Source organism: Cebus imitator, unplaced genomic scaffold, assembly GCF_001604975.1.
Source record: "Cebus imitator isolate Cc_AM_T3 unplaced genomic scaffold, Cebus_imitator-1.0 Scaffold328, whole genome shotgun sequence".
NCBI classification, from domain to species: domain Eukaryota; kingdom Metazoa; phylum Chordata; class Mammalia; order Primates; family Cebidae; genus Cebus; species Cebus imitator.
The window spans coordinates 2,232,696-2,304,784 of record NW_016107643.1 but is presented as its reverse complement, the minus strand read 5'-3'; the positions used below and the strand labels follow the sequence as shown (position 1 = coordinate 2,304,784).

At 43.1% G+C, this 72,089-nt stretch overlaps 1 protein-coding gene and 1 pseudogene across 1 annotated transcript; both read right to left on the bottom strand.

Annotated features, from left to right (window-relative positions):
- Nucleotides 1-23,531: 23,531 nt before the first annotated feature.
- Nucleotides 23,532-25,280, bottom strand: LOC108286790 (annotated as a pseudogene).
- An 11,741-nt stretch (nucleotides 25,281-37,021) lies between these two features.
- Nucleotides 37,022-37,576, bottom strand: LOC108286789 (40S ribosomal protein S18-like). The gene has a single exon (XM_037730025.1). The coding sequence runs from the start codon at nucleotides 37,526-37,528 to the stop codon at nucleotides 37,070-37,072; it is 459 nt and encodes a 152-aa protein (XP_037585953.1). The 5' UTR covers nucleotides 37,529-37,576; the 3' UTR covers nucleotides 37,022-37,069.
- Between the last annotated feature and the right edge of the window lie 34,513 nt (nucleotides 37,577-72,089).

Here is a 72,089-nt window from a genome sequence, read left to right as displayed (position 1 = left end):
TTTGTATTTTTAGTAGAGACGGGGTTTCATCATGTTAGCCAGAATGGTCTTGATCTCCTGACCTCGTAATCCACCCACCTTGGCCTCCCAGAGTGCTGGGATTACAGGTGTGAGCCACACAATCAGCCAGGATTTCCTTCTTTTTAAAGGTGGAATAGTATTCCATTGTGAATATATACCATATTTTTATCCACTGTTGGACACTCAGGTTGATTCCATATTCTGGCTACTAGAAAATATGTTCCATATTTAGGAACTGGGGCGGGGAAGGCTTGGGGAGAGCCAACACTCTAAAACATAAAAGGATTTCCTTATGGACTAAAGAGAACACATATTCTAATTCTTACACAGGTGGAAATGAGCTTTCATGCTGCATTGAACATAGCAGTGCAGATATCTCTTTGACATACTTACTACATTTCTTTTGGATCTATATCTAGATGTGGGATTGCTGGATTCTACAGTGATTCTATTTTTAGTTTTTTTGAGGAATCACCATGCTGTTCTTCATAATGGCTGTATTGATTTATATTCCCACCAATAATGTGCAAGAGTTCCCTTTTCTCCACATCATTACCAATACTTTTATCTTTCATCTTATTGATAATACACCTCACATCCTACCAAGTATGAGGTGATATCTCATTGTGATTTTAATTTGCATTACTCTGGTGATTAATGATGTAAATTAATAATCACAAGCCTGTTGACTGTTTATATGTCTTCTTTTAAGAAATATCTATTCGAGTCCTATGACCTGCTTTGGAAAAGAGAAGGTCTAGTTTCTGTGGCTTGCCTTGAGGGGTGAGGAGGTCAGAGAATGAGGGGTAAGAGACAGGCGAGCGGAAGATCAGAAAAAAAACTTTGCTGTTGAAGCTGTTTCTGAAGACTTCACTTTGGGATATCATTTGCTGAACCCAATACAACCCAAAGTTTTGCTCTAATGGAGGGATTTTAGGCACAGGTAGCAAATGCCAGGGAATTGGATGACTTCTCTTGGGATGCGAGGGCATAGTTACCTGCTCCTCTAAATTCTCTGTAGAATCACCAGCCACCTATTCTGCTTAAGATACTTACTTCGGGCCTGGCGCGGTGGCTCACGCCTGTAATCCCAGCACTTTGGGAGGCCGAGGCAGGTGGATCACGAGGTCAAGAGATCGAGACCATCCTGGTCAACATGGTGAAACCCCGTCNTGGTCTCGAACCCCCGGACTCAAGTGATCTGCCCACCTCAGCTTCCCAGAGTGCCGGGATTACGGTCCGCCACGTCTTCTTATGAAGGTTAGCTGGGCGCAGTGGCTCATGCTTATAATCCAAGCACTTTGGGAGGCCGAGGCAGGTGGATCACGAGGTCAAGAGATCGAGACCATCCTGGTCAACATGGTGAAACCCCGTCTCTACTAAAAATACAAAAAAAATCAGCTGGGCATGATGGCGCGTGCCTGTAAACCCAGCTACTCAGGAGGCTGAGGCAGGAGAATTGCCTGACCCCGGGAGGCGGAGGTTGCGGTGAGCCGAGATCGCGCCATTGCACTCTAGCCTGGGTAACAAGAGCGAAACTCCGTCTCAAAAAAAAAAAAAAGATACTTCCAGAGGGTGGTTTTCCAGTGCTTCTCAAAGTTAACCATGCACAAATATCACCTGGAGCGCTTTTGAACAAATGAATTCCAGATCCCCACTTGCAGAGACCGTGATTCTGCAAGAGTGGGGTAGAGCCTATGATTTGCATCTCTAACAGATTTGTCAAGGAGGATTGCTGGTCCACGGACCACACTCTGAAGAGCCCCTGAATAGGGGACTTGAAAATTGCTTACAACTAGATGATGGGGACCATCTCTTTAATGGACTTGCCGCGCGTGCACACGCGCACGCACACACACACACACACACTCACTCTCTCTCTCTCTTGTTCCCTCCCCTCCACAACCACCTCCTTCTTCTGCCCTTCCTTGGCTAGAATCTCACATGTTTGATTCCAGACTATTGAAAAAGAGGGCAGGGGGAAGGAGACAGCACTACATTCCATTCTGGAATGCTGCAGCTCATCAGCAACTTTCACTGGACAGGGAGATGGTGGCCCAGCTGCGACCTATCAACAAAACAACTGAGGTCAGGGAGCATTTCTTTGTGGGAAGCTTGTTACTACCAGCGGCTTTTTCCAGAAAGGCTGGGCTCTCTATAGATCTTCAAAAATATTTCAAGCCTTCTTTCAAAAAATCAAAACTGTGGGCAGGCCAGAGAAAAGACAGAATGTCTTCTTGTTTCTAAGAAGTCATCATGTTCTCATATTGGCCAGAGAGCTGGGAAAGAGGAAGTATGTTTCTAGGAAACTCCTTCAAACAACAAAATAATGAACTGAGTAAAGGACTATAGTGTCCCAGGCCTGAGCAGTGGGGAGGCAGTTCCTGCCCTGGCAAGTAGCTGTCAGTCAGGACAGAAAACTCTTATCAAATAAAAAGGGGGTGTGTGTGTTCCCCTCGTTGACTTGCCAAGGCACAGGAACCTAGTTTTCCATATCTTCAGGATACTTCACAACACCTATGCAGTCTCATCCATTTGCCATTAGCTGACATATTCAGGGCTGAATGACCTCCTGAGAAGGATGTTTACCTGAGGCCACCTGATATGAGCCCTGCCAAGGGCATTCCTGAGGGGGGTCACTGAGCCTTTGTGTGAATGCCCCCAGAGACGAAGATCTCACTACTTCACAATGAGGGCCACCTCTTAGAACAGTTTTGGATATGTTAAACTGAAAGCCCATGTCCACTTGTGCAAGAATTAGAATAAGTTTTCTCTTTAGTCCATAAGGAAATCCTTTCATGTTTTAGAGTGTTAGTTCTCCCCAAGCCCTTCCTGCCCCAGTTCCTACATATGGGACACATTTTCTAGTTCTCTCTCCTCACTGGTTTCCCTGTTTTGATGCCCCTCCTCAACCATGCGGCCCTAGAGGTAAATACCAAGGGCTCACAGAATCATAGAACATGAGAGTACAGGTCCAGCCAGTTGTTTTGCTGTCAAGAAACAAACAAAGGTACGAGAATATCCAGCCCGTGGTCCTAGGACTTTGGCAAGGCTGGCTCCTAGCTCCACGTCCAACAGAAATCCAAATCCTGCTCCTCTGCAAGGGGCCTAGCTTGACTCATGCACTGCAAGGGAGTTGCCCATAGTCTGGTTCTGGATACCAGCTTCTCAGGGCTCTGAAAGGCATTAAATTTCTAAAGGCCCCATTCTGCTGTTGACTCAATTGACCCTCCCAATACCAAAGCTCCTAAGATATTTTCCATATAAACTATTTTATGGTTGATTTCTGTAGCATATAATTACCACCATTCAATTTTGTTCATTTGTCCAGTCTGTCAAAATCATTTTAATTCCTAAATCTGCCATCAAAGCTGGGTGCAGTGACTCACGCCTATAATCCCATCACTTTGGGAGGCCAAGGTGGGCAGATCACCTGAGGTCAGGAGCAAGACCAGCCTGGCCAGCATAGCAAAACCCTGTCTACTAAAATACAAAAATTAGCAGGGCATGGTGATGCACACCTGCAACCCTGGCCACTTGGGAGGCTGAGGCAGGAGAATCACTTGAACTTGGGAGGTGGAGATTGCAGTGAGCCAAGACTGTGCCATTGCACTCCAGGCTGGATGTTCTCTCTCTTTGAAACAATGGTGGAAAGAGCTAAGAATGGACTCCCTCTCTTTTGGCCCAGCAAGCACATATATTTTGAGGGAGCTCCTCTCCCTCTCCCAGATAGTCCTGGTGGGCTATATATCACAGAGCTCTACTCCAACCAAAAGAGTTGGTTCGACTCAGGCTAGACTGACTGTGGCCCCCCTCCCAGGAACGTGGAATTTGAACATGGAATCTGACACACATGACAGAAAGTGGCTGGAACTGAATCATGCCTGGAGCTAACCCCAAGTTCCTGCTACTGAGATCCATCTGTCATGGGCTTGGCAGCATCATTTTTCCCCTAATTCGGCAAGCTTTCCTGTATGTTTTCAAGTTAGAATGGATTAAAAAGAAATTGTACCAGATCTGAAAAGTGGAAGTGACTCAGCATCCGTTATTTTCCACAGGTCCCTTTGGTTAAGAGCAGCAAGAGACACATGCAGAACTGCCAGAAGTTTCCAGCTGATCCAAACTTGCTTTGGTTACCCTGCCCTGCTTAGGTCAGGTTTTTCCTGACTGCCAGGCCTGTAAGCCAACAGCAAGTCCACCCCCAGACAAAGTCACTAACTCTGTGACTAGTGAGTGGCAGTAGTCTTCGATAGACATCTCCCCCAGCTCCTCTTCATCGTTCTCCTCTGGCACTAGCTGTGACTGGCTCCCTGATGATCCTGCAAGCTTCAACTTGTCCACCCACATCAGTGCTTCAAGAGGCCTGGTTAATGACTTTTCTCTGAATCTCTTTTCTTGCTAGACCTCTCTTCCTTAGCTCATCCTATAACTGTGTGAGGTCTAATTCCTACTATATCTCTTATTCCATAACAGTCATTACAACTTTCTTCCTTCATTGAACTGTATCTGACACACTACCCAATGTCTTTCCAACATATTTCTTTTTGTTGCTAACTTTCGTTACAATTGTTTTCTGTTGCTTGCAACCAGGTAATCCTGATTGAGGACTGTTGGCAACTATAACTCAGGTAACCATGGCTAACATGAGCCATAACAGGCTGAACTGGGCTGAGCATCTTGCCAACAATGATTTAGTGGAGAAACGGATTCCAAGTTCTAGAGAACAAATAAGACTGTGGACTGCCTGTGTAAGCCCCAAGGAACCTGAGTATGGAGTTTATAATTAAAGTTCAGAAGCAATATTTCTAATTCTCTCTCATCGTGTTTTAATTATGGCCTCATTGCATGGGAGAAGTGTAGAATGAAGAACTGTAGGCGAAGGATGTGCTCCTGGGAGGTAGAGAGGGTCTTTTACGACATTCCTTCAGAAAGCTATTCCCTGCTTCTAAATGATGTGCTTTCCCACATAAAATAGTCTCTTAATAGTCCAGCGTCAATCAAGAACAATCTGCAGGTTCAGTTGGACCCTAAAAGAAGATTTCATTCAAGTAAGAGAATTCACACACTCACCCATGAGGGAGAGGGGGAGGATGTTCCTCAATTAGCAGCTCTGATCTGGGATGACCATAAACGGGCAAGGACCAGCCCTTGGTGTAAGTGGAGTAGATGCCACAGATCAGTATTGCTTAAAGGGCACCCACAAGACATCCCAATAACCTGCCAATACCCTGGAAATTCCTTCAAAAGTTATTTCAGACTGAACGTTGAAATTATGATGTCAAGAATATTTTTCCCAGGAGTTAGAATTATGCCACAGGGCTGCAGTCTGCTAGGAGTTACTTCATGCTAACATAGTGAAGGAAAAACATTTTCTCAAGGCAGCCTCTCCTTCACTTTTGTAATACTTCTTCCAGAGCCTTTGATAGTTTAACAAAAAATGCTGCTGCCTCCAAGGCCAAGCTCTTCTGACAGAAACTTCAGGTGCTGAGAGCAGCCGAAGCGAGCATTGCAGTCGTACCCTTTGCTGGCTCCCATAGCTATTCCTGCAAAATGTATTTTTCTACAGGGCCCCAATGGTTGGCGAGTTCTGGCCTTTCTCCACAAAGACACCAAGGGTCTTGGCTTTTCTCCATCCTCTGTGCATGATCATTTATAAGGGAGAGGAACCCAACTAAAGCCATATCAAGGAATATGCAATTTATGAATTCATGGAACTCTAAAGTCCAGAGGTGCCTCTGACTTCCAATCTGGCTAGATCCAGGTTTCAAAGAGATTCCAGTATCTGCTCCTTTCTCCTCGTCTCTCTGCCCTGTTTCTCTTTGGGGTGAATTTCTTTTCATGTACTCTTTCTGGCAATGGTGAGTCCAGGAGCTCCTTTGGAGGTTGTAATTTACAGAGTATCTCAGAGAAGTGAGAGGCCCTTTGTCTCCCACAATCTACATCAACCCCAGAAAAGGTCTGATTGACTGGGTTACACAGTCAATGTTCTGATTAGCGCAGCTTGAAATTATGTTTCCAGCCTTAGGCTGACAAGCCCCTTCAGCAGCACAGGGCATAGGGGAGAAGCAGGAACCAAAAGGAAGGAACTGAGCTGGCAGAATAAGGATAGACGAGCCCTTGTGACCAGAGAGACTGGCCTGATTTAGAACAATACTGTCATTATTTTTTTCCTAATTAGCTGTGGAGTTTGGGATTAGTCAATCAATGTACCCTAGAGGCTCCAGACATTTGTTTTGTGTCAAGCTATGGGCATTTGAAGATTTCCAGTTAAAAAGCTTGGCTTTCAGCCTTCTTGGCTTCTACTGTAATTGAAAACCAACCAGCAGAAGCCTTTTTAAATAACTTGCATTCACTATGGAATTACTCTAATAAGAGGATTACCCAAGGCAAAATTGTCTAATCTATCTAGGCTAAACATGCTTATCAATATCCATCCCATTCCCCCCACAACCATACCTCCCCACACACACATTTCTTTGGGGTAGGGATAGAAGGCCATTGTACTTTTGCCTCTATGATGATTCAACAGTTACCTTGAGAGTGTGAATGCTTGATCACTTCCCAGCAGCAACCTAGGCATCATAGACTCAATTATTCCCAGGACTCTCATCAGAGTGAAGTCCAGAATCTAAAGGCCAAGACTTGACTCTCACATATTCAGAAAGCAGAAGGACAGCAGTCACCACTGAAGTGGAACCAAATGCCATGGTGCTACAAAACCTGCAGGTTTATACTAATCTAGTGGGAAACTTTCTCTTTGGGATTGGTTCCCCTAGGGATATTTCTGTCCCTACCCTTGCTCTGTGCAAATCAGTGAACCCAAAGTTCAACAACTTTGGGTTCTATTACTGATGCATGTACATGCTGGCTCTGCTACCTCAACCATTTGCCTGTAGGTTGTATAGATTAGGCAGCCCTAAGATGTTGATGCTAATCAGATGTGGTGGCCCCTCATGAGGACATTGATAACTTTGGTAAGATGCATTGGTAATGCTGATAAGATGCTGTGGCCAGAATTGGAGCTAAGATCATTGTCCATATACTCACAAACTCTGACTTACTTTCTGTGATGTTAAGCTCTGAGTAAATTCAGCTTCCAAACTGACAAACTCAGGATATTGAGGACAGTGAAAATAATCTGTATCATACTATAATGATGAATGCATTTCATTATACATTTGTTCAAACCCACAGAGTGTACAACACCAAGAGTGAACCTGAACCTGAACCATGGACTTTGGGTGATCATGATGTGTCGTTGTAGGTTACCTATTGTAACAAATGTACCACTCTGGTGGGGGATGTGGATAATTAGAGAAGCTATGCACGGGGGAGGGGCAGGAGACATATGGGAAATCTCTGTACCTTCTTCTTAATTTTGCTTTGAACCTAACACTGCTCTAAAAAAATAGAGTCTTCAAAACAAAATCTTAGTAGCTTAAAACAACCATTTATTACTGCTTACCGCTTTCTGGGCCAGCTGGGTGGTTCTGCTGATCTGAGCTAGGCCAGCTGATCATGCATCTGCCATCAACTGTGGGCTGGGAATGACTTTGCTGATCTTGGCTGGGCTCTCTCACCTGCCTGGGGCTTGGCCCCCATTCTCTGTTCTCTCATTCTCCAGCTGTCTGTCCTGGGCTTGTTCATAGGGTGGTGGCAAGCTTCCAATACTGAGAGTGCAGGCTCATAAGGCTTCTTGAGGCTTAGGCTGGACCTGGCATGTCACCCCTTTCACTGCATTCAATCAGCCAAAGCAATCCAGGCCAGCCCAGATTCAAGGGCAGGGGAAACAGACTCTGTCTTCATGGATGAAGTGCCAAGTTACATTGCAGTGTAGTAAAGAATATTTCTACAAGCAACTTCCCATAAACGTTTAGGATGTTTAGAATGTTACCGAAGACACACTTTGTTAGAGAGTAGAGTCATTGTAAGGAATAAACCTGCCTCTCACAGTCTTTCTCTCTCTAGTTTGCCGGCAACAGGCCTGAGGCTGGCTTGGTAACAGCACTTGTTTCTTTCTTTTTCTCTTCATAGGTAAGTTTCAAGGTCTAGATTTGGGAAGACAGAAGGCTCTACTTTGGCCTCAAATCTCATCCAACTTCTTTAATCTGCCTGATGCCAGCAAGTTGTGAATTTAGTGGTCTATTGGGTCTTCCCTAGCCATTGGTAATGTGAATACTTTGGATTTCATTTGATTCATTGCCCCCCATCTTGAGAGCCAAAATGAGAGAGGGGATGATTCTTGGGCCCTTACCCCCAAATGTTATTTAAATTGTTTATCATTGGTCTTACCTTGTCTATAAGGACAGGAACCACATCTGTCTTGGTTACCACTATATCCCCAACACCTAGCACATAGTGGTTGCTCAATAAATATATGCTAATAAACACACTTGGCCAAAAATGCATGCTCCAATTTTGTTTTCCCTCTCAATAGTGACAGGTTGACAAACATTAGAGGCAAAGTGGAAATCAAAGCCATACCTTGCTTCTGCCAAAAATATTTTGCAAAGCTTCCCTTGCCAGAAAACTCCATGTGGGAGTTTTCTCACAAAGCAATAAATAACAGTTTACACCCAGACTGCACAGGCACATTTCATTTTACTGGCTAAATATAAACGGGTAACTACAGACTTCAAGGAGAATCACGCTGTGTCTTTCCATCTTCCCTGCACTGGGCTCTGCCCCCTGGTCTTCCTGCCTCCTCCTTCCCCAGAAACAGCCTCCATGGGACCAGCCACCCAGGTTCCTGGGGCTGAAGAAGGAGTAGCTCTGTCAACTGTTAATAGGCTGTTGCCTTATCACATCCTGCAGATAACATCATCCCTTAAGAGAAGGGTTATGTCTCAGAGGATAGCTCAGGGATGCCTGAAATTCCAAGTCCCCAGAAATGATGCAGAGCAGAAGATTTGCATTGCCCATGAGACACCACTGCTACACAGTGAAGGGAAAACTCCTGTTGCAGCTTTGGTGATACTCCTCCCCCCTCACCTCCTGAAAGCATCTCCTTTGTCTTTCAAATTTCAGCTTCGGAGATTCCTCTTTAGGAAAGTTCCCCATGGCCATTTAATATTAATAATGGATTCAGATAAGCAGGGATTACTCCAGGTGTACAATGACAGTTCAACAGTTGAAAATCTATTAACATAATTATATAACCCTCAGGAGAGGGTATCTACAAATACCTCAGTAGATGCGTGTGATCAGTTGCATTCCTCCCAGTTTTTCATCCTTACCCCATCCACCCTTTTTGCTACATCCTTTGAGTTTCTTCCAACAGAAGCAGAGTAACATCCCCCAGTTTCACTGCTGTCGGGCTTGGCCATGGAACTTGCTCTAGCCAGTGGAAACTGGAACTAGGAGTGTCAGTGTACCAGTTCCAAGCCTCGGCTTCATAGGATATCATTTGTGTCTACTCGTTCCCTCTTGCAGCTCTGCCATCACACCCTGTCTTGACCACTGGTCCAAGGAAGATGAGAGACATTTGAAACAGTTCTAGATTCAACCTACAGCTTAGAGTCAAGCTAGATTAGCTAGACCTGCCCACACTACATAAGTACAAGTGAGAAAAATAATTATTGTATCAAACCTGAATGTAAGTGATAAGGTTTGCCTCTGTGTCCCCACCCAAATATCATGCCGAATTGTAATCCCCAGTGTTGAGGGTGGAGCCTGACGGGAGGTGACTGGATCAAGGGAGTGGTATCTAATGCTATTTCCCATAGTGCTGTTCTCCTGATAGAGTTCTCATGAGATCTGGTTGTTCACAAGTGTGTAGCACCTCCCCCTCACTCCCTTCCTCCTGCTCTGGCCATGTGAAGTGACTTTCACGTTCCACTATGATTGTAAGTTCTCTGAGGCCTCCACAGAAGCCTAGCAGATCCTGCCATGCTTTCTGTACAGCCTGTGGAAACCATGAACCAATTAAACCTCTGTTCCTGATAAATTAGCCAGTCTCCAGTATTTTATAGTCATGTGAAAATGGACTAGTACAGAAGTGGTCATTACACAATATTATGGTGGCAATAGTTGGCTGATGCAATGAAAACACATTTGATAAAATTCAACAGCTGCATCTGACTTAAAAACACTGTCACATAACTACTGGCAAACTGTAGTAGGCTAACAGTAGGAAAATGCTTCCTTAATTTAAAAAAAAAAAAAGTTTCTACAAGAAACCTAAAGCAAGCCTTATACTGAAAGGTAAAACAGAATTAGTCACATAAAAGTCAGGAAAAAGACCAAGATGCCAACTTCCAGGAATATATTTTTCAATAATAGGTCCTAGGCAATGAATAAAACAAGAAAATACAAGAGGTATAAATATTGGAAGAAAAGACAAAAATGTTCTGATTTACAGGCATAGGGCTGTCCATCAAAAAAATACAACTTGACCAAAAAAGCAGAGCCTGAACAAGCTTGGGTGCAGGTGGTTTAATTTGGAGGGGATCCCAGGAAGCAGGACTTTGGAAGGAAGGGGATGGGTTTGGGAAGAAAGTAAAGCCATGTAAATTTGCATCATGGCGTTGAGGTTGATCTTGTGGGAATGGGACTCCCTTCCACCAGGACCCTGACGCGCATGCCAAAATCTCCCAGACTGTCCGCCCAAAGGACAGAAGGTAGGAGCATTTTGCTTTCTGCTTCCCACCCCCGCTAGTCAAGGGTTACTCTGGGGGGCCTTGACTCCCCGGAACATCCGGGTTGCTCTTGCCCATGGGATAAGGGGCTTCCAAGGTTCTGTCAAAAGTCAGCATGGATGAGTGTTTTAGGAAATGTTCCTGAGGAGCTGCAACACAGCCTGGAGAACATTGCACAGGGCCTGGGAACAGGAATTAAGGTGATGAATGCATGCACAGGAGCCTAGGCCACAGGGAGGCCCTGGGGAGCAGGGCTCAGGCAGCTGGGGAAACCGTGAAGAAAGAGGTTGTTTGGGAGAATGGAGCCGCGAGAAAGGCAAGCCCCCAGAAAAGAAGAAAGGCCACAAAGACTGCCTCTGGCATCGTCGTCTTCTGTACATTCTGGTCCTCCTGCCATCCTGCCCCACCCCCAACCCCAACCCACCCCCACCCCCTGCTGAGGCTCAGGCATTTGGCCAAAATTCCTGCCCTCTCCCCTTCTGGCTCCGACTCCACATCACATTCCAGCAAGAGCTTAGTCTGGTACAGAAACGCAATCCTCGCTTTTAGGCACAGGTATCGCAAAATCAGAGGCCTCCTCTGAAAACCTCAAATTATGTTTTGATTTGTTGACAAAGATAACTGGGGTTCCCCCACAGCCAACATAAACTAACAGCAAGCCCTCCTGGAGAAAAATCCTTCCCTAATCCCCCAAGCCCAGTCTCCTGGGTTCTCATGCAGCCTTCCCAGAGAAAGGTCTTGAGGGGAAAGTCCTGGGTTCCAGCCCCAGCTGCAAACGGCCCCTTGGCTTGGTGACCCAGGGATAGTTACTCACCCTTCCTTAGCCACCACTTCCCCGCTGTGAAGTGAGACTAAGAATAAGACAATGCAGGCCAGCCCTTCCTGTCCCACAGGGCTTGCGCAAAAGGCCACAGTCCTGGAGTTTTAAAGCAAAGTGCTCAATGAATTGAAACCACAGTTTATTTCAATTTACCTTTTTCAATTCAAAAACATTGATTGGCACCTACCTTTTCTTAGGTTATATGCTAGGCATTGTGAAGATTCTCACCCAACCAGGAGTCTCTCAACTCCCCTCTTTTCACCTGAAGTTACCTGCACCCTCACTCCACCTCCACTCCCCCATCCTTGCTACTAGCTCTAATCTGCATACTTGACTCCATCCTACCCCACCCTCCACCAGGAACTCACCCTGCCTTTCTTTCCATCGGTGTCTCCCTCTGTACCAGCTCTTACCTTTTACCCCTCAATACTCTCATATTTTTCTCATTCTGGAGAAAAAGTCAGCTTTATCTTTGTCAAATATCTCCACAGCATTGTCAACCAAACCACACTTATAGCTCTCAACTTGATGTGGATCAGGAGACTTTTTCCATTAGGGGTCAAAGTAAATACTTGAGGCTTTGCAGGCCATATGTCCTCTGCCACAACTACTCAACTCTGTCATTGTAGTGTGAGGGACAGCTAATAGCATAGATGTATATGTAAATGGGAGTTTATTAAGGAGTATTGACTCACATGATCACAAGAGGTGAGGTCCCACAATAGGCCGTCTGCAAGCTGAGGAGCCAGGAAGCCAGTTCTAGTCCCAACACCTCAAAGGTAGGGAAGCCAACAGCGCAGCTTTCAGTTTGTGGTCTAAGGTCCAAGAGTCCCAAAGCTGAAGAACTTGGAGTCTTATGTTCGAGGGCAGGAAGCGACCAGCACGGGAGAAAGATGGAAGCCAGAAGACTCAGCCCGTCTAGTCCTTCCTCGTTCTCCTGTCCGCTTTTTACTCTGGTCACACTAGCAGCTGGTTAGACGGTGCCCACCCAGATTGAGGGTGGGTCCACTGATTCAAGTGTTAATCTCCTGTGGCAACACTCTTATAGACACACCCAGGGACAATACTTCGCATCCTTCAATCCAATCAAATTCACACTCAGTATTAACCATCACATAGTGCAAATGCAGCCATTGACAACTCGTAAACACATAAAAGTGTCTGTGTTCCAATAAAGCTTTACAAACACAGGCGGGATTTGGCCCACAGGCTGTAGTTTGAGGACCTCTGATCTAGGAAGTGCCTCTGAAACATGAATGTACACACAAATCACCTGGGGATCTTGTTAAAACACAGTCTCTGATTCAATAGGTCTGGAGTAGCACCTATAATCTGCATTTCTAACAAGCTCCAGGTGATGCTTGTGCCAGTGGTTTGAGGAGCAAGAAATCTTGATGACTTCTATGATAGGCACATCTAACTCAGCTGCTAACCCAAACCTCTTCTCCCCTGCTGTCTTCAATACAGAGGCGTAAAAGCCAAATAAGGGCTTTCTCGTCTTCCCTTGCAGCCAGGTGGTAAAGAGACCAGGTAAACCCGTTCTCATCAATCCAATGAAAGCAATACTAAGGATCTCTCAAGAGGTTCACCATTGCACCCTTCTCCCCTTCCTGACTTCTCAATGATTTTGGAATAAAGCAAAATGAGTGGCATTTGAGGGCCTATATTTCACCCTTATTATTATAAAGGATAAATTAACAGAGAGCACGGTTTATTATGAAATAGGCCTGTTCAAGAATCACAAAAGAAGGCAGATTTACCCATTCCAGGTTGACTGGGACAGGTCTCCCCATCTAGATAGAGAGATGGGTAAGACTTATGGCCCAAAAGAGCAGAGGAGAACTGGTACCTGCAAGCAGGCTCTCTTCTAGAGGGAAACTCAAGTTGCTGAGCTTGGCAGGCTCAGTTTATTCTTCCCAAATTTATTAGCCAGCTCCATCATTCCACCTCCCCTAAGACAGAGTAAATAAAGGAGCAGAGCAAAACTGGAGGTGAAGCACAAGGAAGGGAGCCATCATAAATGGAACAGCCATATCACCACTCCACAAAGACCTCTAGCTTTTAGTTTCTTAACATATTGGACTTAAATTATCAGACTTCTGGTCAAGAGGAGGTTTGCAGTCTGATAAAGAAGTCTCACACTCATGTTTATGAGATTGCAACACTACTTTTTTGCCTTTTGTATTTTCCTGGGAACACAAGTGAGCAATTTTCATTTTCCCCAACAAGGGTCTGAAAGGTGTCAGAAGAGTACATTTATTAAGCCTCAAGTTTATTCTGAACCCAAGGCCCAAAATTCATTCATCTATATTATTTATTTCCCAAATTATATCCAGCATGCTGTCCATGTAACTAATCAGAGGATATGAATGAATGATATCGAATATTTAATGAGCATCTACTTTGTCCCAAGTATTGTTCTGAATGCTAAAGATGCAACAGTGAACCAAAAACGTGAACATTTCTGCCCTCATGCAGTTCATATTCCAATGGGGACAGATAGACAAGAAACAATCATCATAACAAATGTCATAGTTTTGAAGGTGATAAGCATCATGGAAAAGAGAAAAAGTAGAGCAGGAAGGTGGGATAAGGAGCACTGGGAGGAAGAGAGCATGTTGCACTTATAAGGGGGTGTGAGGATAGGTCTCTTCAGAAAGGGTACCTTAAGCAATGACTTGGGGTGAAGAGTTATCAATGTAGATAATTAGAGAAACGTAACCCACGCATAGGCACAATCATTGCAAAATCCCTAAAGTACAGGTGGGCTTAGTGTGTTCAAGGAAGAATAGATTGGCCAGAGTGGAGTGAACAAAAGGGTAGGGAGATCAGGTAGGTAATGCAGGGCCAGATAAAAAGGGGACGGTAACAGGCCACTCTTGCCATGCTATAAAGAAATACCTGAGACTGGGTAATTTATAAGAAAAGAGGTTTAATTGGCTCACAGCTCTGTAGGCTCTACAGGAAGCATAGCACCAGCATCTGCTTTTGGGGAGGCCTCAGGAAGCTTTTACTCATGGCAGAAGGTAAAGTGGGAGCAGGCACATCACGTGGCCAGAGTGGAAGCAAGGGGTTGGGGAGATGCCACACACTTTTAAATGCTCAGATCTCATGAGAACTCACTCACTATTGCAAAGACGGTACCAAGCCATGAAAGATCTGACCACATGACCCAAACACCTCCTACCAGGGCCCACCTCCAGCATTGGGGATTACAATTCAACATGAGATTTGGGCAGGGACAAATATCCAAACTACATCACTGACGTTCTAGAAGAATGGCTTTATGACATGTGCTTTTATAGGATCACTCTGGCTGCTGTGTCAAGAACAGAAAGCAGGAGAGAAAGGGTGAAAACAAGAACCCCAAGGAAGAGATTCTTGCAAGTAAGAGGAGATAGTGGCTCTGACCAGGTGACAGCAGTGCAGCAGGTGAGAAGGGGTTGAAGACTAGATAAATTTCCAAGATAACACTAACAGGATGTCTTGGACAATTGGACACAAAAAAGAAAAAGTGTCAAGAATTTCATGGTCATCCTTGCATTGAGATTAAATGATAATAAGACACTTGATCTTGGGGACATCAGGAATGTGAGAGTGAATAGCTTGCCTTATTCTTTCCACAGAAAAAACAATAATTATCCATTCAAGAAAATCTACTAAATTTCAGCAAGGATGGCGAGAGTCTGTGGTATTTTAGTCATGAAGACAGAGGCTTCCTTTTCCCCCAGTTTCCAGCCTAGGGCTACAGTTTCACCCTTGAGAGGGGCAAGGCTCCGGTGTTTCTCATGCTCTTCCAGCCCCATATTGCAGAACATCTACGTATTCTGAGTAGGTATGGATAAAAGGTCTAAGGACCCTTTTCCCTACTGAACCCCTATTGTATGGTGGAAGCCCTAGCCTAGATGTTGCAGGCTGAGCATACTGAGGCTGCAATCATCTTCGCCCCAGCTCATTCGTCAAGTAGAGATTTCACGCTTGTAGAGAAAGACTGAGAAGAGGTTACCACTGCTTCCAATACTTGCTTGCAGAAGAGAGAAACCGTCCACTGTTCCCACTTCAGGTCCTGTGCAGTGATGCAGATGTTCTTCCCAGGGGAAGTGATAGATCATAAGGATGAAGAACTCTCCAACACTGTCTGAGGAGACTAATGCTTTTTGGAACGGAATGTGGAAAATTCCATGCCTACGGGTGTTATAGAAAATAAGGAGTTGTTGGTGAAGGGTAATTGAGAGGGTGCTGGTATCTCCATGGTTATGGTAGCAACAGTTTCAGAAAAATGGCAGTGTCCAGAAGTTTAACAGAAAAAAAAGCAGCATGAAAGATAGCCAAAAAGAACCCTCTTTGGATCATAACAATCCCTGAAGATCAAGAAGATTGTGTACATGCATTAGTCTGCATGCTCAGGAGCAATCAAACTAGAGATGGGCCAGACTTGTAAGCACTCCCCAAGCAACACACAGATTCATCAACAAAGAACATAGGCCTCACAGACACAAGAAGTTTAAGCATAATCTCTGATAAAACACTGGCTAAACAATAAGCTACTATTGCCCAGGGGACCTCTTAGGAAACTGGGCTTAAAAATAAAACCACACACATCCCTGGGAGTCTGGAAGAATGCATGTAAGCCCAGGACTATGCCCTTTCAGGACCTATTGGAAAAGGAATCTCTAAGCTAGTACCTGGCTGAATTTGGGGCCAAAACAAACTCCCTGGACTGTGATAGCAACCTCTAAGCCCCCCCACACAGCCCCCCAAAAAGAGAGAGGAGATGAGAATCTATCAGACTAAAGTAATGTAAGCACAACATCTGACCAATAAGTATCACATGTGGATTCAAGGGTGATTCCTAGGTAGCCAGACTAAAAAATAAAAACGTGAAAGACAAATCAGAACAGAAATATCAGAGGCTGCACAAAGCAAGGAAAATAGACTTAACAAAGTTAGCTCAGCAAAGTTACCAAACAAATATATTGCCAAGCAAACAACAACAGTAACATCAACCCCACAGCAAGGAGGAAAGGAAATCAGTATCCAGAGCTGCTACAGGATATTTTCTAAAATGTTCATTTTTCAACAAAAAATTATGAGCTATGCCAAGAAACAGAAAAGCATGACCTTGACCTTATACCTCGGGAAGAAAGCAGCAAAAAATAGAAATTACCTTTTGAAAAGCCCAGTCTTTGTGTTTTAGCAAACAAAGACTTCAAAGTAGCTATTATAAATATATTCAAACAACTAAAGAAGGCTATATTTAAAGAACTAAGGAAGTTAAGATTTTAAAAATCTCATTAAATAGAAAATATCAATTAAAATCAGAAATTTTTAAAGAACCAAATAGAAATTATAGAGGTGAAAATGATCAAAATGAAAACTTCACTAGAGGGGCTCAACAGTAGATTTGAGCTGACAAAATAATCAGTGAACTTAAAGGTAGATCAATAGACATTGTGTAATCTGGAGAAGAGAGAAAAAAGAATGAAGAAAAGTAAACAGAGACTCAGAAAATGTAGTACACCATTAAGTGCACCCACATATATGTAACAGGAGAAATGGGAGTACCAGAAGGAGAGTAAAGAGAAAAAAGAAGAAAAAAATGTTCAAAGAAATAATGGCTGAATACTTCCCAAATTTGCTGAAAGACATTAATATACACATCCAAAATGAACTACATGTAGGATAAACAGAAAGAGATACATACTCAGATACATCATAGTCAAAATGTTGAAAACCAAACACAAAAGAAAAACTCAAAAACACTAAAAGAAAACCAGCTCATCACATACAAAGACGTTTCAATAAGATTAATAGCTTATTTCTCGTTAGAAACAATGAAGGCAAGAAGGCAGTAGGATGGCATATTCAAAGTCCTGGAAGTAAAAAAGAAAAAAAACAACAAAAAAACCTAACCTGTCAACTAATAATTTTATATCTAGCAAAAATATCTTTTAAAATTAAAGGCAAAAGAAAGACATTCCCAGCTGAACAAAAGCTGAAAGAGTTCCTGGATAACAGACCTGCATTAGAAGAAACAATAAATTCTTTAGGCTAAGGCTAGTGACACTAGACAGTAATTCAAATCCATATGAAAAAACAAATTTCTAACAAAGGTAATTATATAGGTAATTATTAAAAGGCTATATAACAACATATTTCTTCTTCTATCTTTAACTGATATAAAAAGTGATCTCATAAAATAATATGTATATAATTATATTGTTGGGCCTGTAATATATAGAAATGTAGTGCATTTGATGATAACAGCACAAAGGGGGCAGGAGGGACTAAAGATGGAGTAAAGAAATTAAACCAAATGATAACTGGGGTTCATAGGAAGAAATTTTTAAAAAAATGGAAAATTAGAAAGTTAATATGATAAATTCTATGTTTATATATTTGTTTTTCTCTCTAAGCTTATGTAAAAGACACACATTAATTTTATTTAATTTTTATTTAACTTTTAAGTTCCAGGGTACATGTGCAGGTTGGTTTGTTATATAATTAAACTCATGTCATAGGGGTTTGTTGTACAAATTATTTCATCACTCAGGTGTTAAGCCTACTATGCATTAGTAATGTTTCCTTATCCTGTTCTCCCCAACCCTCCACCCTTAGATAGGCCCCAGTGTCTGTTGTTTCCCTCTATGTATCCATGTGTTCTCACCATTTAGCTCTCACTTATAAGTGAGAACATGCAGTATTTGGTTTTCTGTTCCTGCATGACTTTGCTAAGGATAATGGCCTCCAGCTCCATCTATGATCCTGCAAATGACATAATCTCATTTTTTTAAATGACTTCACAGTATTCCATACTACATATATAGCACATATAGTCTACCATTGATGGGCATTTAGGCTGATTTCTTGTCTTTATTATTGTAAATAATGCTGCAATGAGCACATATGTGCATGAAGACACATTTATACAAATTATTAATTATAGTAACATATTTCTGGTTTTATAACATATATAGATATATACAATAACATTAAAAAGGAAAGAAATGGGACTATACAGGAGTAAAATTTCTGTATTTCATTGGTTATGTCACTAAAATTGAAAATCAATTTCATAAGTTAATCTGTATAAGACCTAGAGTAAGCACCATGATAATAATTTTTAAATATAATTAATCATTGATGACGTTAAAATGTCAGTCTTAAAAAAATATACCCTGAATATAAAAGAAAGCAATAAAGGAGGAACAGAGAAATAAAAATAAACATATAGAAAACAAAAGCAAAATTGCATATGTAAATGTAGCTACACTAATAATAACATTAAGTGTGAGTAAATTAAACTATCAAGTTAAAAGGAAGAGACTGTGGGAGAGAAAAATTAGTATCAACCATTTGCCATCTACAAAAAACATACTTAACATTCAAAGACACAAATAGGTTGAAAGTAAAAGGACAGAAAAAGATATGTATGATGCAAACTGCAGCCATAAGATAGCTAGAGTAGTTATACTATTATCAGAAAAAATAGACTTTAAAACAGAAATTGCTACTAGAGACAAAAAAAAAAGAAAGCTTGCAATGATAAAAGCATCAAACCATCAGGAAGATAAAACAATTAAAAACATATATGTACCTAACAAAAAAGTACAAAAATACATGAAGCAGCAGCTGACAGAAATAAAGGGAGAAATAGACAATTCAATAATGACAGTTAAAAACTTTAACATACGACTTTCAAAAATGGACAGGCCAACCAAGAAGATAAACAAGGAAAAAGAAGACTTACATGACACTATAAATCAACTAGACCTAGCAGATAGCTATAAAATGCTACATCAAACAGTGGCAGAATACACATTTTTCTCAAATGCACATGAGACATTCTCTGGGATACACTATATCCTATGTTATAAAAAAATTTTCAATAAAGTTAAAAAGATTGAAATCCACACAAAATATGTTTTTTTAACTATAACGAAGTAATATTAGAAATCCATAACAGAAGAACAGTTGGGAAATTTGCAAATGTGGAAATTAAACAGCATATTCCTAAACAATGGGTCAAAAAAGAAATCACAAACAAAATCAGAAAATACTTCAAGATGAACAAAAATGAAACTATGACATACCAAAACTTATAAGATGTAGGTAAAGTAGTGGTCACAGAAAAATTTGTAGTTACACAGTAAATGCACTACTAAAACTCATCTCAAATCAATATCCTAGTCTTTTATTATAAGAAACACTAAATTAAGAGAAAATAACACCCAAAGCAAGGAGAAGAAAAAAAATAATGAAGTTTATAGTGAAAATAAGTGGGAGAGATTACAGAAAAACAGAGAAAATCAAAGCAACAAAAAGGTGGTACCTTGAAAGAGAACAAAATTGACAAATCATTAGCTAGACTGACCAAAAAAAAAAGAAACTCAAATTACAAAAATCAGACTGAAAGAGGAGATATCATAACTGACCTCACAGAAATGAAAAGATTACAAGGGAAAATTAGAAACAGCTTTTTATATCCAAAAATTCCACAACCTTGATGAAATGGATATTTTCTAGAAAGTCACAGCATGCTAAAAACCAACTTAAGAAATTAAAAATCTGATAATTCAGAAGATAAAGTTAATAATTTAAAACATCCCATAAAGTAAATCTCAAAACAGATGACTCAATAGTGAATTCTACCAAATACTTAGGAAATAATTAATATAAAAATTGGAAAAGGATACAAGGTTGGAGAGGATCAGTTGAGGTCAGGAGTTCAAGACCAGCCTGGGCAATATAGCAAGACCCTACCTCTACTAAAATTATTTTTTTATAATTAGCCAGGCATAGTATTGCATGCCTGTGATCCTAGCTATTTGGGTGGCTGAGGCAGGAGGATCACTTGAACCCAGGAGTTTGAGGTTACAGTGATCTATGATCACACCACTGCACTCCAGCCTGAGTGACAGAGCAAGACCCATCTCTATAAAATAATAAAATAAATTTTAAAGCTAAAAACTGAAGTAGAGGAAATATTTTCAAATTCATCCTATGAGGCCAGTTTTACTCTGATATGAAAATCATCATAAGAAAACTACAGACCAATATTTCTTATGAAAATTGTTGCAAAAATCCTTAACAAAATGCAAACAAATCACATCCAGCGACATAAAAAAGAATTATAAGCCATAGTTGAGTGAAATGTATCTCAAGAAGGCAAGGTTGGCTTAACATCTGAAAATCAATTAATGCAACATTGTATTAATAGGATGAAGAACAAAACCACATGATTATATTTATAGACAGAGACAAAGCATTGAGAAAGCTCAACACTTTTCATTATAAAAAGAAAATACTCAACAAACTAGAAATAGAAGGAAACTTCCTCAACCTACTAAGCGGCATCTACAAGATACCCATAGCTAACATCGTATTTAAAGATGAAAGACTGAATGCTTTCTCCCTAAGAGAAGATCAGGAACAGAATAAGAACACATCTGCCTTCATAACTTCTGTTCAACATTGCTGTATAAATTCTAGCCAGGACAATTAGGCAAGAAAAAGAAATAAAGACATCTAGATTGGACAGGAAAAGATAAAACTATATAGATGGTCTTGTATATTGAAAATTTTAAGTAACACACAGACACAGACACACACACACACACACACACACACACACATACACACACCCCATTAATAAATGAGTTCAGCAAAGTGAAAAAATACAAGACCAATATACAAAAATCAATGATATGGGCTTCTAATTTCTGGTCTGGCATGTAAGAAACTTGGAAGTAACCACTCCCTCCTAACAAAAAGTTAAAAACAAACTAAAAATATCAACAACTTTTCTTAGACTTCTGTAACAGAAGTGAGGTCACAGGGCAAATTGCTTCTCCCCAAATTGAAAAGACAAACAGGGGAAAAGAATCACAACTTACCAGACCAGGAAACCACAAGCAAAAACCACCAAAGGAATCAGTGCCAAGATAAAAATGCCTGAACTAGAGTTGAAGAATTCCTGTTCTTAATGTGGACAAGTCTGAGAGTTTAAATTCCAGGGGGCATACAGCAGTGGGGTGGAGGGCACACTATTGTGACCAATAGCTTGACCTGATTCTTAAAATGAATATTAGAGAAAATTTCTCTCCCACTTTCAGCAAGATGAGGGAAAAAGGTACCATTTTTAAACATGCCAAAACATTCTCCTTTTAGATACATTCTCAGGAGAAACTATTAACCAGAGTCTAATCTTTTGGGGCTTGATTAGAGCCTAACTGACTTACAGGAAGAGAAAACCAACTCCAGCAACTCTAACCAATATGGAACATGGAAAGTGCCCAGCTCAAGCCTACTCTAGCAATTCTGTGCCATTTAAGGGGGAGAGAGATGAATTGAGAGGCACTTAAGTCCAGAGGCACAGGCAATAAAGATTGAGACCTATCATAGGACTATAGAATGCTTCCCTTCTCCACAACTTACCATATTAATAAAGGCCTATATACAGCAGTTCCCTATGTACACCACACCATGTCTAGCTGTCAAGAGACAATTACAAGGCATATTAAAGACAAAAAACACAGTATGAAGAGACAGAGCCCCACTCGGGTATGGCAAGGATGTTGAAATTATCAGATTGAGAATCTAAAACAACCACAATTAATATCTTAAGGGCTCTAATGAATAAAGTAGACAGCATACAAGAACAGATGGGCAACATGAATAGACTGATGGAAATTCTAAGAAAAAGCAATAAGAAATGCTAGATACCAAAAACACTCTTACAGATATAAAAAGTGGCTTTGATGGGCTTATTAGCAGACAGGATACAGATGGGGAAAGAATCTCTGAGCCTGAGAATAGCACAATAAAAATCCCCCAAACTGAAAAGCTCATAGAAAAAATACTGAAAAAAAATAGAATGGAACTATGTGACAACTACAAAAGGTGTAAATACACATGGTGGGAATATAGGAAGGGGAAGACAGGAGCAGAAGAAATATTTAAAACAATAATAATTGATAACCTTCCCCCAAGTTGAAGTCATATAACAGACCACAGATCCAAGAAAACTCAAAGAATATCAATCAGGATAAATGCCAAAAAAAAAAAAAAAAAAAAAAAAAAAAAAAAAAAAAAAAAAAATACACCTAGGCATATCATGTTCAAACTATAGACAATCAAAGATAAATTCTAAAAGAAGCCAAAGCAGGTCAGGGGAAATCACGTTTATTAAGTTGTTGTTGACAGAAAGAACCAAGAATTCTGTACCTGGTGAAATTATCTTTCAAAAGTGAAAGAGAAATAAAGGCTTTATCCAGGCCAGGCGCAGTGGCTTACACCTGTAATCCCACCACTTTGGGAGGCCAAGGCGGACAGATCACTTGAGGGCTGGACAGGAGATCGAGACACATCTGAACAACATGGCAAAACCCCCTCTTTACTAAAAACACAAAAATTAGTCAGGCATGGGGATGCACACCTGTAATCCCAGCTACTCAAGTGGCTGAGGCATGAGAATCACTTGAACCCTGGAGGCAGAGGTTGCAGTGAGCCAAGATTATGCCACTGCACTCCAGCCTGGGTGACACAGCAAGACTTTGTCTCAAAAAAAAAAAAGTTTCATGACTTTTTGAGGGAGATACAAAACCTGGAAAAAAAGAAAAAAACCTTTTTTTAACTTTAAAAAAATTTTAATTACACAAAAGTTATCACATAATTGGATATTTCTCTACTTTGAACACAATTACTCTCACCCTCCACAGAAAGGCTGCTTAACTTCTTATCTGGTGGTGGCAAGCACTAAAATCCTGATTTTAACAGAATAGTAGTAAAAATGCCTCAGTGATTTAAGTTGAAAACAGTACATTGGTACATGTCTCTTGTACCCAGTATCAGGAATGTACAAATGTCTCTTTATTCAAAAATAAAAAATAAGTTAACCATAGGCATGGACAATGGCAGCAATAAACCATTTTGTATTTTGTCAATTGAAGTAAGTAACTGATGGTTATAGTGATTTCTTCCACATAAGCTAGGCTTTTCTTCATTTTCTGCAACAGATTTCTCTGAAGTTATTGGTGAGGAAAACTGTCTTGGGCTTCCTGTCACAGTTCATTAATAAAGGTAAAACACTATTCTAGGAGTTAGAACATGCCACCTCCTATACCAGCTCCCATTCCACCCATTGCACCCATTCCAGGGTCATTCTCTTCTTTAGGAATTTCTGTGACTACAACTTCTGCTGTAGTTAACAGAGAGGCCACACCAGCAGCATCCAATAGAGCAGTGCTCACAACCTTTGTTGGGTCAGTAATTCCCTTTTCCACCATATTCATAAAATCTCCAACCATAGCATCACAACCAACTTCTGAGGAACTTTGCATAATTTTCTCAACTATCAAAAATCCTCAATCCATTCTTAGCAATGGTCATTGGTGAAATTTCGAGTTTTCTTTTAATAATTTCTATACCAATTTTTTGATCTTCATTAGCTGGAGTCCAAGGCTGGATGCACCGAAGCAGGGCACAACTACCTCCCAAAACAATGTCTTCTTCAACAGCAGCTCTTGTAGCATTCAGGGCATCTGTAACTCTGTCTTTCTTTTCATGTACTTCAACATCACTTGTCCCACCAATCTTCAGCACAGCTACTCCCTCTGAAAGTTTTGCCAGCCATTCATTCAGTTTTTCCTTTTCATATTCACTAGTGGTGACATCTAACCGCTCAGTAATTTCTTGAATATGTTTTTCAATTTGAGCCATGTCACCTTTTCCTTTTAAAAGCATGGCATCATCTTCGTCACAATGACCTCTCCAACTTTTCCTAAGTCATGAGGCCAAACGTCTTCAAGATTTAGGGTCAGCTCCTCTTCAAACACTACACCACCAGTAGTAATAGCCATATCTTTAAGTTGGTTCTTTCCACTGCCACCAAATCTGGAGCCTTGACTGCCACAACCTGAAGACCAACATTTAGCCTATTCAAGACGAGTGTGCTTAGACCTTCTCCATCAACATCTTCAGCGATTACGACCAAAGGCTTACAGTAAGCACTGGCAATTTCAAGGGCAAGTACAATGGACTGGACACTAGAAATTTTCTTTTCACTCAACAGAACATAGGTATCCTGGAATTCATATTTCTGACCTTTTGATGTATTAATAAAGTATGGAGAAATATAGCCTTGATCAAACTTCATGCCTTCAATAATTTCTAATTCATCACTCAATGTTTTTCCATCCTTTACTATGATGACATTCTTTCTTCCAACCTTTTTCATCACAGCAGAGATGATATTCCTAATCTCTTTGTCTCCGTTTGCAGAAATTGTAGCAACCTGCACAATTTCTTCAGGGGCAGTCACAGTTTTAGACTGCTTTTTAAGTTCAGCAGTTACGGCATCAACAGCTAATATCACACCTCTCCTGATTTCCACTGGATTAGCACCTATGCTAATCTTCTCGAAGCCTTCCTTGGCATTAGAGCATGCCAGTACAGTAGCAGTGGTAGTGCCAACCCCAGCCTCTTCATTTGTGTTATTGGCAGCATCTTGAACAAGTTTAGCTCCAATATTTTAATATTTAATCTTTATGTCAATTGACTTGCAAGAGTCACACCATCTTTTGTTACTTTGGGACTTCCCCAGCTCTGCTCAATAATCACTGTTCTTCCCTTTGGCCCCATGGTAATGGCTACGTTATTGGCTGAAAGGTCTACACCTTGAAGCATTAGGCTCAGGCATCTGCACCAAATTTTACATATTTGGCATAAGCCCGAGTGAGATGAGGAGCCAATACCCTGAACACTGGTCTCATCTGGTGAAAGACTACGTGTAACCGAAGCATTTCTGTGGGGCAGTGGCAGGGTGTGCATGGCGAGGCAGGTCATCAGCGGCAAATGAGGGCAAAGAAAAACTTTTTTAAGACTTTATCCAGCAACTTAAAAATTGAGGGACTGTATTGTCAGTAGACCTGCCTTACAAGAAATGTTTAAAGAAGTTCTTTAAAGATAAGGACAATAATATAATTCAGAAATTTGAACCTACATAAAGGAGGAACATTAGAGAAAAATAAGTAAAAGCAAAACTAAAAATGTTATTGTTATTAGTCTTAATTGATCTAACAGATAACAGTTTGCTCAAAATAATAATAGTAACGATGGACTTGATTATGTATAAGTGAAATAAATGACAGCAATGACACAAGGGATGGGAGGAAGAAATTGGGATTTTTTTTATAAAGCTTTTGCACTTCTCATAAAGTGGTATTATGATATTTGAAAGATAATTGGATTAGTTGTAAATGTATATGGAAAACTCTAGGATAGCAACTAAAAACAGTAAAAGAAGAAATAAGTAAAAAAAAAAAAAAAAGAAGTATAACATATTCTTTTTTCCCCTACAGGTTACTGGGGTACGGGTGGTGTTGGTTACATGAGTAAGTTCTTTAGCAGTGATTTGTGAGATTTCAGTGCACCCATCACCCAAGCAGTGTACACTGCACCCTATTTGTAGCCTTTTATTCCTCACTTCTCTCCCACTCTTCCCCCCAAGTCCTCAAAGTCAATTGTCTGATATTTTTTTAAAAAGAAAGAAAACAGAATTATAAAATGTTCAATTAAAACCACAAAAAGAAGGAAAAGAGTGGAAGACAAACACAGGAACAAAGAACAACGACAATAAATGGAAAACAGTAACAAATATGACAGATATTAACCCAACTATATCAATAATAACTTCAAACATTAATGGTCTGAATACATCAATTAAAAGACAGAGGTTATCAGATTGAAAAAAACAAGACCCAACTATATACTATGTACAAGAAACCTTTTTTAAGTACCAAGACACATATAGATTAAAACTAAAGGGATGGAGAAACATATACCTTGCTAACACCAATCAAAAGAAGGTGAGAGCAGCTAAATTAATTTCAGACAGAGCAGACTCCAAGGCAAGGAAAGTTATCAGAGATGAAGAAGAGACATTACAAAATGATAAAGGAGTCAATTCTCTAAGCAATTATAACAATCCTTAACGTAACTGCACCTAGCAAAAGAGCATCAAAATACGTGAGGCAAAAACTGATACAACTGAAAGGAGAAATAAATAAATTAACTTTTTTTTTTTTGAGACAGAGTTTCGCTCTTGTTACCCAGGCTGGAGTGCAATGGCGGGATCGGCTCACAGCAACCTCCACCCCTGCGGTTCAATCGATTCTCCTCCCTCAGCCTCCCAAGTAGCTGGGAGTACAGGCATGCACCACCACGCCTGGCTAATTTTGTGTTTTTGGTAGAGATAGGGTTTCTCCGTGTTGGTCAGGCTGGTCTCGAACTCCTGACCTCAGATCATTCACTCACCTCGGCCTCCCAAAGTGCTGGGGTTACAGGCATGAGCCACCATGCCCAGTTGATAAATTTACTTTTATAGTTGAAGACTTCAACACCTCTCTAGCAGAAATGGACATACCCAGCAGGCAAAAAAATCAGTAAGGACATTGTTTAATTCACACCACCACCAATCAATTAGACATAATATATATCTATAGACTACTTCAGACAACAACAGCAAAACACTAATTCTTCTCAAGTTCATATGAAATTCAAATTCACCAAGATAGACCACATTCTGGGCCACAAAACACCCCTTAACAAATTTAATATAGATTAGATTAAAAAGAATAAAAATCAGACCATGTCTGCTTTAATTCCACACCAAATGGAATTAAAGTCTAAATCAATAAAAGAAAGATAGCTAGGAAATCTCAAAACAATTAAAGATTAAACAACACACTTCCAAATAACACATAGGTCAAAAAAGAAGTCTCAAGAGAAATTTAACAGTACTTTGAACAAAATGGAAATGAAAACACCACTTATGAAAATTTGTAAGATGTGGTAAAAGAGGTGCTTAGAGGGTAATTTATAGCACTGAATACATGGATTAGAAAAAAATAACCTGAAATCAATAATCTAAGGTTCTACCTTAGGAAATAAGAAAAAAAAGAGGAAATTAAATCCAAAGTAGGCGAAAGAAAAGAAATAATAAAATTAGAGCAGAAGTCAATGAAATTGAAAACAGAACATCAATAATCAATGTAAGCAAAAGCCGTTTATTTTTAAATATCAATAAAATTCTTTAGCCCTTAGACTAAGAACAAAGAAAGTGGACACAAATTTATAATATCAGAAATGAAAGAAGAAACATCAAGGCAGATTCCTCAGACTTTAAGAAAACCTGACCAAAACTGATCCTTGACAAAGGATTAAAGCCAATACAATGAAGAAAAGAGAAATTTTTTTCAAAATTTCAAAACACTGTTTGTGTTCAACAAACGGCGACAGAACTGGCCATTCATTTGAAAAACAAAAAACAAAAAAAAAAAACATGAAGCTAGAGACAGACCTTACGCCTGTCACAAAAATTAGCTCAGAATTGATCACAGACCTAAACGTAAAACACAAAGCTATGAAACTCCTAGAAGATAACATAGGAGAAAATCTAGATAATGTCTAGTGATGACTTTTTGATAAACACCAAAGGCACAGTGCATGAAAAAAAGAATATGCTAAATTTTATTAAAATTAAAAATTTCTACACTGTGAAAGACACTGCCCAATTAAAAGATTGGCAAGAGATTTGAAAGACATTTCTCCAAAGAAGATATGCAAATGAACAATATATATATGCAAAAGATGTTCAACATCATTAATCATTAGAGAAATAAAAATTAAAACTATAATGAGATACCATTCATGCCCACTAGGCTAGCTATAATCAAAGAGACTGGTAATAACAAATGTTGGCAAAGATGTGGAAAAATTAGAATGCTTTTGTACTGTTACGGGAAATGTAAAATGTTGTAAACAGTGTGACAATTTCTCAAAATGATAAGCATACAGTAACCATATCCCCTAGCAATTTCACTCCAAGTATATATCCAAGAGAAATAAAAATATATATCCATGCAAAAATTTGTACATGAATGATCGTAGCAGCAGTATTCATAATATCCAAAACGTTGAAATAAGCCAAATGCCATTAACTGATGAACAGATTAAACAAAATACAGTTTATTCATACAATAAAACATTATTTGGCAATAAATAGGAATTAGGTACAATCCACACTAAGTGAAAGAAAACAAACTCAAAAACCATCTATGTCCTTGAAAACATGCGAAGCAAAAAAAGCCAGTCACAAAATACTGTATAATGTATGATTCTATTTAAATGAAATGTCCAGAATAAGCAAATCTATAGAGACAGAAAGATTAGTGGTTGCTTTGGACTGGGGAGAGGGTGTAGGGGAATGGGGAGTGACTACTAATGGGTATGAAGTTTTTTTGGGGGGTGATGAATATGTTCTAAGCTTACATTGCATTCATGGTTGTACAACCTTTCAAATATACTAAAAGTCACTCAATTGTATACTTTCAGTGGGTGAACTTTGTGGTACGTGTATTGCATTTCAGTAAGGATGTTTTTAAATGTTCATATTAAGATACTCCAATAATGAAATGCATAGACATTTCAGCAGTAAAATGCTAACATATAGTGATACCCCAAATTTGAAAATAAGCCTACTCTCTTCAGATATTATATCCATCCTTGACCCCCTCCCAAATCCCAGCTTACATTTCCTACTCTCCATGGAGGGCCCCACCTGGATTTCCCATTGGTCCCTATGCTCACAAATTGCCCTCAATCTGAGCCTTCTCTTAGGTGCCTTTTCCTGATGGTAGCCCCATCATTTTTGTAATCTAGATTGAAAAATTTAGGACCATCTCTAAATCCTACACCTCCCTTGTTCATAAAACCAGGTGACTCCACTTCTAACCAAGTTTACTCATCCCTCTCTTCCCCCCCATGCCCACTGTTGCTGCTGCTCCCTCAGTCCAGACCATCAGTTTTTGCTCCTGAATTAATGACATCCTCTAGCTTCTCCCACCAGCCTGCGCCCACGCCAGATTAACAGTCCCTGGAAGAGCACGGGTCACGTCACACCAGAGCTCAACAATTCTAGGTGCTGCCTGTGCTTATTGAATAGATTCCAAGTTCTTTCATCTGAAAGTTCAGGAATTTCTATGATTTTGTTGTATTTTTTTTTATTCCCAACTACCTGTCCCCCAGTGATTCCCTTCACAAATGCTTTATATTAAAAAACGATCTATTGGCCTAGCACCGTGACTCGTGCCTGTAATCACAGCACTTTGGGAGGCTGAGGCAGATGGATCACCTGAGGTTAGGAGTTCAAGACCAGCCAGCCCAACATGGTGAAACCCCATCTGTATTAAAAATACAGAAATTAGCCAGGTGTGGCGGCAGGTGCCTATAAATCCCAGCTGCTCAGGAAGCTGAGGCAGAATTGCCTGAACCCGGGAGGTAGAGGTTGCAGTGAGCCAAGATCGCGCCATTGCACTGCAGCCTGGGTGACAAGAGCGAAACTCCATCTCAAAAAAAGCCAAAAAGCATCTGTTGTTCCCTTTGAGTGTCACTAAACTCCCAATTCCTTGCTGTCTTCCACCTAATATGTCATTTCTCCTTGTCTATGAATGTCCAAATTCATGCTCAGGATCCTCCAGGAATCTGAAGTAATATCCCCTTCTTTTAAGGTATCTTATACCAGTCATGACACAGACCACTGTCCAGATATTTTCACTTTATACACACTTATGTATTTTATTGCTATCTCTAACCCAAGTTCTTCAGTCCTCACTCTGTCCCCTCTCTTCAATAATACATCCAAAATATAAAAATAAGCAAGCCTTTTTTCAAAGAAAATTTTTTTTCTTAAGAGGGGGCAAAAATATTTTTTAAAAAAGAAAAAAAGTTTCATTCAGTCTTTGCTATGGGATTCTTGAGGGTCTAATCAGTGCTTGATTTGTAATTCTCAGAGTCTCTTGCACGGTAGGGTGCCAGGCACTCAGTAGGTATTTACTAAAGGTTCATAAAAACAAAGGAGAGAAGGAAAACAGAAGATATGCTTCCTGGCCTTGAGGGATGTACAATCTCATGTGGGAACTGGGAGGAAATTATTCAGATGCAAACAGAATAAGGGAAGCATAACAACAAGTGTGTCTCCAAGTGCTATGTAGCACAAAGGTAACATTTAATACAACTGTGGGGAACTGGAAGAGGCTACTGATTTGGGTGGGATTTTAATAGATAGATCTGGGGTGAAGAACATTCCAGGTTGTGAGACTAGCATCAACAAAAGCCCAGGTAGAAAAGTGTCAAACATATTTGCAAGAAGTGAACCGTGGGATATGATTGATGAGTCGGTTCATGCTTGGGTGAAGGGAGACAGTGTTCTCTAAGTACAGATAAGCCCTGAAAAGTATGTTGGAGACAGATCATAGAAAGGGTTGAATCCCAAGATGGAAAATTTGGACTTTATTCTGTGGGCAGTGAAGATCCCTGAAGATATTTAGTTGAGCAATGAAAGAGCCCAAAAGTCAAAGAAGGCTGAAGGGCAGTTTCCTGTCAAGCAAAGAAAGCTGTGTTTTAGTGGATAATCAGCTGCTAATTTACCTGACTGGGGATTCAGCTGTCAGTGCCTCAAGAAAAGGGAGTAGGGGGAGGTAATACTGATTCCATTTTAAAGGGACTTCAAAGAGTTCAGCTTACTTTTTTCTTTTTTTAAATTCTGAAAACCTCTGTTTTCTTAAAGTACACATAAGTTAACCAAAGATTCCAGGATAAGTTTCTGTTTGGATAATGTTTATTTTGGTACCTTGAAAGCTTGGCAGTTGCTTAGAAATTCAATTACAACTTGCCTTTAAACAAAACCACCCTTGGGAATGGTAGGTTTGAGCTGATCTCGATATATTAACTTGACATTATGAGACAGTTATGCTGCAGGTTCAGACGGTTGATTAAATCTTAAAGTGAACACAGAACAGGCACCGAAGGTACACATTTTGTTTAATTGGCTCCTTTAGTAGAAGAGACAAAGGGAAAGAAACAGCAACATAAATGGAGGCTATTTTTATTGTCATTTAAAGGGAGGCCTCCTCTGTGTCAAATGGGAAAATCTAGCACCAGAGCCCAGGGCTTCTCTTCAAGACTGTGGTTACACAGAGGTTGTATACAATCTGTGTATGTGGATACACAGAGAAGAACACAGATTGACAGGGCTAGAAGGACACGGAGACTCCAAGCCACAAATAAGCCTGCGGGGGGAGAGAGGGAAGTTAAATGCTGACAAAGTGCTCAATGAAACTTCAGTATGCTGTAGCAATTGTGATTGTATACAGCTCTTTAACTGAATTCAAGTATTAACCCCAGTAAGTGGCAGAGACATTTATTGCCCACTTATAATAATAAAATGCTTTTCCACATTTTCCAGGTTCTCTGGTAGTTAGGAAGAAGCCATGGGACTAGCTCTGGCCAAGGGGCTGAGAGCAGAAATGGTGGATGTCAATCGTAAGCATTTAGAAGTCAGCATTTAGGAGCTGGTATTCTACCTCCATGCCCTCTCTTCCCTTCTTAGCCCTGTCTTGAAGTCCCTGTGTTCCAGTAGTCAGCTTAGGGATGGTGAAGCACCTGTCAACTGGGGTTCCTGAGCAAGAAATAAACCTTAGCTAGTCAAGCCACTGAGATAATAGGGTTTATATGTACCACAGCAGAACCTAATCTATTAATACTAATTCATCCCCCAAATCCAGCTTCTCCCATTGTGTTAGATCCTCTAAGTTTGAGCTGGACACATGGCTACCCAGAATAAAAACTGTATTTCTCCAACCTGCCTAGTGGCTGAGAGAAGCAATAAGTTTAAAATCCAGCAAATGGGACATAAGTGGAAATATTGCCCCTTCCTTTAAAGAAGCAGCAGTAGTATAACTTTTGCTGTTGTCTTTTTTTTTTTTTTTTTTTTTTTTTTAACACAGGGTCTCACTCTGTCACTCAGGCTGGAGTGCGGCAGTGTGATTTTGGCTCACTGCAACCTCCACCTCCTGGACTCAAGTGATCCTCCCACCTCAGCCTCCCAAGTAGCTGGGACTACAGGCATGGGCCACCATGCCCAGCTAATTTTTGTATTTGTTGTAGAAATGGAGTTTTTCCATGTTGCCCAAGCTGGTCTCAAACTCCTGGGCACAAGCAATGTGCCAGCCTCAGCCTCCCAAAGTGCTGGGATTACAGGTGTGAGCCACTGCGTCCAGCCTCTCTCCTTCTTTATCCTGCAACCTAGAATGTAGATGCTGCCATCTTTAACAAGCAGTGCAGGTCACAAATGGAAGGAGCAACAAGGTCCCTAATACCAGAAACCAGAGTCCCTAATACCACAGAGCACCATCGCCACTGTGGGCAGCCTGCTCAAAGTTTCATGTGAACAAGAAATAAACTTCTACCTTGTCTGACTCATTGCTGTTTTCAGAATTTTCCATATATTGAGACATATACCTAGTAGATTGCCCGGCTTTTTCACATCTTCTGCATGTACTTTGGGATGAGTGCCAAATAATGTCAGAATCAACACTAGAACTGCCCAGTAGAGTGAATAGTTTAGATGGATCACCAAGGCTTGCTATGAGAGCTTAACAACTCTTCAAGGAAAAGGATCCTGGAAGAAACAGAGGATGTTTGAGGATGCATGTATAGTTGGCAGTAGAGGCGAATCTCTGACTTACTTAGAAAATCAGTCCTGCCCAGGAGGAAGAGGCTGTAATTATTCATTAAAATTTGAAGTGTATTTCTCTTTCTTTTCTAGGCCCTTAGATAAACTCCTGTCAAGAAAAAAAAAGCCACTTCCTCTCCCTAATTTGACTTTATTTTTATAGTTTTAGGTTTCCCACTTGGTAGATGGAATTCTTTCCCCATTTTGAATGAAACTCATTGCTACTTATTTCCCAGGCTGTCATTCATTCCCTACATTTTCTCTTCACAGTAAATAGTTCTTTCCAGAGAGTAAAGGCTCAGTGAGTGTGACCTTTCCTGATTCTTTGTGTCATTTTTGCTCTCATAATCCATGGTTGGATTATGAGAACCCTCATAATGGATGCTGAGAACCCTCTTCTGCTACAGAATGAGATAATCCCTGTATCTAGTGAATGACTACTAGGAGAAAAGCTCTATGAAGGCAGAGATTTGTATTGCCATGTCTCTAGTACCTAGAAAAGTACCTTGCATACAGTAGGAAATATATATATAATTTTCTGAATTTATGATTTAAATCTAATACAGCTTTCTCTACTTAACCTCACCAACATCCCACCACTTACTCCTGAGTTGCATCAGTTTGTGTGTGTCCAATGAACAGTAATATCCCAAGTGGGATATCCCAACAGCCAGAATCTAGAAAAAATAAATACTGAACTTAAACTATTAGCCATCTGTTTTTTAAAGCAAACCTCTTCTGAAGAATTTTAAGCAATGGGGAAATGAAGACAAGTTTATTACAAACCATAAAGCCTTGAAAATATGATGCTTCTTGTATATTAGTCAGCTCTATCTACAATCATGCTGCAATAAAAACCATCTCCCAAATTCAGTGGCATAGAATAAGAAGCATTGATTCCCAGGTTCACGCATGTGCAAGTTGGCTGGTTTGTCTAATTTAAGCCAGGCTCAGCTGGACTTGGATCCAAGGTATAGGCCAGACCCAGATTTGCTCTATTTGTCTCCATATCTTCCTTGTCCAGCAGTTACCCAGGGGATATTCTCATGGCAAAAAGCAAGAGCACAAGAAGATAAGTTCAACGCACAAGCGTATTTCAAGCCTCTGTTTGTGTCCTAACTGCTAACATCTCATTGGCCGAAGAAGGTCAAAATGTCCTATCTGCTAACATTTCGTTGGCCAAAGAAGGTGCTCAAAGTCAAAGGATTAGGGAGTACACTCTACCCAACATGAGGCCATGGCAAGGGAATGAATGTGTAAAACAAAAAGGGGAGAGTTGAGACCAATGATTCACTTTATCACACAAGATTTGAAAAATATCAAATATAAAATCAGGTCATTTTCTGTTATCGGTACAACTCTATTATACATTGTGAACTTCATAAGAAAAAGAAGTGGGGTATGAAGTCCCCAAAACTTAATAGTCCTTAAGTCTGGAATATACTCCTCCGTTTTTGAATGAATAATACCTTCTGGGTAAAGGTGGTGAAGATGTACCTTAGGGTCACATCCTCTCCCTACATGGTAGCATGTTCCAGACCTCAGTTCTAACTTCATCCCTTGCCCAAAGCTTTTAATTCTCCCCCTTGGTAAAAGCAGCAAATGGCAGGAAAAACAACTCAAGGCATTTTATTTAAAACCTTCTTCCTGCAAAAGGACATGAACTCATCCTTTTTATGGCAGCATAGTATTTCATGGTGTATGTGTGCCACATTTTCTTTATCCAGCCTATCACTGATGGGCAACTGAGTTGGTTCCAAAACGTTGCTATGGATGAAGCTGAAAACCATCATTCTCAGCAAACTAACACAGAAACAAAAAACCAAACACTGCATGTCCTCACTCATAAGTGGGGATCGAACAGTGAGAACACATGAACACAGGGAGGAGAACATCACACACTGGGGCCTGTAGGGGGTTTGGGGAGGGGCAAGGGGAGGTATAGCAATAGGAGAAATACCTAATGTAGATGGCAGGTTGATGGGCACAGCAAACCAGCATGGCGCATGTATGTCTGTGTAACAAACCTGCATGTTCTGCACATGTATCCCAGAATTTAAAGTATTTTAAAAAAAAAAAGAAAAGAAAAACTTTCTTTTTGGTTGAGATGATGGTTTCATGTCAGATTAAAATGAAAGTTCCTTGAATGCCAGAGGAAGAAGTATAAAGTTATGGAGGGTTGGGGAATGTTAAAGACCCCCTACCCCCACCCACAGCATGAGCCCTTTGACATCTGACCCAACCAGTGGTCCTCAGCCTTGCTGGCTGCCAACTCCCTACTGTAGTCACTCCAGGGAACTTTATGCTGGTACCCTCAGGCTGAATATAAATAGAATTTAGGGAGGCTGGGCGTGGTAGCTCACGCCTGTAATCCCAGCACTTTGGGAGGCTGAGGCGGATAGATCGCGCTATCAGGCATTCGAGACCAGCCTGGCCAACATAGTGAAACCCCATCTCTGCTAAAAATACAAAACTAGCCAGGCATGGTGGCGGGAGCCTTTAATCCCAGCCAGCTACTCAGGAGGCAGAGGTTGCAGTGAGCCAAGATTGTGCCATTGCACTCCAGCCGGGCAACAGTATGAGACTCCATCTTAAAAAAAAGAAAAAAAAAAAGAATGTAGGGAATCTTTGAACCTGGTCAGAAAAAGTTAACTAACATTTAACTAAACTAATATTCAGTTAACTAACGGAAACCAACAGTTAGCACTTCCTTCAGTTAATAAACCTCAGTGGTGTTAGCAATACCTGTGGCTGTGTTACCTATAGAAATCACACATTTTTTTCATATTTCATGACACTCATAGATATCTTTTGTAGATGTCATTTGTCTTCAGCACAACTTTGAAAATGCAATCCTTATTAGATACACTGCTAGATCTGATTCTTTAGTGCATCATTAAAGAAACACAGAGCACTACATCACAAATTTAGTTTTCTAATATTTTTACAACTATAATTGTAATCTAAGTATTTTGTTTTATGCATTGTTTCAATGACTTCTCATTGGGGGAATAGAAAAGCTCAGAACACTCCCTGCAGTGTGAAAAACTGAGAAGAGCCATCCCAGCACCAGAGCTCCATGTAGAGTCAGCTGAGGCCTTTATTGGGATTGCATTGCGGCCCAGTTTCTCCCAGTGCCCCAGGGTTTGATCCCCAGATCTCCAATAGATCCATATGCTATGGGTCTGGTAGGGTTAGGGCCCTCCATTCCAGAGCCCTAACCCTACCAGACCTTAAACGCAGCACTCTCTGATCTCCAGTTGACTGTCATATTTCGGCACCTACCACAGGGCCTGGCACAGAGGAGAAATTTAATAAGTGTTTAATAAATGGAATTTAATCTGCAAATCTGACCAGCCTGCCAGCAGTACCCTTCTTCTAGTCTCTAACAAGAATCTTGGCAGTCTGTAGGCTGTTTGCCAATGAGTTGAGCTAAAGAACTTGCTACCTGGTAGGAAGAAAAGCCACCTGGGGATGCTCTTTAAGAGCAGTTAAAGATCTTGGCAAGGATCTCAAAATACACAGTCAAGTACCAGATGGCCAGTACCTAGAGCTTTCTGCCCTGGGGATTGTGTTACCCCCAAATCCCAAGCCTCAGCAAGACCCAGTTAGGGGGTCTTGCACTCGTAGGTGCTCAGGCCAGGACACTGTTTTCAATGCACAGAGGGCTGCCCAAGGGACTTCTCCCTGAAGCTGATTCTTAGCATTTAACCTTATTTTGCTTTATCATTAAATCTTCTAGTTTTTCATCATTTTGTTATTTTGCAGACACATGAAATTGCCATTTCTGAGTCACATGAAATCAAATACAGGCTATTTCATGTATTCAACCTAAGAGTATACAGTAGCTTAATTTCTAATCATAAACATTCATCTTATTGTATCAAATATGATCTGTCCTATTTGCTTTTTAATTATATCATGTTATATCATTTTATTTTACCATTTTATCACTATATACTTCTAAAATTTTTTTTTGGCATATAAACTATTTATTAACAGACAAGGCCTACAGACTTATTTCTTCTTGGATACACCCACAGTGCGGCCACGGCGGCCAGTGGTCTTTGTGTGCTGGCCGCGGACACGAAGGCCCCAGAAGTGGCGAAGCCCTCTATGGGCCTGAATCTTCTTCAGTCGCTCCAGATCTTCACGGAGCTTGTTGTCCAGACCACTGGCTAGGACCTGGCTATGCTTTCCATCCTTTACATCCTTCTGTCTGTTCAAGAACCAGTCTGGGGTCTTATATTGGCGTGGATTCTGCATAATGGTGATCACACGTTCCACCTCATCCTCAGTGAGTTGTCCTGCCCTCTTGGTGAGGTCAATGTCTGCTTTCCTCAACACCACATGAGCGTATCTTCGACCCACACCCTTAATGGCAGTGATGGCAAAGGCTATTTTCCACCGCCCATCGATGTTGGTGTTGAGTACTCGCAAGATATGCTGGAACTTTTCAGGGATCACTAGAGACATGGCGGCAGCACAAGCGGCGGTGTGTAAGCCTCCTGTGAAAGCTCTTCTAAATTTTTTTTTAGCTTAGGGAAGATATTCAGAACTTTATCCTTTTAGTCTTTTTATTTTAGCTCAATTTGCCATTTTATTAATTAAAATGATTAGCATATTCTTGTAATTTAGCTTTAGATAGCAAAGTCATTTACTATCAGCACAGCAATCCTAAAGCTGGGCTTCTACCCAGTTCTCCCCGAGCCTCTGAGGGCTGCTTGGGATGTGGCAGTTGGTCTCCCCCTTAAGAAGGGATTGTGCTTTCCTCCTGTCCACCTCTGTGCAGGCTCAAGTACTGCAAATAGGAAAAGATCAGATATTAATATGTGAGCTTGATGCTCTGTTCTAGAGCAGTGGTTCTTAACTTTAGCTATATACTCAAAACACGTGAAAATTTTGTAAAATAGCAATGCCCAGCCATTCTCAGTTACATGAGAATCTTGGGGTAGGTCCAGACAGCAACATCTTTTAAGTTCCCCAGGTAATTCCAATATCAGTCAACTTTCAAATCTCTTGGTCTATAACTTTGCTATTCTAAATTGGTCTGTGGGCCAGTGGCACCTGGGAGCTTGTGAAAGCTACAGAACCTCAGGCCTCACTACAGTCTTATTGAATCAGAGCCTGCATTCAGGAAAATCCCCAGGGGATTTGGGTGCACGTTGAACTTTGAGAAGCATTGGCTTAAAATCCATTTTGATAGGCTTTGCATGTTAACCCTTCTTTTTTTTTTTTTTTTTTTTTTTTTTTTTTTTTTTTTTTTTTTTTTTTTTTTTTATTTTTTTTTTTTTTTTTTTTTTTTTTTTTTTTTGGAGATGTTGCATCTCAAATATTTGTAAAGTTAATCATTTCTATTATTTTTAAATCTCCTATCAATAGGAAAGGATGATTTGGCTAATTCATGATAAAATATCTGTTTCCCAAGTAGGCTGAATTGTCTGTAGTGTAGGAGATGGAGAGAGTTGAAGTTATCAGAAGTCCTCTAGGAGAACACTATGTTTGCTTAGGTTTGCCAGAAGAAGACTGCTGGGGCAGAACAGAGCCCCATGGGCAGAATGACAGCAGATGCCAAGACTGGAGAGGAGGAAAGGCACTTCACAAAAACAAGGAAAGAAATTATCGGCTCCTGAGAGGGGCAGGAAAAAGAAAGAGAGATGGGAGGGAGAGAGAGAGAGGCAGGGGAAGGAGGAGAGCTTTCAAAATTAGTTGCAGATGGTGCAGGATCCCTCAAACCTTCCATAAGAGTAATAAACTTTATGAGATGCGTGGTGTGATGCAATTTGGGAACAAAAATAGTGAAAGGTCTGCACGTGTCCAGGTTTTTAACATGGGGACAGGATAGACGTTTGGTGTTTGGATGCAGAAACCAAGGCCAAGAGCACCATGAGGAAAACAGCTGTCAGTAATCCACAGAAATCACTTAGGAAACGCTTCATCAGAGGGCATGAAACTGGGAGTTGAGTTCAGTTTATTTTGATATATAGGAGCAGAGACACCTCAGCCAACGAGTGAGATAAATATCCTACTTAACTCAGATTCCTGGAGATGAGATAGGTCCCCACTACTGCCAAAGGTCAAAGGCTGCCTAGAAATTGCAAGCTTCACTTGGGTTTGTTTTGGAAAAACAGGCAATTCCTGGCTTCCCCCAGAAATTCTTATCCCCAAATAATATTTCCAACCATGTTTCTAATTCCCAGAGGTCCCTGAGGACGGTGAGGGCTCCGCTCCATCTGACCTCCAGCTCCCTAAAAGTAGGTACATGCTTGCTCTTAAGGCCTTGGCTGAGAAGGGCCAGAGCCTCCAGCCATCCACAGAATGCTGTACCTGGGAAGGGGTGTGTTTCTTCCACTAAAGGGGAAAACCCAAGGCTGGGACTTGTTTTTCCTCACTGGGAGGAAGTTGGACAGTGTCTCCAACTTCTGACCCTCCTCCAGGCCTTGTCACTCATGCAAACTGATCATGCCTTTACTGCAAGATGTGGTAGCAAGAAAGCTTTCCTCCTCCTCTGCTCAGGGCTAGCCTGACCTTCACACCAGTGCGCTTCTCTTCAGACTGCTCGTGCCCTGGCCAAAACCCATCAGCAGCAAGCTCGCCACTCTGGAGCCAGAAGAAGTGTTTATAAAATTGCCCAGATGCTTAATTCTTCTCTTCCAAAAACTTTCTTATGTCTGATTCAGGTTATGAATTTGTTTCAGAACCCTGGTCTTGAAAATCTTTAACGAATATTTGTTAATATAAGCCAGAAGTTTTCCGCTTATTCACCAGCTCTCCAAACCCTCAACAATTACTCTATTCCACGTTGGTTTTAGGGTTTGTTTGTAATCATACATAAATATTTTCTATTTTTTCATTTCTTAATTGTGGTAACAATACACATTCCATACAGTTTGCCATTTTTAAGTGTAAGCTCAGTAGCATTAATATTTTGGGCTGTGATTTGGATTCTTCTGTGCTGTTTCCTGCAACTGCCTCCTTTGTTGCATCCCTCTAATTTCCAGTCTTATTTTTGCTTATAAGACAATGACGAGAATGGAAATTTCTTTGTTGTTGTTTGAGACAGAGTTTGCCCAGGCTGGAGCGCAGTGGTGCTATCTTGGCTCACTGCAACCTCTGCCTCCCAGGTTCAAGCAATTCTCCCGCCTCAGCCTCCTGAGTAGCTAGGATTACAGGTGCGCACCACCACACCTGGCTAATTTTTTGTATTTTTAGTAGAGACGAGGTTTCACCATGTTGGCCAGGCTGGTCTCAAACTCCTGACTTCAGGTGATCCACCAGGCTTGGCCTCCCAAAGTGCTGAGATTACAGGCGTCAGCCACCTAGCCTGGTGCAGAATGGTTCTTTCTAATTAAAAGTTTACCTTCTAATCTGACTTAGGCTCAGTACCAAATATGTGTATCTCAGAGAATGCTCAATTATCTTTGTCTCTCTCTCTCTCAAAACAGGACCTGAGAGTTCAGTACTGACTCCTGCAATTTGATTCCTTATCTGAATGGTTCTCTAAAGCATGTAGTATCTGTTTTAGTAGAGAAGAAAGAAAGGTATTCCTGGCAGGCTCATCATGAGGCAGAATACAGTGGCAACTAACTACAAATTTAGTGCTCAAGGCACACTGTCTGGAATGGGACATAAAAGAGCTCTGAAACACAAATCTAAAAAGGGACATTGGGATTAAAAACAAAGGTGCCTGAATAAGAGAAGTAAGTGTTATCTTGAAGAAAATGGGGAGCCACAAGAGATACAAGATCAGTATAAATCAGTCTGAATAGGGAAGAGTATGTTCATAAAGACTTGTCGCGGTCTGAGTTTGAAAACCCCCGTGGGTCTAGGCTATCAGAGGTTACAGCAGGAGAGGAGGGACCCAGGGAGACTGTGGGTAAAACCCAGTGAAAGATCAGTCTAAAGAAGATGACTAGTGACTCGGCATGGAGGAGAAGCAAGATCTTCAAGGAAATCAAGGTCCAGACACAGAGAGACTGAGAGAATTGCAGGGAGCAAGTCAGACAAAGGGACACCCAGCTGAAGAATTGGCTTGGGCAATGGAGCAGATATTCATCAGTGCCTGTCCATCTCCCCACACCAAAGGCTGCTCCTTAAAAGCCTGCAGCTCACTGCCTGGAGGCTTTCCTGAGTCTCAGAGCCCACTCAGCCTACATTTAGGGCAAGCTTGGAGTGCATGAGAGTTAACATGCCCAGCCGCCCTTCAAACCATCATGGACAGGAAATGGTGGATAAATACCCAAGATCCCTCCCAACTCACATGGGAAAACTCTAAGGCGTGGGTCCTATACTGGCTCCCAGAGTTCTCCAGCGGCCTCAAGCCCCATTTGTCCACATGGGAACTGACTTGATAGCACATTCTTCATTGGTTATCTTCCTTTCTCTGTCTACTGGAGTTTCTTTCACCTCCGAGTTTAACTACTTATACCCTAATCTTTGTCTCTGGCCTGTTTCTGGGATCCCAACCCGAGGGAAGGCTTGGTGGAGAATATAATCATTCTGTATTCCCCACCCCTCCCCCAACAATCTTCCAGAGTCTCTTGGCTTCCCCTCAGGGTATTATCAGAGCCACTGAGCATCCACTAGAAGTGTCCAACACCAGGCTCCTAGACCCTTCTCTTTCCCACTCCCAAGTTACTCTTCCTGGTCTGGTCCAGCCAGAACCAGAAAAGATGCTATAGATTTCAGAACTGAAGGGCTCCTGCTGGGGGAGGCAGGTAGGGTTCTCTTATTAACTTGTCATGATGCCAAAATTGATTCATTTCTCTTCATCAGATTGGAGTATTTAAGGGTGGTCTGTTCACCGCCACAGCAGCACTCCACACTCCCACCTCTACTACATAGAGGAAAGAATATATTGTTTTGATTAGGGGAAAACAGGAGTGATGCTGGTGTTGCTGGCGACAGTGCTGTGGCCTCCAGCTCCCCAGCCAGAATCTTGGAGATAAATGGCCAGGGTTTGTTAATTAACTTAATTTGTTGCTGAGAAAAATAACAGGTGGGCTATTAGGCTCCTCTCTGAATCAGCCATTGAAGGGAATTAATGCTGACTCCAGGGGCTTATGGGAAATCAGTAAGGTAAAGAGAGGTCAGTCTGGATGCCAAGAAGAGATGCCAGCCCAGTGGGACGTGGTTGCTAAACTCAATCTCAGTCACTCCCAGGCTGAGTCAGGCCCTGCAGTTGGAGGTGCTACCACAGGGAAGCTGTCTTACCTATGGAAGGGGGTGGGTTGCAGGCTCTTGGAGAAGGTTCAACCAATCATTCAACCTGACCCCTGACTTTGGGCTACCCATTCCTCAGCCTCTGTCAGGGATGATGACAGAACATCCCTTTGCTTGGAATCCTGGTGACTCCCTGGCTGGCCTGCTGCCTCTCATTCCCTTCCCTGCCCCTCTCTAGGGACCACAGGCATATTCCTGAATCTCCTCTAAGCCCTGCAGGGTCCACAAGAGGATAGAATGGGGCAGAGAGATCTCAGGGCCTCTCAGCATAACCATGCCTCAGCACTACTTCTACTCCATCAAGATCATTCCATGGCCATAGAGGCCACTCTACAGTTCTCTGCCACATGGGCAACAGGGCACTCCCCTCTGCTCAGGAGTTTCCAGGTGTCTCCATCAGCCACACACATCTATCACCAGCTGGATTTTTACCTAGATGGCGGCCAGGGAGTAGGTCTCAGCGCCCCGGTTCCCACTTCCCCAGCCCATAGATCCTTACCGAGCCCAGAAAGAGTTTCCACATCCCTGTCCCTCCAGGTGACATGCAGCCCATCCCACCCTAAGCCATGACTTAGAACGGAATGCCATGGAAACTTCCTAATAAGTAAAGAGAAGCTTTGGGGAATTTAGAAAGCCCTTTCACAGCCCAACAACACTTAGCTCTGGCAAGCACAAATCCTTGCCTTCCACAGCTATTGCTCTGAAAAGGGCTTTCTAGATAGCTTATATTGAGTGTGGAAGGCTAAACTCTAACTCTTTTGTCCTCCGTGGGTTCTGGCTTCACCCGGGAATCACAGAACGGAGGCTTAGTAACAGCAAGAACTATCAGGGACAAGGATTACATCTGTGTGTGGAAGGGTTAGCATCACGCCTGGGCTGATGTAAGCCTGGGAATAACCTTGACCTCGCTCTTCTTATTGCCCTCTTTCTGCAGAGCTACAGGATAAATGTAAACTGTTGCATTGGCATTCAGGCCCTGGGCCTCCCTGACTCAAGCAGTGTAGAAAAATGGCAGAAAGCAAAGGCTGTGATTTCTCTGTGTCAAGGTGACCCAAAAGCACCGGGCTCCTCGAGGAGGCCAACGAGGTTGTGCACTTGGGTAACAGCTGGCCTTGCTGAGGAGAACATGACATTGAGCTCCCTGTAGCTCCTTTTCTGTATCCTTCTGTAAAGCTAAGTAACTGCCATGGCTTAAATGTCCCCTCTAAAACTCATGCTGAAACTTAATCCCCAATGTGGCAGTATTGGGAAGTGGGACCCTTAACAAGCTCTGCCCTCATGAATGAACCAATCCATTTATAAATTAATGGACAAATGGGTCATCGTGGGAGGGGAACTGTGGCTTTATAAGAGGAGAGAAACCTGAGCTAACAACACACTCAGCCCATCACCATGTGATGTCCTGCGGGGAGGGTCCCCATCAGCAAGAAGGCACTCACCAGATATGGCCCCCAACTTTGGACTTTTCAGTCCCCATAACCGTAAGAAAGAAATTCCTTTTTTATATATAAATTACCCAGTTTCAGGTGTTCTAAGGAACAGAAAATGAACTAAAACAGTAACTATAGTAAACATAAGCCAATTGCGTCTTGCAAGTTTCATTGCCAACTTGAATCATAACCATAATCATAGCTGATAGCATCACATCTCAACACAATCAGGGCTGGTTCTCTAAGTGCTAAGCTGCTCCAAGGGAGGCACCATAGTCCAAGAAGATGTTGTTTCTTCCCCACCTGACCCAGTACTGGCATCTACAGCCTTGCCTGCAGCTATGCAGAGAGACTTTCCCCAGCTTTTTTCCTGGAGAGGAGTTCCCTGGAGTGAGTCCCATGACTCTTGTTGTCTGTGTAGGCTATACAGAGCCAAGCCTGAGAATGGGCACCCAGCCTCTTGCTGACTGCCAAAGAGACACCCCTGGCTGATTTGGTCCTAGGAAGTGTTCTGCAAAAGGTACAACCTCCACTCACTGAGAAGACAGCAAATCTGTTATAGTCTTAAAAATGAACATCTCTTCTTATGTGTGCTCAGCACTTCACAGTTTGCAAAGCACTTTTACATTCATCATCAATGTGATCCATCCTAAATAATGGGAGAAGTTTGTTCTGGTCTCTATTGCTGCCTTAGGCAGCCAAGGATGGGGTGTTCCAGGCCTCTCTTGCTGGCTGCCTTAAGCCACTGCGCTTGCTCAAGCTGACATGGACATGTGGGAGGTCATGGTGAGGTTTGGAGGCTCCCTGGAGCTCCTGGTCCCCAACCTCAAAGACATTCCGGCTGCCAGCTCGATCTTGAGGGGAGAGAGGCAAACCAAGCCCCAGTGTCACTAAGCTGACACCTAAAAGGGCAGGATGGCTACGATTATGGTTTACAGCCTTGAGAAATGAACTTAGCTCATGTTGTTATCAGGAAATGCCACAGGTGGACCCTGGACATTTTGTCAGTAGTTCAGCCTCTCAGCTGGCAAGACAGTATCTTGGGAGGCTGGGCCTCTATCTGCTGAGCCCCATCAGCACCAAAAAGACAATGGGAGTAGCACAGACACAACTATGGTTGTGTGTGTTTGTGCATGTGTGCATATACAAACATGCACACAAGTATGTGTGTGTTTATGTTTATGAGTGAGCCTGAGGGTGTGTATAAGCATGTATATATGCAAGTTTGTGTTTGAATGTATGTAAGCATGTATGAGGAGTGTGTGTATGTTGGGGGGGTTCCCTAAAGGCCAACTTCAGGCACGCCTGAGACTTGAAAATCCAGTTGGTATTAGTGATAAGGAAAGTAGGGGATGGTCTCTCCCACCTCTAAAGGAGAGAGGAGGCCCTCGGTGAGACCCTCAGCTCATGCCAAGATCAAGCCTGCAGCCCCTGCTCTTGGAGACCATCAACGCTGTGGGGGAGGTGGATACACACCAAATAACTCAGATCCCAGGACTTCAAGGGGACTGTTTCAGTTCAGAAACTGAGTCAGGGTGATGGAAGAACCCCCGCAGGTGAGACTGTCTGTGTGGCTGTGGGCCTGAGCCAGAGCTAATGGAATGTGGGAGAAGCCATCCTGCCTGCCAGGGACCTCTGCCTGCTGCCAAGACAGCCCATAAGATAGCAAACGGGACAGAGATCAGGAGCATGAAAGGGTCCAAGCCGTGTGCTATGTGAGAGAGAATGAGAATAAGGATCTGTAAGGGTTAGGAAGGCAGGAGCATGCTGGCAGGGGGAGTGGCAATTAACTCCCAACTCATACGGACTCAGCCCCTCCAAGAGGTAGGGTGCCAGGGCTGGTAGATCTGCTGTCTATGGGCAGAAGTGACTGCAGAGCCGGGGTTCTCAGCCTGCACCTCCCTGCTTTCCATCAGTCACAGCCTGGCAGGAAAAACCATAAGCCCTGAGGCAGGATCGTCCCTAACATTGTGGGGTGGTAAGACGAGAGTCCAGGGCCTCCTCCTGGACTTGCAGCCCACCCTCTTCTTGCACAAGTCTCCACCCACCCCATGGGGGGTCCTCACACACACATGTGCTGACCACTGAGCCTTCAAGTCCAAGCTCTGTTCACAACCCCTACTTCCTGGGAACACTTACCAGCGGCTCACTTTGAGAGGGCAACCCCAGAGAAGATGCCCACACAGGACATAAAAGTGGGCTGAGGCCTTTAAACTGGGAATTCCCGAGTCCTGCATACCCTGAGCATGGCTGGGGTGGGGAATGAGGCGGCAGGGTGGCCTGAACTCCTGGTGGGCGGTTCTCCTTGGCACAGTGCAGGAGGGATAGGGGATGTCCCTCTAAAGCAGAGCTGCTCAAATGTGATCCACAAAGGAGCACCAGTCTAAGAGCTGTATGTTATGGGCCCCTGACAAGGTTAGCACAGAAAGTGAGAGGAAGTGTTTAGGAAGTGTGTAGCAACTTGACTGCCTAATTTTATGTCTTTCGAATCTAATTTAAAAAAAAAAAAGAAAAAACTCCCTCAGGCTTTATTTTGTACATTTTTTTTACATTTCATTTTCTGTTAATTCATTTTACCAGCGCATCAGTCCCCAACAGATTGGAAGTTGTAAAACCTGGTCCTTCAGCACAGACCAGGTTTTATGTGGAGCAGATCTGACTCTGAAGCAATGGACAAGGTCAGAGGCCCTAACTGCCCGCAGCTAAGAGCAGCACTTCCCAAAGGTGTGTCTGGGGAGCATGCAGTCCAATCCCCACCTGTGCGTGTGCAGAGGCTTGCCCTGGGTCAGCTAGTCCCTGAGAGCGAGTGCTGCAGGACACTGGACCTGTGTCCTGGGCCCTCCCAAAAGAACCATCTGGGACAAAAAGCTATCACAGAGAGAACAGGAAAGAATACTGCTGAAGACAGCATCTGTATGTTCCAGAGTCTTCTGTGGCCTTGAGTCAGCTCGGTGACCTTGACCAAGACACCTTCTTTCTCTGAGCCCCAGTTTTTTCATGTGTGAAATGATATTAAAAATAAACAGGATAAACCATGCAAAGCATTCAGCCTAGCATGACAAAGCCTCTTGAGGCTGTGAACTCAGAGCCCGCTTCCCAGCTATGTCCACACGCAGGGAGACAAGAGAGATACCCAGACATTGGGGTGAGCAGACATCAGCAGGCCAGGTTGGGAACCACAGGCGCTCTACCTGCAAACCTGATCTCTGGTGGCCCCTTGGCCCTGCCAGCTTCCTGGGTCCCTATAGCCATAGGATCTGTTGAGCAACCCTGCAGGGAGAACTTGTACCCCCAGTGGGGACTGACTCACTGCCCAGGGGCCCTGTGAGTCGCAAGAGAAGGAGGGAAGGTAGCCATAGTCCTGCTAGGAATACAGACACTAATATTTCCTGTATGGTGAGCTTAGGAGCAACACTAGAAATGTTACTCAGGCTCCGTGAAGCACCATATCCAGAAATGGGAAAGAGGAATGAGATTGAACTGGCAAGAGCAATAAACTTGGAGATCAGATCTCAAGTCCAGTTGTAATCACATAGTTCATGTGCTGTCTGACTTCAAGCTAATATTGTGTAGGATTTGTCTAGAGCCAGGTTTCCCAAAAGCAGAGCCTTAGACAGGGATTCAGATGCACATGGTTTACTGGGTTGGGGAGGAAGCTCTTGGGTAAATGGGAGTGAGGGATGCGGAGCAGGGCAGGATACAGAGCTGAGCTAGGATGTGGGCATCCCACAAGTAGCCCCAGAGGACAAACAGCAAAATAAAATTGTCTCTGCCAGAAGCAAGGAACTAAGCTGTTACACACGCAAATCAGTAAGTCATTAGCTAAATAATGCCCCCAGATATGGTCATAATCTCCCAGGCTTATTTCACAGGCAGCTGTCATCAATCAAGGGAAGTCTCCCAAAGAAGATCTGAAGGATGAGCTGTCAGTAGCCAATGCCTGCAGCACGGGATGTGTCCATGGCCTGGACACTAATAGCATCCACTACAGAGTTGTAGGAATTAAATGAGATGATACATTGGAGGACAGCAATGCCCACACACACTGAGTGCTCAGTAAATCCTGGGTGCATTGTGTTGCTAGATCAAGATGCCAATACTGACTGTGCTGCATACTGCTCTGGTACCTCTGCCAAGCCCTTTTATCACGCCCTTCCCTCCCCCTTGATCCCTGTAAAAGGAGAGGGGTCTCACTGTATCTAAGACCCCTTCCAACTATCAAGTTCAGAATTTGAGGTTCTTTTTCCTTCTAGACTAAAGATACTATTTTAGGACCTCCTGATCCCCCAGATTTAGTATAGCAAGAAATGCAGTGAAACTTTCAGATAATACAGGAGGCCTCACAGAATGCTGCCCACCCCAAACTATGTGCACCAAATTGCATTTGCTCTTGCAGGCTACCCCCAGTGTTAATTTTCATCATTCTGAACAGCTTTACTGTCTTTACTAGGTCTGAACCATCCATATTTATTTATATTTCCAATGGGTAGTATATTCACCATGTGATGTCCCCATGACTTAAAAAAAAAAAAAAGTGGAAATCAACAGGCTTGTCTGTGAACAAAGGGTTCTGGGAATCACTGAGAGAGAATCAAACAGGGTTGAGAGTGCTCTTGACAGGGAGACCCAGGCTGAGAGGAGGAGACAGGATGAGGGGCAAATTAAGAGTCATGGGATATTCTCAGCACTGTTCCCACTACGTTGCACCAGGAGTGCTGCTTTGCCGAGCCCAGGCCTTCCTCTGACCTTTGCTTCCTTGCTCTCAATCCTTTCCCCTGAACCAGAACTTACCTCCCCAATGTCCCATCTCTCAACCACTCAAGATTCTCTCTCTCTGCCAGTGACTGATGGTGAAGGATGCAAATGGCCTAACCCAAGATACTGCATGATCAGCAGTGTAGGGTGATGACAGAGCACTGGGCACTGGACTGCGGGCCACAGCAGAGCTCCATTCCCTCCCCTCCAAAGGCCTGGTGGGCCACTGTGCTGTTTGTGACTGTGGTAGATTGCAAAAATGACCAAAAGTTCTTCCCCTCCATGTATCAACACCCTTGCAAAGTCACTTTGTTGCTCCTTCTGTCAAGAGGTAAAGTCTTCCTCCACCTGTTGAATCTGAGCTTAGCTGTGTGACTTGCTTGACTAACAGGATAGTAATAAACGTGATGCAAGAAGTGACATGAAAAGTGTTAATGCATTAGACTTTTCCCTCCTGCTGATCTTGGGAAACCCACAGCTACCACTCTGTGAATAAGCCCAGGCTAGCCCTCTTGTGGATAAGAGATTATGTAGTTCAGCCACACCCATCACACCAGCCAAGAGCCAGCCAACCACATCATGTGAGTGGGGCCATCAAATATTAGTGACAAATATGAGTGACTGAAGACACAGGGGTGAGCCCAGGTGAGATTAGAATAAGAACTGTTCAGCTGAGCCTGGCCAAAATTATCAACTCATAGAAATCATGAACTAAATAAACAGTTGTTTTAATCCACTAAATTCTGGGGAGGTTTGTTATGTGGCAATAGCTAACTTACACAGTGACAAATTTGCACTATATAAAGAGAGAGAAGCATGGGGACAGAGTCCTTGGACTGAACTTTCCATTACTCTCCTAGTCACAGCACAGTGTGGATAATTCACTAACCCCTCAACCCACTCTCCACACACTTTAATTTCCTCATCTGTAAAACAGAGGCAGAGTAACTGACTTTCTCAGATTGTGTTGCCTGTTCTTATATGACCTCAGGGTGTTGTCTGTCCTCAGTCCTTCAGGTTTCCTGTCTTGCAGCAGAAACTCTCCTGCCCCCACCACCACTTGATCCCATGGGACTCCAAGAGGATGTGTGATTCCATCACAGCCCAAGCACCCTGCTCCATGGCCAATCTGGAGAGGGGGGATCAGAGAAGCTTGGTATTTAGTGGGTGTGAGTATGGGAACAGTTTATATAAATTTAGAAAAAGCAAAACACAAACTTCTCCCCTGGGAAAGAGTAACAAGGCAACACTCAGCTCCAGTTGAAAGAGAAGTTTTTGAAGCAGGAATGTTTATTTAGAGAATAACTAAGCCCGTGAATCAACAGATTGGGAGCCTTATCTCTGAGTGTGTGGGTAGTTCTGAATCTCCCTGCTCTGCTGGCCACCCTTGGCCAGGCTGGACCTCAGGGCAGAGGCCTTGGGTCAAAGGTGACAAAGGAGGCTGGAGAACAAGGCCCTGGGGACTGAGCCGTGGGTCCTGCATGTGCTGAGAGCCACGGGTGAAGAGGAGAGGTGCCAGGGAGAGGGACGCTGCCACTGCCCCACTGGTTTTTATTTTTAAAACTCCTTATCATTTCTCCAGAGCTTATTTTTCAAAAACAAAAAGAAAAGAGAAAAAAATGCTGGAGTTGAGTGGTGAAGCAGGCCTAGGCTGTGGGCCACTTTCATCCTTCTTTGTCTCCCGGGACCTCCGTCCTCACACATCATTGCTCCGTACAGGCAGAAGAGAGAATATTCCCTACTCTAGTTTACAGATTTTTGGGCCTGGCCAAATGCAGGTAGGATTCCTTGAAGTAAACCTTATATTGTAGAAGTTAGAGGAACTCAAATGGTAAACACAGGGTAATCACACCATTTTCTGAAGAATTTGTTATTTGACAAAAGGACCAGATATTCCCCCTCTTTAATGGGATGACTACAAGAGCACCACATTAGACACTGAAGATTTTACTAAGATGAATCTGCTTTTTGGAGCCTACCTTGCGAACCCAAAGCAAGAGCGTCAGCCGGCAGCAGCACACAGCGGCAGCAGCAAAGAGGCACTAGGGGTTTATAAGAGAAATGCTATAGACTTTGCTCTTATTAAAAGACTCCACCTCCAAAGAAAAGTTTAGTGGGCTCTGGCAAGAACTCTCTCTCTATAAATCCCTTCCCAACCTGCTTTCTAAAGTACCCTCTGAGACTTGCCATCCTACTTACAGGGAAAGACCTCTCTGTCTTATTTAGGCTCCACCAGAAGCAAACCCCAAGACAAGGATTTTAGAGCAAGTTATTTATTGAAAGTTATTCTGTTAAATACTGATAGGGCAGTGGGGAAGTGAAATGAGGAAAAGAAGAGAAAGTAGTCAATACAGTGTGTGTTAACCAGAAAGTTATTGCTATTGGGCAACTGGAACCCAGATCCACTGGGGAACTCTGAGGACAGCGTAGAACATTATTGAGAGCTCTCCTACCCAAGGGGCTAGGGAGCTAGGGTATTTATACACTGACTTCCACTTGCCATTGTTGAGAATTACTCTAGTGGTGGGAGTTAATTCTCCAGTATTTCCAGCTGCAGGGGATGAGGGGACCTCAGCTTCCAAATAAAGCGCTTAGGCAAAAAGATCCAGGGGCTGGCCACTAAAAGTTGTTGGGCCTGCAAGCACCACAGTGGTATGGCCCATGATCACATGGATAGGGCACCAACAGTGTCTGTCACATTCCGCTTCCTTGGAGGAGAATTCAAGGGCAAAAGAGAGACAAGGATGGGGGAACATAGAGTGCCCAAAAGTGAGGCAGCTAAAGATAAATGTTGGCCCCTTCCCAGTGTTCTTGTAAAGCTAATGTCTGTCCAAAGTTGCATCTACAGGACACAAAATCACTAACAGATTTTTCTGTGCCATCAGCAGTAAGATATTAAAATGTAAGTAAAGTATTTAAAGCCATGGACCAACCCCACCCACCTCACCTACTGAAGGGAGAGATTGATTCTAGAGAATTGTTACTCAACACCAGGGGTTCAGTCTAGGTCCCATTGCTTGCCACACAGAAAGCACGTCACTGAACAATGAGTATTGTTAGGGAAGAAGGCATTATTATGTCACAGGTGGTATCAGACAGGTAGGAGCCAGACCTCAAATCCATCCCTCCTCCCTGACTCAACCCAAGGGTTTATACACCAGAAAGGAAAACAGAAGGGGCGAAGAAAAGGAGTTGGTCACCAGGCAGCAGGTGCATTTCATTGTTCAAATGGGAGTTTCTCAAGCTTCAGTTCTATGGGCTTGAGTTCTATGGCTTGTTGGAAAATTGGGCCAGTTTCAGAATAAGGCAGGGAAGAAGGAGGGGACTGAAAGCAGAAATGCCACTTTGGTGCAGAAGAAAGAGCACTAGACTAAAAGGCAAAGGCCCTGGGTTCCAGTTCTGACCCTACTGTTACCTTACTTTATTCTCTTTGTGCACCTCAGCATTCTCATCTGTGAAATAAACGCACTAGATGAGAATCCGTTGATCTTTCAATTCTGCAAACACTGTATAGTCAGGGATCAATTGCAGAAAACGGGAGCTATTTGAACTGCATTCAGTGAAAATGGATCCAATCCAAGAAACTAAGAAAACTTTTGGAAAGGTTGAAAGACCCATGACACCAAAAACAAGACTCAGCAACAACATCCAAAACAACAACTCAGCAAGATAGATGCTTCCAATGCCACAAACACAGGGACACATCACCTTACTGGTGTCAGGGTCAGAAGCTTCCTGTGCAACCACTTGTTTAGAGCAAGGCCACACTACGTAGACATCCACTAAAAAAACATGGAACATGGTTGTCCTGAGTCCTGCCTCTCAGCACCTATGAAACAAATGTCCAGCTAACAGACTGCAGCTATCAGTGTTTCCATGGGCCACACCTGCTCATCAGCAGAACCAGTGAAAGCAACAGAAAGTTAGCCCTAATCTCTTTCAGAACCCTGGCTTCACGGGAGTCTGGCACATATGGATTTTTATTTTCCAGCCCCTTCATACTAAAAGGTCACTAGAAGGAAGTTGACATGGATGCTGCACTGTGTCTACCCCAGGTGCTTTGTGCCAGGCACTGTACAGGGCACTAGAGATTCAAAGATGCCCTAGACTCCAAGGAGCTTTGGGTCTAACTGTGTAGTCTAGAATTGCAATACATTGGTGCTATTGAGAGTGTCCATCAGAACTCATGATGGAGGGAAGATGGTCAGGAAAGAGCCCAAGGCAGGTAGTTGCCCCCAGAATGATGAGAAAAAGTAGCTTGAAGTTATTCTTGAAAAGTCAATGAGGAAGAGAAGCAGTCTAAAGGGAAGAAATAGCAGAAACAGATGAAGGCAGATGAATCTGTAGTCATTTGAGAAGCAGAGCAGAGCTGCGTGAGGTGCAGGGCCAAGGCAGGGGTGCATGGGATAGAGGGAGATACGGGCTGCAGACGGGAGAGAGGTAGATTAAGCATGGTTTTGCAAGCTATGCTGAAGATCTTAGAAGGGCCAAAGGACAATAGTAAAATATTTTAAGCAGGAAAGAAATATAAACACCATCAGACTAGTGTCAGGAACCCTGTAAAGAGAAACTAGAATTCTAGAAATCCAAAGACAAAGCTAGGAGATTCCAAAGACAGAGAGAGACTGGGAAGAACGAGAAGTTGGCAGAGCCATAGTGAACTGGGCTGCACGTGACCCTTCCAGTGAAAGGGTGGAGGTTCACCAAGCACAGCTGCTCTTGGTGGCTCACGTAGCTAAGTCAGAGTGAGAAGCTACAGGTCAAAAGTCAGTGCCCAATGCAGCGTCACTGAGCAAGAACAGCCTCATCACAGCTTCCTTCATGGAACCCCTGCCTCACCTAAAATGGATGGAAAGTTCCAGAGATGAGGAGCAAATCTGGGAAGAGAGAGAATGGAGAAAGGGGACAAGAAAAAGGTGGGGGGAAGGCAAAAATTGGTGACTATCTGTTTCCCAAACCACACTGACTTGCATCAAAACACAGTCTCAACTCAGACCACAGCCCATGTCCCTACTGTAAGAACTGACCGTGGCCCCTCAAATCATGAGTGGTTTTCCATGATCCCCTTGGACTTGCATGGAGACCCTTGTTCGTGACTTTCAAGCCACCCCTTGCCCTCAGTCTTTGAGAAGCTAGTTTCCACCGCTGAAGAAATAAAACTGCCTCCCTTTTCCACCTCCCTCATCCCACTGCCAAGGAACATAGTCCTTCCTTAGCAAAACACTTCCCCAAGCCCACAGGAGAAAGGGCAGGCACCCTGCAAGTGGAGTCTGAGACAGAACCTTTAAGAGGTAATTAGGTCATAAGGGCTCTGACTTCATGGCTGGATTAAAGCTTTCATATTAGAGTGAATTAGTTATTGCAGGAGTGAGTTTCTGATAAAAGGATGAGTTTAGCCCCCTTCCCCTCCCTCTTTCACACTCTCTTCCCTTTCTTCCTTCCACCATGGATGACACAGCAAGAAGGCTACCAGATGATGCGGTAAGAAGACCAGATGCTGGTACCTTCACATACCAGCCTCCAGAGCTGTTGAGGAATAAATTTATTTTCTTTGTAAGTTACCCAGTCTGTGGTATGCATTTATAGCAATACAAAACAGACTAAGATGGAAATTTTCATAGCTTCCAGATACTAGGACATAAATGTCTTTGGAGACCATTAGCCTATGGCAGTACACCCTCGCCTACATCAGGAATTACCCTTATTCTTTTATTTTGGACTAATTTGATGCATGGGACATAAAAAACCAAAGACAAGTGAATTTGAATTTTATTATTTTAGATAATTAAATATTCCCTTTCATGGCTTGTCTGCTTGCCTGTCTGTCTGTTGGGATATTAATATCGTGATTACCAAATCAAACATGAGTTGTATGTATCAAGAGCATCAAACTTTAGTTTGTTGTGCATATTGCAAATATTTTTCTCTCAGTTGATTTATTGGTATTTTAATGTGCATGTGTTTTCAGTGGCTATTTTTGTTTTTGTTATTTATTTTTTAATTTAGGTAAAGTTTTCACTTTTACAGTTCTATGAGTTTTGACAAACGTATAGAGTTAATAGAACTATTCTGACTTTCAATTGTGGTGGTGTTTATACTCTTTCATAACTATTTTGATTTTTGTGGGGTAGATACAGGAAGAGCTACAGACAGAAATTTTTAATGTCATTTAATAAAATTTGTAACTTTTCTTTTATGATTTTGTTCAACTTTTTTAACCTTACCAAGTATTCCCCAATAGAGATTTTTTCGTGATTTTATAGTCTTTTTTATGTCATCTTTGGTTCCTTAATCCATTAAAATGTATTTTAGTGTACAGTAAAATGAGACTCTAAATTGATTTTTTTTTCCAAATTGCTAAACTATCTTCCCAGCAGCATTTATTAAATAATCCATTTCTTCCTCACTGTTCTGTGATTCTTCCCCTGGGAGACATTTAAAGGTGCAATTTCAGAAGGCTAAATAAACTCTTATAGTTTTCAAAACACTAAATTTTCTTGTTCTGAAATACAAAGAAACAATAGTAAGTTTGAGTCTTTCTTGTTAACTTTTAACATAACCTGGAATCTTGTGCCAAAAATAAATTGGAAGCATTTGCTCTTTTTTAATATCATTTTCTTTTTCTACACTAAGAGTTGTTAAGGATTCAGGGTGGGAGAGTTTATTAGAGGCTTGGACTGCTTCTGTGTTTCTTTGTTGTGCTTCTTTGGGAGGGAGTTTTGTGTCTGTTCCCATACATCTTTCTGCAGCTGCGGGCATATCCCCCAAGTCTGCTTTTAGCTTCCCTAACTTAGTGCACCTGAAGGGAAAGGAATGTGCTTATTAAGGCCCAATGTTTTACTGGGGCCCATTGTATGAGGGTAAAGTTTGTCAGTTACCCAAGAGACTTTTCCCCCATCTCCCTCTGTGCCCAAGCTGTCTTATCTGTGTTTTATTGTCTGCTCTTTCTGGCTGCTTATAGTTAGAAGAGAAGTGATTGCCTTGAAATGCATGAGGCTAGAAAGGGAGCTGGGACTTAAAGTGATGGTGTTTGCCCGAGATGATGGTGCTCCTGCTCTGTCAATACCCAGAGCAAGAACTAAGATCTACACCAAAAAGATACACTCAACATTATAGATAAAACAAATTGAATTCTTAAAAAATGTTTGAGTACCTTAAAGGAAGACAAGAAAAATACACACATACAAGCAAAAAGCCAAGAGAACAAAGAGAAAACAAAACAAAAAAAAAAAATGACAGACATAAGCCATAACATATCAAAAATCACATTAAATATAAATGGCCTAAATATACCGGTTAAAACACAATGACAGAATGCATTTTTTAAATGACCTAACTATATATATATGCTGTCTATATGAAATTCACTTCAAATATATTGTATTTCAATATATTCAAAAGTATTCAATATATTTCAAAATAAAAATACACCCAAAATTACGTCTTTCTCAGGATCCTTCTAAGATTTGATGAGGTAATGGGTGGATATGTGCTTATCACAGCGTCTGCCATATAGCAAGTGCTCAATAAATAGTAGGAGGGAGTATGGAGGAGCCTAGCAGGTAGAATTGTTTGTTTATCTGTAAGGAAAACAGTCACTTAAAAGCAGCCACTTTCTCCTTTCCTAAATGGAGCAGATATTTGGGAAGAATTCCTCACATGGCCTCTCTTGGTTATGTAAGTATCAGAAAAATCACCACCATATGCCTAAGAAAAAGGGAACCACATGACAGTTTGGTGGTCTGACAAAGGCTCTTCCTTATGAAACCCTTGAGTATGTAGAGCTACTGCTTGGTGGTAGGACCAAGAGGATCTAAGGACCAAAGAGAGCACCCACAGACCCAAGCCTAGACCCTTAGATACAGCAGGCATAATTTGGAAACATGTGAGTCTCAACTGCAACCTATAATATCGGGTCCCAAAATGGAGGAAACTCATCCATGCCCAGACTGAGGAAGCAACACAACTTTTCCTCATCAGGAGTCCAGACCCATGATGACATGGGGACACCAGAGCCGAGTGTAACACCAACAAGAGTGGCCCCATTCTTCTGATTCCATAGCTGGTGGCCTTGCAGTGATGGTCAAAGGGACCTTGGACTGTCAGAGGCATTTCAACCAGAGCAACACCATCTTGAGTAGGAACTGGGTAGACTAAGGCTGAGACCTGCTGGGCTGCATTCTCAGGAGGTTAAGACATTCTTAGTCACAGGATGAAATAGGAGGTCAGCACAAGATATGGGTCATAAAGACCTTGCTGATAAAATAGGTTGCAGTAAAGAAGCTGGCCAAAACCAAGATGATGATGAAAGTAACCTCTGGTGGTCCACAATGCTATACTCCCACAAGCTCCATGACAGTTTACAAATGCCATGCCAGTGTCAGAAAGTTATCCTATGTGGTCTGAAAAGGGGAGGCATGAATAATCCACTCCTTGTTTAGCATATAATCAAGAAATAACCATAAAAATGGGCAACCAGCGGCCCTCGGGGTTGCTCTGTCTATGGAGTAGCCATTCTTTTATTATTTTACTTTCTTAATAAATTTGCTTTCACTTTGCACCATGGACTTATCCTGAATTCTTTCTTGCTTGAGATCCAAGAACCCTCTCTTGGGGTCTGAATTGGGACTGCTTTCCCATCACAGGACCATGTCAGGCCATCTCTTTTCAATGACACCATCTGTGTGGCAGCTGTAGGATCAAGGGCATTTGGATACAGGAGTCTGCTGGTGACTAATCAGATTCCTCTGTTCTCCCTGTAGGGGTTCTGGAAGCAGGACAGACTCCATTGGACTGAGTGAATCCCTGGTGCTCAGTCATAATTCAGCCCAAAGAGAAATACTAGATTATCATTAGTCTGGGTAGGTTAGGGCTAAAGATTAAATACTAAAGATACATGGCCTCACTTGCGCCTCTAGGTCAAGTAATGGGCCACCATCATCATCACTATTATATTTTTTTGTCTCTGCAGATCAAGGCTCAGGAGAAGCCCTGGGAAGCCTACACTTTCTCAAGGTTGAAATTCACTTATTTATTTATTCCACAAATATTTCTATAATGTCTTCTATGTGTTTGGCACTAAGGTTACAATATTAGAAGAAAAAAAAGTCCTTGATCTCAAGAAGTTTACAGGCTTGTGGGGAGAGACAATAATTGTAGATGCCAGGAGGGAGTCGTGTGTATATGTGTGTGTGTGTGCGTGTGCATGTGTGTGTGATCCTGAGTGGATAATAAATCAAAGTATCAAAGAATGACAGTGGGGAGTGCTATTTTATATGAATGGTCAAGGAATGTGTTTCTGAGCAGGGATCCCAAGTAAGTGGGAAATCATATTGAAATCTAAGGAAAAACCTTTTGGGCAGAGGGAACACCAGATGCAACAGCCCCCAAGTGTAAGCTTCCTTGGCAGTTTCAAAAATAACAAGAGGGCCAAGCACTATGGCTCACACCTGTAATCCCAGCACTTTGGGAGACCAAGGCAGGTGAATTGCCTGAGGCCATAAGTTCGAGACCAGCCTGCCCAATGTGGTGAAGCCCTGTCCCTACCAAAAATACAGAAAAAATTAACCAGGCATGGTGGCACACATCTGTAGTCCCAGCTACTTGAGAAGCTGAGGCATGAGAATTGCTTGAACCCAGGAAGCAGAGGTTGTAGTGAGCCAAGATCATGCCAGTGTGCTCCAGCCTGGGTGACAGAGCGAGACTCTAACTCAGAACAAAAACAAAAAAACAATAAGAGGGGAGTGTGGCTGGATCAGAGTGAGCAAAAGGAAGAATAGTAGAAGCTAAAGTCAAAGTGGCGTTGGAGGCTAATTATGGTCTCATCTGTCACGGAAAGTCTCCGTATTTCATTCCGAATAAGATAGGAACTTCTGGAGGGCTTTGAAGCAAAGAGGAGTTCACATACTGAAGTGACCCACAATTTTAGAAAGATAAATGTGCCTCCCGTGTGGAAAATGAGATTGGCAACAGAGACACCCACTAGGAGGCTATTGCACGAAGCAAGGCAAAACAACAGTTGCTCAAACCAGGGTGTGGCAGTGAAGAATGTGAGAGGTGCTCAGATTTTGGATGTATTGTGCAAGTTCAGCCAGTAAGTTTTGCTGCCATATTGGAGAGACAGGAGTCAAGGATAAAGTCAAGGTCAAGCTAGACTTCAGTTTTTAAGAAGAGAACATTTTTGTTCACTCCAGTTTCCAAAGATCCCTGGAGAAGGCTGGCCAGCCTGGCAAGCCTCTTGCCAGAGGGGAAGCAATCAGGACCAAACTGGAGTCAAGGGTTTGTGGGTATCACACAAGCAGAAGGATCAAAGGAAAGATTCATTAGCTCAAGGAGGCGTGGCCTCAGCAGTATGAGAGATGGCTGGGGGGTGAGTGATGTGATTACTTCCACAGTTTTCCAAACCTTCCCTAAAATCGCTAAGCTCCCAAAATGCTGTGTGTGATTAAATTTCCATGGATGTGGACTTTGCGCCCAGTCTGTTGTTGGGAATTTGAAGATATCGGTAGTAAGTCTCTGGACTCTTAGGAGCCATAAAATTGAGGATTCTGACCACATTTAGCCGGATTTCCCCAGAGCAGGACCCTGGCCTGCCAACAGCAGAGTTCTAAGATGTATTTACTCTCATGTTTTATCTAGCTCTCTGATATAGTTTGGATATTTGTCCCCCAAAATCTCATGTTAAAAGTAATCCCCAATGTTGGAGGTGGGGCCTAATGGGAGATGATTGGATCATGGGGGCAGAGTTCTCAGGGATGGTTTAGTGTCATCCCCTTGATGCTGTCCTTGCCATAGTGAGTGAGTCCTTGCAATATCTGGTTGTTTAAAAGTGTGTGGCACCTCCCTCCTCTCTCTGGCTCCTGCTTTCACCATGTGCGATGCTTATTCCTGCTTCATCTTCTGCCATGAGTAAAAGCTCCTTGAGGTCTTCCCAGAAGCAGAGCAGGTGCAGGCACCATGCTTCCTGTACAGCCTGCAGAATCACGAGCCAATTAAACCTCTTTTCTTTATAAATTACCCAGACTCGAGTATTTCTTCATAGTAATGCAAGAATGGTCTAACACAGTCTCCTCACCAAACTGGTAGGCTTCTTACAGACAGAAAAGGCTTTACACTTTTTTAGCCCCTCAAGGACTTATACATGCTCCGTACAGAGCCCTGCAGCTGAACCTGATTGGATTAGATTAACTTGGATTCTATAATATTTGTGGAAATTTTAGTTTTTGGTCCAGTTCCTTCATTAGGAGTTTCCCATTCGTTTGAAGTTTCCTAGAAGCATATCCTGAGACAAGAATTAACATACAAGTGGTTCATTTGGGAGATGATCTCAGGAAGCACAGAAGAGGAGTGTGAAAGGGAGACACAACAGGGATGGCAGCCAACACAGGGGCATGCATGAACAGGGTGCCACTTTGGACAGTTAGAAGCCCAGTACTGGGGGTAGTTGTGTCATAGCAGGGAGAGGAAGGTAAAGCATATACACACCGATTCCTACCTGTCGTTAGTTCTGGGACACTCCCTGGACTCTTAAGTCCAGGCACTCCAGGTTGCCCTGTGCATGGGCTAAGAAAATTCAAAGAATGTCCTCAAACAGAATCGCTTGTAGGAGTGAGGGAATTGTGAGTACCAAGGGAATGGTGTATCAGGGCATCAAGAGCAACTGCTAAACAAAGAAAGAAAATGTTAGTCCCACAGAATAACTAAAAGGAAGACTGCATCCATTTTTATTCTCTCTTCTTTTTTCTTCTCCTGCTCCTCTGCCTCTTCCTCTTCCTTTTCCTATTCCTCTTCTTCTTCTTCCTCTCTCTCTCCCCACACCATGCATCCCCCCTCTACTTTCCTTGGTGTTTGCATCATGTCTGAGCAGCTTTTCATGTCTTCCTGGATCAATGGCAACAAGGCCACCAATGAAATTTCATCCTTACATCATCTTCCTTTTCAGCAATCCCAGAAGCAAGAGCTCTGCTTTCCCAAAAGCTTCAACAAATGTCTCGTTGAACCAGCCTAAAATACTCATCTATGGCCGGTAGGGGCCATGGAGATGAAATAAGCTGATTTGAAAGTCTGGGTATATGTGCCCATCCCAGAGCCTCAGAGGTTGAAATTAGCTCCACAGTAACAACATAAGTGAGGCCAACAACAAAGAAAATTTAACGAAAAAAAAGTATCCATCCCAGTTATGCAAGAACTGCAACTACTAAACCAAGGCCTAAATTGCCCAACCAGAAGGTTTTCAACCAAATGAATACCTCAGCACACCTTCAGATTCCCCTTTAGCCAATCCCAAGCGAAGCTTAATCATTCCTGTGCTTCATTCAGTCTGCTGGAGATTGGAGTTGCATGGTCTCTCATTCTTACTAGTGTGCAAAGGCAGCTTCCCAGTTGCACCTAGATCATTTCTCTAGCCTCTCCTTCTGTCTTCCCTGCTCTGGGTGGGAGGTGGCTGCCAAGATTCAGCCTCTCTTTTCACCAGCTCTTTCTCTTCTGGGAGTTCCTTGGGCCAAATGTTCTTTGAGTCTTTGGCCAGTCTTACTGAATTCTTTCCAACTCCTGTTTAATTCCTTCAATGGGTAAAAGTGTTCTAGATTCAGGATGAACAGATGGATGCTTGAGAAATGAAATTGGGCACGTGGTACTCATTGCAAGGTCAGATTATAGAATCAGGCTATAGGAGACCCCCCGCTCTACACAAGATTTGAGGGGTCATGGCCCTCAGGGTTTCAGCTATGGGTAGGCTGCTCATGGGGGCCCACTTTCTCATTGCTGGTCTCCTTGAGGCAATGGCACCTGTTTCTGGAACATTTGACGTTAGACTTACAGGTTAATCTAATGACCAGAGTGGTAAAATTAGTCCATGGCCAGAGTGAGATGCCCCTGAGACCAAAGGGTCAGTCTAAGATGCTGTCAAGGTTCCATCCATGGCCCCAAGGAATGAGGCAAGATTTGGTTCATAACCACCAATCTAATTTCTCTCACTGGGAAGCAGATCAAGTACTGTGGCAGGACAGAGGTAGGCAGATGTGGGTTTTGGCTGGTGGAAGTGGCACTTTCTCCCAATATCCAAACCTCTTTGTAGTAAACTTTCAAATCAAGTCACATCTTTTGGCAATGGTCAGTGCCTAACTAGCTTCAGGGTCTCTGGAAGTTCACTTTAATTGCTCTCCTCTTTAGCCAAAGAGCTTCCTAGGCCCACCTGTCCCTTCCCTTGGCCTCAGGCCTATCTCCAAGTCGAGGCCCTCAGGTGTACTTGGCTCTCTATATTCACTGGCTCCCAGCCCCCGTCATGGGCACCATGAGCCCCAACCATCTCACCATGCTCTGGAACCCTAAACCCACTGGCTCTCATGTCAGGATCATCCAGATGCACACACCAAGACAAAGACTTGAGTGCAATTTTAACTGGTAGTGATAGCAGAAAACATCATGAGAGTGCTGGATATTGAAAAGGGAAGAGAAGGAGGCCAATAAAGAAGTGGGTTATCAAGCAAGTTACCACTGCAGGCAGCTGGAGCTTAACCTGGTGAGGAATCCTGGGAGCATTCATAGAGCACACTTCAGAGCTGCCTCACCTGAGGGTGAAAAAGCTCACCCTTCACTGTCAGATCTGTTTCCTTCTCAGTAGCTCTCAGAACTTGATTGCTCTGCACACAAGGCATATCAGCAACCCAGCCAGAAAAGGAGCCCCCAGGCAAAGAATCACAATCATTCATTGTAATCAGCTTTGGGTGCAGAGTTGAATGCTGCAGAGATGTGGGCAGAGCACCCACAGCACCTGCTAGAGTCCTCATGATCAATGTCAGCAACACCCATTATGCACTGAGGACTGATCAAGGACTTGGCCCAATGCAGGGCTGTGCCATAGGGGCAGGGAGAAGATTCCAGTCCCAATCTGGAGCAATTTGCTCCCATGATGGATAGAGAAAGCTCACACATGCAGCAAGAGTGAGACTCTTTTGGATGGCCAACAGTCCCTGGCCTAACAAGTGGCCTTTACAAACATTGGCTATAAGAGACCGAGGATGGGAAGGAAACCCACAGGAGATGCAACCACAACTGGGCCTTGAGTAATTCACAGAAATTGGACACGCTGCAGGAAAACAATGGAACGGAGGCACACTCTGCAAGAGTGAGGGGTGAGCTAAGCCAAGGAGTGGGTCGAGCAGGCTGAGTCAGGATACAGCTAGCTGAGTGTAGGGCTGGCAAGACAAGTCTAAAACAATTTAATCCACAGCCAAATGTCATTAGCTTCCGCTCCACACACAGTGCTGAAAGCTTGGGTGTTGGTTTGATTAATTATGCATTCTGTTATAGTTATAATTATTTACAGATTCGAGGGTAAAGAAGTATCAGGCAGTGATGGAATGGCAGGGATTCAGGAAGTTAGATCTGATGAAATAAGTGATGGGAGCCAATGAAGCTTGTTGAGCAGGAGAGTGGCATAATGAAAGAGACTGTGATTGTGCCCCTGCAGGGAGGAAATAAAATATCTTCCAATGCCCTTTTATTCCTAGCAAGGCATCTCCTTTCCTCCAGTGAGCATTCACAGTCGGTTCCCTCAGCCCACCTCTGCGTCTCTACCTGAGGGCAATATCTGATGATGAGGGGCCTCCCCCAGCACAGGGCAAGCTGGAAGTGGCCAGAAATTAACTCCTCAGTAGCAGCTCCCACCCAGCAAGGGCAGGAGCTGGTGGAAATGCCCCAGCTTCCTCACCCCTCCAGGGGTAGTCCTAAGCCTGATCCATACATTCACTCACAGCGCCCCAGCAGGACTGAGCCCTGTTGCCCAGCTGCCCATTAATACCATCTTCACTGGTTTTGCCTACCTTCCCTGTATCACCTCCCCATGCCTTACAGTGACTCCTGGGCTTACCTTTCAAGGAAACTCCTTGGATCCAAATTGTTCTCTGGGTCAAGTAACTACAAAGCGTGCTATATGAAGATAACATGTGCATGAAGCCCAACTATGAGAACTGCCTGGAAGCAGAAATATTTAATAGCCTCTCTTCTGGATCCAGGGAGGCTTGCTGGAGGGTTTTTAGGGCAGGCTGATGGGGGCTGAAGACATAGAACACTAAGAGAGGGAGTCGAATTTCCAATGTTTTCTCTTTTCTCTGATGTAACAGCACTGGTAAAAACAACTCAAATCCATTCATAAATCACTGTGTTTAGGGAAGAGTATCTTAAAGTGGAACTTTAAGACACTCCTGGGCACCAAACAAGTGTTAACTGAGGCAGAGCAAAAATTGCCAGACAGAGATGCAGCACTTGCCTCTTTTTTGTCTGGGCTCAGACTCAGATCCTCCGCCCTGGTACTCGTCACAGCTTCTGCAGCCCGAGCAGTTCTCATACTATCCGCAACCGCACTTCACTGTGCCCCCCAGCAGTCAACATCCACCACTCTCTCTCCAGGAATCCATACATGATGTTCTTGAGAGAAAAGTCCTGGAAGCCAGGTTATCCTGGTCTGTCCTGCTGCAACACTGTTGAAACAGAGGCTGATGGTGCCTGTCCACACCCTCATCTTGCCACACAAACATCCCCACCCAGCTGCCAGCACCCACCTCTCTGGCCACCAGAATCTGCTTTGCTGCCTGCAATACAGGCTATGAGTGCCAAATGCCCTGGAATCCACTCTCAACTAAGGACTGCTAAGAACTGGTGGATAAATATGCAGCTCCCTCTCTGTTCTGATGGGATGATTTTAAGGCACATGCTCTACACTGTCTCCCAGGGTGTTCCCATCACACTGAGCCCCCGTTGCCCACATGGGAGTTGGACTGACATGTCCTGTGTGGGCTGAATTCCTTTCCCTGCCTCACTTCCTCACTCCCACGCCAGTATGTCCTGGGATCACCTCTTAAGTAAAGTACTTGCACTCACACCCTGGCCTCAGTGCCTGCTTCTTGGGGAGCCTAAGATAAGAGTGATCAGGTCCCCTGTCTCCTCAAAGCTTCTAGTCCAGGGTATAATATCACCTGTGCTCCCAAATGAAGGTGCACGAGACAAGATGAGGTTCAAATTTCTTAACGTGATATTCACACTCGTATATTAGGAAAACAATCAAGACTGATTTGATGACGATGAGGGTAATACCATGTTCTGAAAGTTAAAAAGCCGATACATGTGGGGACATCGTAGCTATCATTTCTGAAGAGTTTCGTACAAGTCAGGGGTTTGTTAATCTCATTTCATCTGTGTGCCTCCCTAATGAGACACGATTTATCCCAGTTGACAGATGAGGATGTTAAGGTTGAGAGTTTAAGAAATTTGCGTGAGGTCACCAAGAAAGTAATTGATGGAGCCAGGATTTAAATCCCATTTGACCCCAAATTCTGTTCTCATACCCCTATACACATTGTCTTTCTAAAAAAAAAAAAAAATTAAGTATCCTTTTTATGTCAGAGGATGGTTATATCCTGAATTTGGAGAGAGTTGCCTCTTTCTGCTTTCCTACCTTAAGAATACCTACTCACCACTCAGCTCAGACTTCAATTCATCATGGAAACATTCTCTGTCCCCATCCCAGACCACAGCCTGGGCTAAAATGCTCAGGGCCCCCACTGGGAGCCACACATTTGCCCCAAACCAAGTCCTGCTGTGATTCCCCTTTACTTAGCGACCTACCCCTCACCTTCCCACCCGACCCTGTGTCCCTAACCCTGGAGCAGAGCCTGCCTGACACGTAGGACACAGAGTATCCCTCTCACCAAGGCTTCAGGGAGGTTCCCAGCCATATCTGCCAAAGGCCTGGGATGCCTCCAGACACCACATAGCATGAGTAATAATAACAGTGTCTCAACAAACCAAGAACAAACTACCATGAACACACAGTGTCTTCCTGCACATCTCAGTCAGGAGAAAAAGTGTAACAAGCAGCCATAAGCCCCTCCTCTTTTCTGGATCACAGTTTCCTCACCTGGTAGAAATAAGGGCATTGGTCTCAATGACTTCCAAAGCCCCTCGCCTCTGGCAAGGGGTGATTCTAGGGATGTCCCAGCACCTCTGGACATCTCAGGGGAGTTAAAAGAATGTAAGGTGACTTTCTTACCCTCTAGAGACTTACACTGAAATTGGGAAGGCAAAGGCTCACAGACATGACCCAAAACAACAGTATAGGCCAGAGGATTCCAACTGGGGAAAATCAGAAAAAATGAATAAGTCAGAGCTTTATCTTTCCTCTAGATGGGGACTCCTGTGAACGTGGTTTATTAGCAATAGCCCCAAGGGAGAAAATTATAGGGGAATAGGAAGGAAAGAAGGTCAGGCGAGGGTGTGAGATCAACCAAAGGGCCAGGAAAGGTAACTTTGAATCAGTACTGCAGGAGATGTCATCCCAGAGTCATCCAGATTAGGGACAGGGTAGCTAGGGTATTTATACTCCCACACTTGTCAGTCATTAGTTAAGAGCTGCCCCCAGGGTTTAGATTCCCACATACCATACTCTTTGTGACGAAAGTGGGTTCCAACACAAAGGAGTCTGGGAAATGTAGCTCTCTGCAACACAGAGCAGAGGACGGAGAAGGACATGAAATGAGTCTCTGAGCAAACCCAAGACAGGCATGCCTTGTGCCTTAGGAGACTCAGTCTTAGAGTCATAATGCTTGAGATATGGTTTCCAATTTCTACTTCATGTTTTGGAAGGTAACTCAGGGTTACCCAAGGAGTTTCCAGGATCTCCCGAATTTAACTTGTGTATGTCTCCTGAATTGGCTGCATGTGGTTCTGAGGCTCCAACATGGAGCCACCCTCTGAACAGGACAGCTGGCTCAGTCAGGCAGTGTCTGCCCAGAAACTGAACCCCAGGAATTTTCTATTTGCTGAAGTCCCCAACTCCTGGCATCTTATCGCTGGAAAGGGGAACAAGACGATGCATTGCAGATAGAGGTGCAGCAAAAGAGCATGGTTGACTATTGAAGAAAAACCAAGTTAGGCTTCCCTTATAGTGGCAGGAAAGTGAGCCTTGAGAAGGCTTTTCTAAAAATTGTTAAAATCAAAGAAATAAAGGAAAGACCTAAAATCGACACCCTATCGTCAAAATTGAAAGAGCTAGAAGATCAAGATCAGAAAAACTCAAAACCTAGCAGAAGACAAGAAATAACTAAGATCAGAGCAGAATTGAAGGAGAGAGAGACACAAAAACCCCTCAAAAAAACAATAAATCCAGGAGCTGGTTTTTCAAAAAGATCAACAAAATAGACCACTAGCCAGATTAATAAAAAAGAAAAGAGAGAATAATCCAATGGATGCAATAAAAAATGATAAAGGGGATATCACCACCGATTCCACAGAAATACAAACTACCATCAGAGATTACTACAAACAACTCTATGCACATAAACCAGTAAACCTGGAAGAAATGGATAAATTCCTGGACACTTGCACCCTCCCAAGCCTAAACCAGGAAGAAGTCGAAACCCTGAATAGACCAATAACAAGGACTGAAGTTGAGGCAGCAATTAATAGCCTACCAACCAAAAAAAGCCCAGGTCCAGATGGGTTCACAGCCGAATTCTACCAGACATACAAAGAGGGGCTGGTACCACTCCTTCTGAAACGATTCCAAACAATCCAAAAAGAGGGAATCCTTCTCAAATCATTTTATGAGACCAACATCATCCTGATACCAGAACCCGCCAGAGACTCAACAAGAAAAGAAAACTTCAGGCCAATATCCATGATGAGCATAGATGCAAAAATCTTCAATAAAATACTGGCAAACCCACTGCAACAGCACATCAAAAAGCTTATCCATCACGATCAAGTAGGCTTCATTCTGGGGATGCAAGGCTGGTTCAACATATGCAAGTCTATAAACGTAATCCACCACATAAACAGAACCAAAGACAATGATTATCTCAATAGATGCAGAGAAGGCCTTTGACAAAATTCAACAGCCCTTTACGCTAAGTTGTTTTAGAACATCAGTCTCCTAAATGCAAATTACTGTGGTGTTTCCATACTGACAGCATTTAGGGGCAGAAGGGCTGGGGGTGGAAGGCAGGGAGCTGGAAGAGCCTTGGCAAACCCAGGACTGGTTGGAGACCCTACAGGGAGCAAGAAAGAAGGGCCTCACTCACCTGTCATGCTGGCTTCCCTGAGAGGCCACATCTGCCACAAATCATGTCTTGGAATTAAGCCCCACCTGCTAAGGAGTTAGCTGTGGAAAGTAGCAGCAGGGCACAAGTGAGGGGCAGGGAGTCCAAGCATGGTCACAGGGCCCCCAGTGGTGCCTTCAAGCAAACTGGGACCTCTTTTTTCACTTCCAACCCTGGCTTGACCAAGGTTCCAGGCCACCTTTGTGGCATTTCTCCCACTTCTCATCACCTGAAGATCCTACCCTCAAGCCTTAGAGGCTCCAAACCTGCCAACTCCTCAGCTAAACGTCCTCATCCAATCCAGCTCATTGGGAATTGCCCCAGACTTTAAGCAGCTCCTCCCTCATCCCCACCATTAAAATACAGTGGTTCAGGAGGCAGTAAGTTGTACATTCTGTTACATTGGGATATTAGGGAGTGATCATATCTTTATATGATCTTCCTTCTATCTTTGCCTGGAAATGCAAGACCGAAATCAAGGAAAGTAAGTGTAAATGGCAAGACTTCAAGCAGGTGACAGGCCAATGGGAGAGATATTTGGGGGTAAAGAGGCCCCTCTGGAGTTAGCAGTTAGCAGAGCCAGTAGTTCTAGAATTGGAAGAGTGTAGGAAGCACAGCTCCCATTAAATCTTCTACAAATACTCTGGACACAGCACAGATGCTCCCCTGGGACCCAAGCCCATCAGGCTGTAGCTGATGAATCAGACAACTCTACAATAGAAGGAGGCAGGATGGGGACCAGATGTTCAACATCTGTGCCAGCTGATTAACTGATAATTAGTGTGAAAATTCCCTTTCCTCAGTTCTTAGTGACTTTTTATTGAGATTAAAATCAACACCAGTTGCAAGAATCTTGCTTTATGAAGCCAGAGAAGGAAAGTGCCTCTAAGTGCACAGCCAGAAAAAATTGTCTTCATATTCTGCTTGCAAGAGCCAAATGAATGCCTGGGTTCTGTATGCTTCTTTATTCAAGAAGAAAAGGGCAGAGACAAGCTACACTTTGACTCCTAAGCCATGACTGTAAGAGAGGACTGGAAATCAGGCAACAAAGCCCTATGGACTGGTTCAGGATGACTGACATGACTGCCTGATCTCTATAACCATCAGTCACCAAGGTGAGGGACTACCCTCAGCTCACAACCACCATCCTGATAATGGTGGTCTCCCTGTTCATCATCATCACCCCTGTGAGTTTTACCATCTTCTTTCTCTTCATAACCATCATCATCATCATCACCAAGGACATCAGTGATCTCCCTCATTCCACTCAACTTTGAAGTTTGGCTCAATGTCAACTCTACTGGGAAACTTTCCCAGCCCATCTTTCCAGGCAAGGTTGGTTGCTCCAAAATGGCACGCTCCTGAAGGAGCTATTTGTGGGTCTGTTTCTCCCACCAGGCTGTGAGCTCCTCAAGCACTAATTTTCAATCTTTGTCTCCCTAGAACCCAACAAGTGCCTAGAATATGGCAGGTTTACAATATTTACTTACAGAATAAAAGATTGAGTGAGAAAACATTTCAATAGCTTGGATCTTAGTTCTGCCTCTGAATCCCATTTGCCCATCTACACAGCTCTAAACAAATCCATCCCTCCCTCCCCATGCCCCCAACTACAACTGAGGTCTTCAGACAAACCACTGTGTCTATGTCCTCTCTCCGGAAGTGGCCAGTCCAAAGTATGGCCTGTCTGGATTATCGGAGGAGAAAGTGAATCTGTAGGAGATAAACACCAACAAGGCTTGATAGCAGACTGGATAGAAAAAATGAAGATGAGGGAGGAACCAGGTGACCACAAGACTGCTGCTGACATAGACAGGCAGCACAGTCCAAAAGGAGACCCAGAGACAGAGCAGGGAGTTCGGTTGAGAAAAAAATTGACTTTGGGAGGTCAGCAGTGCTCAGAGGAGAGTTCCAACAGGTCAGTGAAAATACAAGACTTCTGAAAAGAGAGGGTTGGGAAGGAAAAGATGGAAGTCACCCTTCCCCACTGGCCTCTCCCCAGTCCAGGGGAGCAACATTGGAGGGGCTGTGCATTGTCACCAAGAAGATGCTGATCAAAGGGACTGTGATGATTCTGCAAGACAAGGGTGGGAGAGAGGACTGAGTCAGAGAGGGGCCAGGTTCCAGCCCTCAGAACCCCAGGACACAAGTGGTATGCCCACAGCTGGGCGTGTAGAATTTGTAGTCATCCACATTTAGATAAAAGTTGAGAGCATGAAATATTATCCATGTGAGAGTTCTAAGGACAAAAGGATGGGTGGAGGAGAGCGGCTGGCCCACAGAGGGCTTTGGGAGCACCACCACATATTGGGGGAAGGTGCATGGAGGTAAGGATCCCAAGAATAAGTCGATAGAGTAGTGCTATGTTAGAGCTTGAGGCAGAAGGAGCAAACTGCTATGCTGATCCTGTCTTACATTTTTAATATTTTACTTAAGAATTTCTGTATTGATTTTTATTTTTAAAATATTTTATTAAAATATTACTTATCTTGAGAGACAAGAGAGAATATAACAGTTCAGCAATATCTTCTCAAGAAAAGGAGACAGAGGCAGCTGAACCCAACAGACCCAGTCCAAGCACCGGGTCCAAACATCCAAATCCTGGCTCTGGCGCCTCTTAGATGTGCAATCTTAGGCAAGTCACTTCCCTTCCCAAACCTTGGTGTCCTCATCTGAAAATGAACACTTCCTGGCAAAGTTGTCACAGTGCCTGCTCAGCATAGGTGATTCCTAAAGATCTGCCCCAACCCCTGAGTCCTGAAGGCAGCAGGGAAGAAAATGGAAGAACCTGAATAGGGAGAAAAGTCAGGAGAGGGCAGTGAGGCAGATATAGCCGGGAAACCAGGCTCTCTCCACATGGGACAGATGGACAGAGCCCAACAGGACTGGGGTGCTCCCGCCACTGTCCACATTTTACATATTACACTACACGCTATTTTTTAATATCTGTGACTTCCTTCCGTTTATGTAGGGGGTGGGGAAATCTAAACCATCATTTCCCACAAGGCGGGAAAGTCCTCGTGATCAGAGGAGGCTGGAGCCCATCCCCACTCTGAGCTCTGACTCAGTCCTCTCTCCCACCCTTGTCTTATAGAATCATTGGCAGTCCCTTTGATCAACGCCCCCTTGGTGCCAATGCACAGCCACTCTGGCAACTGGGGAGAAGCCGGGGGGGTTGGGGGGAGTGTGGCTGCTATCGCTTCCTTCACAACCCCCTCTTTCTAGAAGCCTGGAACAGGGCAGCATGTTTTCCCTGGTGGAAAATGTCCATGTTTGGTGTCTGCCCAAAGGAGAATCTCTATGGAAAGTTTGAGAAAGATTCCCTCTGGCTGGGAATGTGAAAAAAGTCTATGCCTTTCCCATTTGGAAAAAGAGGAGAGAACATACTTGAGCCTTGGTTATTTTTGTCTCAGATTCAAAAGGAGCTGACTTGGACAGTGCTCACTTGGCCTCAATTCCCATCGTCTTGTTTGCAAAGGCGATGGAACGAGGCGCACGGGGTGACGCCGACCCCAGAAGGCTCATGTCTCTTCTCAAGAATTTTTTGTTACACTTTCATGAGATATATCTTACAAACAATAAAGTGCACAGATCTCAAGAATTTTATGTGTGCAGCTTGATGCACTTTTACACAGGTGTATAACCACATAATTACTACCCATATCAAGATATAAAACATTTCCAGTAGCCTAGAAGTCTCCCCTGTGCCCCTTCCCAGTCAATGCTCATCCCCCCGAGGCTAACAAAATTAATTTTGTCAGCTATTAAATGTCATAGAAATGGAATCCTGCAGTCTGTATGGGGTTTTATTTGTTTGGTTGGTTTTTGATGTTGTTTTTGTTTTGTTTTGTTTTGTTTTTGAGATGGACTCTCACTCTGTCACCCAGGCTGGAGTAGAGTGGCACAATTTCAACTCACTGCAACCTCCACCTCCTGGGTTCCAGCGATTCTCCTCCCCCAGCCTCCCAAGTAGCTGGGGTTACAGGTGTGCACCACCACACCTGGCTAATTTTTGTATTTTTAGTAAAGACGGGTTTTCAGCATGTTGGCCAGGCTGGTCTCCAACACCTGACCTCAGGTTTTCCACCCACCTCAGCCTCCCAAAGTGTTGTGATTCCTTTCACTCAACATAGTGTCTACAAGATTCGTCCACATTGCTGCATATTATATTTGTTTGCTCAGGCTGCCTTAACAAAGCACCATAGACAGGGTGGCTTAAACAACAGAAATCTGTTTCCCCACAGTTCTGGAGACCAGAGCTCTGACCTCTTGGCAGGTTTCATTTTTCTGGGGCCTCTGTCCTTGGCTTGTAGATGGCCGCCTTCTCCCTGCATCTTCACATGGTTTTCCCTTTGGGTGTCTGTGCCATAAGCTCCTCTTCTTAGCAGGATACCAGTCATACTGCATTAGTGCCTGCCCTAATAACCTCAAGTAACTTAATTGCATATTTAAAGAACCTATCTCCAAATACAGTTGTATTCCGAGATACTAGGAGTTAGAGTTTCAACATATGAATATAGGAGGGGACACAATTCA

Bases quoted from the DNA above. Each gene is read 5' to 3' on its own strand.
- LOC108286789 (XM_037730025.1), bottom strand. From the start codon at position 37,528: ATGTCTCTAGTGATCCCTGAAAAGTTCCAGCATATCTTGCGAGTACTC.